This window comes from Pristiophorus japonicus, chromosome 20, assembly GCF_044704955.1.
Source record: "Pristiophorus japonicus isolate sPriJap1 chromosome 20, sPriJap1.hap1, whole genome shotgun sequence".
Lineage (NCBI taxonomy): Eukaryota > Metazoa > Chordata > Chondrichthyes > Pristiophoridae > Pristiophorus > Pristiophorus japonicus.
The window spans coordinates 61,557,352-61,629,440 of record NC_091996.1 but is presented as its reverse complement, the minus strand read 5'-3'; the positions used below and the strand labels follow the sequence as shown (position 1 = coordinate 61,629,440).

General features: G+C 47.0%; 1 protein-coding gene across 2 annotated transcripts; it reads left to right on the top strand.

The window, feature by feature from the left end:
* Nucleotides 1–32,451: 32,451 nt before the first annotated feature.
* On the top strand, nucleotides 32,452–49,217 carry LOC139232530 (CCN family member 1-like). 2 transcript variants are annotated; one of them, XM_070862873.1, is made up of 5 exons: nucleotides 32,452–32,890; nucleotides 39,413–39,626; nucleotides 40,555–40,920; nucleotides 42,007–42,200; nucleotides 43,154–49,217. In XM_070862873.1, exons 1-5 carry the CDS (start codon nucleotides 32,843–32,845, stop codon nucleotides 43,454–43,456), a joined length of 1,125 nt encoding a protein of 374 aa, XP_070718974.1. In that variant the 5' UTR covers nucleotides 32,452–32,842; the 3' UTR covers nucleotides 43,457–49,217. The 2 variants fall into 2 exon arrangements, with proteins under 2 accessions (XP_070718974.1, XP_070718975.1); XM_070862874.1 differs by lacking the exon at nucleotides 42,007–42,200.
* Nucleotides 49,218–72,089: the final 22,872 nt, after the last annotated feature.

Here is a 72,089-nt window from a genome sequence, read left to right as displayed (position 1 = left end):
TTCCCCTCCCTCCCTCCCTCTCTTCTCCCCCTTCCCCTCCCTCCCTCCCTCTCCCCCCACCTCCCTCTCCCCCTCTCCCCCTCCCTCCCTCTCCCCCTCTCCCCCTCCCTCCCGCTCCCTCTCTCCTCTCCCTCCCTCCCCCTCTCCCCCTCCCTCTCTCCTTTCCCTCCCTCTCTCTCTCCTCTCCCTCTCTCCCCCCTCCCTCTCTCCTCTCCCTCTCCCCCCTCCCCTCCCTCTCTCCTCTCCCCCCCTCCATCTCTCCTCTCCTCTCCCTCCCTCTCCTCTCCCCACCTCCCTCTCTCCTCTCCCTCTCCCCCATCCCCTCCCTCTCTCCTCTCCCCCCCTCCATCTCTCCTCTCCTCTCCCTCCCTCTCCTCTCCCCACCCCTCCCTCTCCCCACCCCTCTCTCTCCTCCCCCTCCTCCCCCTCCCCTCACTGTCAGAAACACACAGACACTGACAGACAGAGAGAAAGAGACACTGACACTAACAGACAGAGAGTGAGAGAGAGACACACAGACAGAGAAAGAGAGACACACACACTGGGGGGGGGGGGGGGGTGTCCCAGCACACTGTTGGAGGGCTCCCGGTGCTGCAGTCGGTGAGTAGAACATTTTTTATGTATTGATTTTTTAATTTTTGTAATTTTTTATTAATTTTTTTTGATTGATTTATTGGTTGATTTATTGATGTATTTGTCATTTATTATTGATGATGGCTCTTTATTTGTAAAACTGAAGTGTTTAATGTTTGTAAACTTCCCTTTCTCCCCCCACCCGATTCCCTACGCCTGATTTGTAACCTACGCCTGATTTTCTAAGTGTAGACAAGGTTTTTCTGAGCGTACAAAAATCTACACTTACTCCACTCTAAGTTAGTTTGGAGTAAGTTTTCACTGCCTAAACTTTCAAAATGGGCGTAAGTGGCCGGACACGCCCCCTTTTGAAAAAAAAAATCTGTTCCAAACTGAAACTGTTCTAACTCACTAGAACTGGAGCAAACTAAATGCCAAGAATTGCAATTTCTAAGATACTCCATTCTAAACCAGTTGCTCCAAAAATAACAGGAGCAACTCAGGCCGAAACTTGGGCCCCCAGAGTGGGCTATATCCCGACATGCTTCCAACACAATGTCACAAGCTGCTAACCCCGCAGGTCGAGACAACAACAACTTGTACTTATATAGCACCTTAAACGTAGTAAAACATCCCATAGTGCTTCACAGGGCGATTATCAAACAAAATTGGACATTGAATTACATAAGGAAATAATCGGACAGGTGACCAAAAGCTTGGTCAAAGATGAAGATTTTCTGGGATGTGTTAAAGGACGAGAGAGAGTTGGAGAGGTTTAGGGAGCGAATTCCAGAGCTTGTGGCCTTGGTAGCTGAAGGCATGGCTGCCAATGGTGGGCCGATGAAAATCAGTGATGTACCTATCACCCAGTAACACAGAGCGCACTGACTAACCAGAGAATGGTTATAGAATAGAGCCTGCTCCCAGGCACTTTCAACACTTATGCTAAACACAATGACAAGGGGTTGCAAGGCTTTAGTTTACTTTAATTCTCAGATAATGTTTATAGAGCTCCACCTCAGACTCTAAATCACTCACAGACATTTATTATTCTATAAGTAAACCATCCGAACTCCTCGATTAGATTCCAGCCTGTAACTCACTCCCAGGTAAACCATCTAAACCCCTCAATTAGATTTAGATACAATCCTGAGTATCAGTTATGCTATATATAAATCTCCTGAACTCCTCGATTAGACTCCAGTCTGTACCCACTCCCAAATATCTGTTATTCTATCTATATACCACCTGAACCCCTCAGTTAGATTTAGATACAATCCCGAGTATCAGTTATGCTATATATAAACCTCCCGAACTTTTCGATTAGACTCCAGTCTGTACCCACTCCCAAATATCTGCTATTCTATCTATATACCACTTGAACCCCTCAGTTAGATTCCGGCCTGAAACTCACTCCTAGGTATCTGTTATTCAATATATAAACCACCCATGCCCCTCAGTTAGGTTTCAACCTGCATTGTACTCAAAACTGCATAGAGTTCAAGTAATTCCAAAAGCAATGTGAAAATGAAAGCAACAATACCTGAAGAAAGAAGCAGACAGGAAATGAGATCATTCCCTGCCCCGCCCAGTATATTCCCATTAATATGTGGTGTATGTACACTGTCAGTACAGGGATCAATTCGATCAGGGCCTTACACCACGCAGTGTACTCCCTGGAATCTCTCCTTGGAAGCTTTGTTGTGTGGTAATCCCCCTGCCTTGGATATAGTAAATTAAGAAAACTCTACAACAGTGTAAATTGTACCTGGTGTGAGAGACGGTAGGACTAGGTGCACTATTCTTTGACTGGTTTTACCAGTTAATTGTATGGAAACTGTCATGTATGTACATGCTGTTTGTAGCCACCAGATGGTGTTATTGTTGGAGGCCACTGAGCAGCACGCACATGATGCTGCTCTGGTATAAAAGGGCAGCCATTTTGTGAGTCAGGCACTTTGGGCTATAACAAAGCAGAAGCAAGGTTGTACCTTGCTCAATTAAACAGTACTCAGTTTGTACCTTTATTGCATACATAACATTTGGTGACGAGAATACAAGAAACTTTGTTTGCAAAATGAGCACGATTGGATTTTTAGAGTGATTCGTGGAGGGAGAAGATTGGACAGACTTTGTGAGCCGTTTGAACCAGTACTTCGTGGCCAACAAAATGAAGGAGGTCGACGATGCAGATCGGCGCTGGGCCGTGTTCCTCACTGTGTGCGGTTCAAAGATCTACGGTCTGATAAAGAATCTACTCATGCCTAGTGATCCAACAGAGAAAACGTACGAGGAGTTGTGTACATTGGTACGGGAGCACTTCAAGCCAGACGACGGCATCATCATCTCGAGATACAGGTTTTATACACACGTTCGATCGGAGGGCGTCGGAATTCGTTGCCAACCTCAGACATCTAGCGGGACTGTGCAAGTTCAGGACGGTGTTCGCAGACATGCTGCGGGACTTCTTTGTTATCGGTATCAACCACGAGGTGATCCTGCGCAAACATCTGGTGGTGAAGGAGTTGGATTTAAAAAGGGCCATCCAGATCGCTCAATCATGTATGACGACGGACAGGAGTTTAAAGCAAATATCGGTGAAGAACCGAACCTCTGCAAGTACTGCAAATGCGATTGATTTGGCGTTCGGCAGAGCGGCACATGGCAGGGCCTATCCGGCTGCATTCGCGAAACCTGTGGCTGCCCAAAGTCCGCCAGCAGGAATGTATCCGATTTCTCCGTGTTGGCGTTGTGAGGGAAATCATCGGCACCAGCAGTGCCGATTTAAGCAATATAGTTGAAAGGCTGTCTGAGAGTGGGGCATCTCCAGCACAAGTGTCCACAGATGAACAAGCGAGCTGCAACACACCACATGGAGGATGAGAGTCAGACTAGCGCAGATCCGGATACGCAATCCGAGATGCCAGAGGAGGAAGTGTATGGACTGTACTCTTTCATAACCAAGAGTAACCCAATTTTGATAAATGTGAAGTTTAACGGGATACCGGTATCGATGGAACTAGACATAGGGGCGAGTTAATCGATCATGAACAAGAGGGCATTTAATAAGCTGTGGGATACTAAGATTATGAGGCCCAGGCTGAGCCCTGTTAATGCTAAGCTACACACATACACCAAAGAACTGATAAAGGTGATTGGCAGCGCACAAATTAATGTGTCGTATAACGGGGCGGTTCACGAGTTACCGCTGTGGATTGTTCCAGGCAATGGCCCAATGCTGCTCGGCAGGAGCTGGTTGGAGAAAATCAGATACGACTGGAGCGACATAAAGGCATTGTCATCGGAGGAAGATACATGTGCCCAAGTATTGAGCAAGTTCCCCTCGCTGTTCAAACCGGGTATCTGCAACTTCACGGGAGCCAAGGTGCAGATGCAAGACCCGTCTATCATAAAGCTTGAGCAGTGCTGTATATGATGAGGGAGAAGGTCAAAATTGAACTGGACAGACTCCAGCGTGAAGGAATCATATCACCAGTCGAATTTAATGAATGGGCCAGCCCCATTGTTCCTGTGCTGAAAAGTGATGGCACAGTCAGAATCTGTGGAGACTACAAGGCTATGATCAACAGGGTTTTGAAACAAGATCAGTACCCGTTGCTGAAGGCTGATGACTTGTTTGCGATGCTAGCCGGAGGGAAGTCGTTCACAAAACTGGACTTGACGTCGGCCTATATGACGCAGGAGTTGGTCGAGACATCGAAGAGACTTACGTGCATTAACACGCACAAAGGACTGTTTATTTACCACAGGTGTCCATTTGGAATTCACTCGGCTGCAGCAATATTCCAGAGTTACACTGCCTTTTATACCTGCTTGCCCAGGGTGTGCAGGTTACCCTTGGGTCTCCAACAGGAGCGCCCCCTGGTAGCAAGTCTTACACACTAGTAAAGTTTACATACATAACATCACTCCTCCCCAAAGTCTTAGATACAAGTTATTTACAAGTTGAGGTGATCCGGGGCTCTGCGTTCCCGGGTTGATCGCTTGAGTTGAAATCCTGACATGGGTGAGTTGGTCGGATCATTGCTGCACTGCAGCACGACTGGTCTGATCGGACTGTCGGGCATGGTTGGTTCATCTTCGTGGTTGACAGTGAGGTCGGTTGCTGGTTGGGTGTGTGTTGGTGGATCAATGATGGTAATGTCTTCTTCAAACTGTTCTTGGTTGTCAGTGAATCGCAGTTTGGTCTGATCCAAATGCTTTCTGCATCTTTGTCCATTCAAAAGTATGGCAACAAACACTCTAGTCCCCTACTTGGCTAACACAGTGCCAGCAACCCATTGGGGACCATGATCGTAAAGAACAAACACAGGGTCATTAACCTCAGTGTCACGCGATACAGCCGTGCGATCGTGGTACACATTATGTCGGTGACGCCGGGTTTCTACATGATCATTGAGATCCGGGTGGACGAAGGAGAGCCTGGTTTTGAGTGCTCTCTTCATTAACAATTCTGCAGGGGGAACACCAGTAAGCAAGTGGGGTCACTTCCGGTAGCTGAGCAGAACCCGAGATAACCAGGTCTGCAGGGAACCTTCCGTCATGCGTTTCAAGCTCTGCTTGATAGTTTGGACTGCCCGTTCCGCTTGACCATTGGATGCGGGATTAAACGGGACAGACTTGACATGCTTGATACCATTGCGGGTCATGAACTTGTTGAATTCCGAGCTGGTGTTACATGGTCCATTGTCACTAACAAGGATGTCAGGCAAACCATGGATGGCGAACATGGCCCGGAGGCTTTCAATGGTGGCAGTGGACGTACATGATGACATTATTATACATTCAATCTATTTAGAATAAGTGTCCACTGCTACAAGGAACATCTTTCCTAGAAAGCAGCCAGCGAAATCTATGTGGACCTTGGACCACAGTTTGGAGGGCCATGACCACAGACTCAGTGGGGCCTTTCTTGGTGCATTGCTCAACTGTGAGCAAGTGTTCCATTGGTGTATGCATGACTCCAATTCCAAGTCAATGCCAGGCCACTAAACGTGCGACCTGGCGATAGCCTTCATCATGATTATGTCTGAGTGGGTACTGTGTAGGTCGCGTATAAACGTTTCCCTGTCTTTTTTTGGCAAAACCATGCGATTCCTCCACAGGAGACAATCCGAATGGATGGACATTTAATCCTTGCGTCGGTAAAACGGCTTAATTTCGTCTTGCATTTCCCCCGGAACAGCCGACCAGCTCCCATTAAGGTTGCAGCGTTTTACTAGTGATAGCACAGGGTCTTGGCTAGTCCAGGTCCTGATTTGGCGAGCCAATCGTGCGACCTGGCGACAGCCTTCATCATGACTATGCCTGGATGGGTACTGTGTAAGTCACGTATGAACATTTCCCCATCTTATTTTGGCAAAACCACGCGATTCCCCCACAGGAGACAATCCGAATGGATGGACATTTCATCCTTGTGTCGGTAAAACGGCTTAATTTTGTTTGCATTTTCCCAGGAACAGCCGATCATAGAAACATAGAAACATAGAAAATAGATGCAGGAGAAGGCCATTCGGCCCTTCGAGCCTGCACCACCATTCAATAAGATCATGGCTGATCATTCACCTCAGTACCCCTTTCCTGCTTTCTCTCCATACCTCTTGATCCCTTTAGCCATAAGGGCCATATCTAACTCCCTCTTGAATATATCCAATGAACTGGCATCAACAATTCCCTGCGGTAAAGAATTCCACAGGTTAACAACTCTCTGAGTGAAGAAGTTTCTCCTCATCTCAGTCCTAAATGGCTTATCCCTTATCCTTAGACTGTGTCCCCTGGTTCTGGACTTCCCCAACATCGAGAACATTCTTCCTGCATCTAACCTGTCCAGTCCCATCAGAATTTTATATGTTTCTATGAGATCCCCTCTCATCCTTCTAAACTCCAGTGAATACAGGCCCAGTTGATCCAGTCTCTCCTCATATGTCATCCCGGGAATCAGTCTGCTGAACCTTGCAGACCGCCCTGCTCCTATACTCAAATTCCCTAGCTATGAAGGCCAACCTACCATTTGCCTTCTTCACCGCATGCTGTACCTGCATGCCAACTTTCAATGACTGATGTACCATGACACCCAGCTCTCGTTGCACCTCCCCTTTTCCTAATCTGCAGCCTTCAGATAATATTCTGCCATCGTGTTTTTGCCGCCAAAGTGGATAACCTCACATTTATCCACATTATACTGCATCTGCCATGCATTTGCCCACTCACCTAACCTGTCCAAGTCACCCTGCAGCCTCTTCGTATCCTTCTCACAGCTCGCACCACCACTCAGCTTAGTGTCATCTGCAAACTTGGAGATATTACACTCAATTCCTTCATCCAAATCATTGATATATATTGTAAATAGCTGGGGTCCCAGCACTGAGCCCGGCGACACCCCATTAGTCACTACCTGCCATTCTGAAAAGGACCCATTAATCCCGACTCTCTGCTTCCTGTCTGCCAACCAGTTCTCTATCCACGTCAGTACATTACCCCCAATACCATGTGCTTTGATTTTGCACACCAATCTCTCGTGTGGGACCTTGTCAAAAGCCTTTTGAAAGTCCAAATACACCATATCCACTGGTTCTCCCTTATCCACTCTATTAGTTACATCCTCAAAAAATTCTATTAGATTTGTCAAGCATGATTTCCCTTTCATAAATCCATGCTGACTTGGATTGATCCTGTCACTGCTTTCCAAATGCGCTGCTATTTAATCTTTAATAATTAATTCCAACATTTTTCCCACTACTGATGTCAGGCTAACCGGTCTATAATTATCCATTTTCTCTCTCCCTCCTTTTTTAAACAGTGGTGTTACATTAGCTACCCTCCAGTCCATAGGAACTGATCCAGAGTCGACAGACTGTTGGAAAATGATCATCAATGCATCCACTATTTCTAGAGCCACTTCCTTAAGTATTCTGGGATGCAGACTATCAAGCCCTGGGGATTTATCGGCGTTTAATCCCATCAATTTCCCCAACACAATTTCCCACCTAATAAAGATTTCTTCAGTTCCTCCTTCTCACTAGATCCTCGGTCCCCTAGTATTTCTGGAAGGTTATTTGTGTCTTCCTTCGTGAAATCAGAACCAAAATATTTGTTCAACTGGTCTGCCATTTCTTTCTTCCCCATTAAAAATTCACCTGAATCTGACTGCAAGGGACCTACATTTGTCTTCACTAATCTTTTCCTCTTCACATATTTATAGAAGCTTTTGCAGTCAGTTTTTATGTTCCCAGCAAGCTTCCTCTCATACTCTATTTTGCCCCTCCAAATTAAACACTTTATCCTCCTCTGCTGGATTCTAAATTTCTCCCAGTCCTCAGGTTTGCTGCTGTTTCTGGCTAATTTATACGCCTTTTCCTTGGATTTAACACTATCCTTAATTTCCCTTGTTAGCCACAGTTGAGCCACCTTCCCCATTTTATTTTTAGTCCAGATAGGGATGTACAATTGTTGAAGTTCATCCATGTGATCTTTAAATGTTTGTCATTGCCTATCCACTGTCAACCCTTTAAGTATCATTCGCCAGTCTATTCTAGCCAATTCACATCTCATATCATCGGAGTTACCTTTCCTCAAGTTCAGGACCCTAGTCTCTGAATTAACTGTGTCACTCTCCATCCTAATAAAGAATTCTACCATATTGTGGTCACTCTTCCCCAAGGGGCCTTGCACAACAAGATTGTTAATTAGTCCTTTCTCATTACACATCACCCAGTCTAAGATGGCCAGCCCTCCAGTTGGTTCCTCGACATATTGGTCTAGAAAGCCATCCCTAATAAACGCCAGGAAATCCTCCTCCACCGTATTGCTATCAGTTTGGTTAGCCCAATCTATATATAGATTAAAATCGCCCATGATAACTGCTGTACCTTTATTGCCCGCATCCCTAATTTCTTGTTTGATGCTGTCCCCAACCTCACTACTACTGTTTGGTGGTCTGCACACAACTTCCACTAGCGTTTTCTGCCTTTGGTATTCCGCTGCTCCACCCATACAGATTCCACATTATTCAAGCTAATGTCCTTCCTTACTATTGCGTTAATTTCCTCTTTAACCAGCAACGCTACACCACCTCCTTTTCCTTTCTGTCTATCCTTCCTGAATGTTGAATGCCCCTGGATGTTGAGTTCCCAGCCTTGGTCACCCTGGGGCCATGTTTCTGTGCCAACTATATCATATTCGTTAATTGCTGCCTGCGCAGTTAATTCGTCCACCTTATTACGAATACTCCTAGCATTGAGTGACAGAGCCTTCAGGCTTGTCTTGTTAACACACTTTGTGTTGTGTATCTGTAAAGCATGCACTCCCATGTTCCGCCACCAGGGAGTGCATCCCCTGAAGTCCCAAGGGATCCCAGCATCCCTTGGGAGCACTGTATATAAGCCGGTCTCTAAGGCATGTTCCTCACTCTGGAGTATCTTAATAAAGACTGAGGTCACTGTTACTTTAACCTCCCTGTGTGCAGTCTCATCTGTGTTAGGAACACAACACTTTGCCTCTTTAGAATTTTGCTGTAATGTGGCCCATTGTGATTTTTGCCTTGGGTTTCTCTGCCCTCCACTTTTACTTTTCTTCTTTCTATCTTTTGCTTCAGCCCCCATTCTACTACCCTCTGTCTCCTGGCATAGGATCCCATCCCCCTGCCATATTAGTTTAACCCCTCCCCAACAGCACTAGCAAACACTCCCCCTAGGACATTGGTTTCAGTCCTGCCCAGGTGCAGACCATCCGGTTTGTACTGGTCCCACCTCCCTCAGAACCGGTTCAAATGTCCCAGGAATTTGAATCTCTCCCTTCTGCAGCACTCCTCAAGCCACGTATTCATCTGAGCTATCCTGCAATTCCTACTCTGACTAGCACTGGTGGCACTGGTAGCAATCCTGAGACCAGCTCCCATTAAGGATGCAGCATTTTACTAGTGCTAGCACAGAGCCCTCGCTCTCAAAAACATCCATTAAAAGAAGCAAGTCTGCGGGTTGCGCCATTTCCACCCCGGTGGTGGGCAATGGTAGCCGACTGAGGGCAGAAGCACAGTTCTTAATGCCTGGTCTGTGGCGGATTACATAGTCATACGCAGATAATGTTAGTGCCCATCTTTGGTTGCAGGACGAAGCATTGGTGTTAATACCTTTGCTTTCTGAGAACAGCGAAATGAGCGGCTTGTGGTCAGTTTCGAGCTCGAACCGGAGTCCAAATAGGTATTGGTGCATTTTATTAAACCCGTATATGCACGCTAATGCTTCTTTCTCAATCATACTGTCGGCTCTTTCAGCCTTAGGTAAACTTCTGGATGCATATGCAACCGGTTGCAGTTTGCCTGACACATTGGCTTGCTGTAACACACAACCGACCCCGTACGATGAGGCATCACAAGTTAGTTCTAAACGTTTACACAGGTCATACTATACAAGTAACTTGTTAGAACATAGCAGGTTTTTGGCCTTATTAAAGGCTGTCTCTTGAGATTTACCCCAAACCCAGTCATCACTCTTGCGTAGCAATAAATGGAAAGGTTCCAGCAAAGTGCTCAACCTCGGTAGAAAGTTACCAAAATAGTTGAGGAGCCCCAAGAACAAACACAGCTCCGTCACATTCTGTGGTCTGGGTGCATTCTTGATGGCCTCCATCTTGGAGTCCATGGGTCTGATGCCATCCGCGGAAATCTTTCTCCCCAAAAATTCAACCTCTGGCACCAGGAAAACACACTTGGAGCATTTCAGCCTGAGTCTCACTCTGTCAAGTTGCTTTAGAACCTCTTCCAGGTTGTGCAAGTGTTCGGTGGTGTTGCGACCAGTGATCAGGATGTCGTCTTGGAACACCATGGTGCGCGTAACCAATTTCAGCACACTCTCCATGTTCCTCTGGAGGATGGCCGCAGACGAGCGAATCCCAAAGGGGCATCTGTGGTATATGAACAGTCCTTTGTTCGTGTTGATGCACGTCAATTTTTTCGAAGGTTCAGCCAGCTCCTGCGTCATGTAAGCAGAGGTTAGATCCAGCTTGTTGAACGACTTCCCCCCTGCTAGCGTTGCGAACAGGTCATCCGCTTTGGGTAGTGGGTACTGGTCCTGTAACGAGACTCGGTTGATGGTTAGCTTGTAGTCCCCGCAGATTCTGACAGTCCCATCGCTTTTCAACACTGGAGCAATTGGACTGGCCCACTCGTTGAACTCGACTGGTGATATGATTCCCTTTCGTTGAAGTCTGTCCAGCTCAATCTCGACTTTCTCTCGCATCATATATGGAACCGCTCGGGCCTTGTGATGAACGGGCCGCGCATCAGGGACTACGTGGATCTGCACTTTGGCACCTGTGAAGTTGCCGATGCCTGGCTCAAATAATGACGGGAATTTGTTTAGCACTTGGACGCATGAGGCGTCATCCACCGAAGACAGTGCTTTGATGTCGTCCCAGTTCCATCGGATCTTTCCTAGCCAGCTTCTGCCGAACAGCGTTGGGCCATCGCCTGGTACAATCCATAGTGATAAATCATGCACAGTTCTATCGTACGATACCTTCACTGCCGCACTGCCAATGCCTGGTTTGAGCTCTTTGGTATAAGTGCGCAGCTTTGTGTGAATCGGGCTTAGTTTTGGCCTTTGTGCCTTGTTGCCCCACAGTTTCTCAAAAGCCTTCAGGCTCATAATTGACTGACTTGTCCCCATATCCAATTCCATGGAAACTGGAATGCCGTTTAATTTGACTTTCAACATTATCGGAGAGCTTTTGGTGATGAAGGTGTGTACCCCATACACTTCCTCTTCAGCCTCGGGTTGAGTTGCCTCTCTTACTCATTCAACGTGATCCACACCAGATCGGTCATCTTCTGCCAACTCTGCCACGTGGTGAGTCACAGTACATTTGCACATTCGCTGGAGGTGCCCCATTGTTCCACAGCCCTTGCACACGTAGTGCTTGAATCGACATTGATGGGCTCTATGATTGCCCCTGCAGCGCCAACATGGTGTTAATGGATTCTCATTCACGCCCCACGGCGGACTCTGAGTCATCTTCAGTCTGGCTTCTGCAGGTGTGTAGGCCCTGCCATGTACAATTCTGCTTGCTAACGGCGTTATTTTATGCACAGTACTTGCTGGTGAGCTTCGATGCTGCAAAGATATCTGCTTAGTGTTATCGTTCGTGGACATGAAAACCTGGGCTATCGTTATGGCCTTGCTCAGATCTAGGGATTTGACAGACAGCAGTTTGCGAAGAATGACCTCGTGGCCGATTCCAAGCACAAAAAAGTCCCACAACATTTCCCCCAAAAATCCAGCAAATTCGCACAGTCCCACAAGGCATCTTAGGTCGTCGACGTAGCTCGCCACGTTCTGGCCCTCGGAACGATGGTACGTGTAAAAGCGATACCTGGCCATTAAGATGCTCTCCTTCGGCTTGTGGTGTTCCCGAACCAGCATGCACAACTCTGCATATGTCTTGTCCGTTGGTTTCATCAGTGCTAGCAGATTTTTGACAAGGCCATAGATCATGGACCCACAAATGGTGCGGAGAATCGCCCTACACTTGACCGCGGTATCTTCCGTATCCAGCTTGTTGGCCATGAAGTACTGGTCAAGACGCTCAACGAAGGCTTCCCAATCATCACCCTCAACAAATCTCTCAAGAATACAACGGCAGCCATAACCGCGTGAAAGTTCATGATCTGTTACTCGTCACCAATTGTTGTGTTCAGAATAACTCCACAAGACTGTATACTGTAAGCTCAAACTGTTGTGACCTTGGCCTCTTTAATGTAACTCCAGAGTGAGCAAGCAGCCTTTTATACCTGCTTGCCCAGGGTGTGCAGGTGACCCTTGGGTCTCCAACAGGTGCGCCCCCTGATGGCAAGTCTTACACAATAGTAAAGTTTACATACATAACAGCCAGGACCCGATATTATCGGTGGTAAAGGGTTGCATCCTCAAAGGGGATTGATCTGCCATACCTAAGCAAAAGTGCGAGGAGGCCAAACCGTACATTCGCCGCAAGCACGAACTGTTTATTCAGCAGATTGCATATTGTGGCGCAATCGAACTTTAATGCCTAAGAAAGGGAGAGAGAAGTTTGTGCGTGAGTTACCCAGCATACATCCTGGTATAGTGATGATGAAGGCCATCGCCAGGTCTCACGTATGGTGGCCAGGAATTGTTTCTAAGCTGGAAGCATGCATGCATCAGTGTAACACCTGCATGCAGCTCAGCAAAGCACCAGCGGAATCGTCGCTGAATCTGTGGTCATGGCCATCCAAACCTTGGTCCAGGATCCATGTAGATTTTGAAGGTCCCTTCCTGGGCAAGATGTTTTTAGTGGTGGTGGATGCTTATTCGAAGTGGATAGAATGTATAATCATGTCATCCAGTATGTCCACAGCAACCATAGAGAATCTCAATGTCATGTTCGCGACACATGGTCTGCCTGACATAGTGGTGAATGACAATGGGTCGTGCTTCACCAGTCAGGAGTTTCAGGAGTTTGTAAATCTTAACGGCATAAAACATGTAAGGTCAGCACCGTTCAAGCCTGCATCCAACAGGCAAGCAGAAAGTGCAGTACAAATTATCAAGCAAAGCATGAGGAGAGTAACCCAAGGGTCACTGCAGACCCACTTGTCTTGCATACTGCTGAGTTAAATGACAAGACCCTACGCACTCACAGGGGTCTCGCCTGCTGAACTCATGATGAAAAGAGTCTTAAGACCAAGTTTTCTCTTGTACTCCCGGATTTAAGTAATCATGTTGAATACAGAAGACAGAGTCAACAAGGGTACCACGATCGCGCAACTGTGTCACGCGAGATTTCTGTTGATGATCCTGTATATGTGTTGAATTATGGTCAGGGTCCCAAATGGATCGCTGGTATGGTCATGGCCAAGGAGGACAACAGAGTATTTGTTATTAAGCTCAAAAATGGGCAAACTTGCAGGAAACGCATGGATCAAACAAAGCTGAGGCACACAGATGAGCCAGAGGAGTCAGACAAAGAAACCGTCGACAACCAACCAGCCTACCAACAGCCTTCTGTGGACTCAAGGGTCATCAGTGAACCCAGAATTTCCATCACAGACTTGTTCAATAAAAATGAACTTGCAATTCCTGACATGGCCACTGCCACACCCAACAAGTCAGCCATCCAGCCACAACAGACTCCGAGGCCAGAATCGAATTGAGATGGTCAACCCAGGAACGTAAAGCACCGGACCATCTCAACCTGTGAAAGACTGTGATAAGATCTCAGAGGAGGGTATTGTCATTTATGTACATGCTGTTTGTAGCCACCAGATGGTGTCATTGTTGGAGGCCACTGAGCAGCACGCATATGGTGCTGCTCTGGTATAAAAGGCCAGCTATTTTGTGAGTCAGGCACTTTGGTCCATAATAAAGCAGAAGCAAGGTTGTACCTTGTTCAGTTAAACAGTACTCAGTTTGTACCTTCATTGCATTCAAAACAGAAGCAATTCTCAGTGTGTCTGTGTGTGTGTATATGTGTATATCTGTGTATATCTGAGGCTCACATTGCGTACTAGAGAGAGGTCCTGTGGGAAGGAGGAAGGAAGGAGGACAGTGGAGTATGTTTGAGTTTGTGTGTATGTATTGGCACATGCGGCAGAGCCTGGTCTCCAGTCATCTTGGATCCCTTTGCCATTAGACCAAGACCTTGCTCCGACAAGCCCGTGGTGGCTGCTGTGCAATGGCCACCCCACGTTAAAATAATTCGCGCACAGGCATCTTCCACTGTTTAAAATTAGTTGATCAGTCACCTGAGTACTCAATTTTAGTTTGGAAGCAAGTCATCCTCAACCCCGAGGGACTGTCTATGATGATGATGATATATGTGTGTCTGTGCATGTGTGCATCTGCAAATCTGTATATCTGCGTGTGTGTGTGTGTGTGGAACGCGCGTGTGTGTGTTTGTGTGCGTGTATAGATATGTGTGTGTATATGTGCATGTTTGTGCTTAAATGTGTGCGTATTTGTGCATTTGTGTATGTTTGTATGTGTGTGTTTGTGTGTGCTTATATGTGTGTATGTGTGTGTGTGTTTGTGAGTGTGTTTGCATTTGTATGTGTGTGCGTCTGTGTATTTGTGTGTGTGTATGTGTGTGTATCTGTAGAGAAAGTCTTGTTTGATGCCAGTATTTCATAGGTTAATTATTCACAATGCAGCCACTTCTGGCACAGAGCAGGGACTTGCTAAGAGGGATGGAAATAAATCTTTAGTGGTTTTCTCTCCAGGTTTGCTCTATCTTTCTTCTCTTCCCTCTTGAAAGCGCTGACTCCAGCTGGGATATGGACCCATGAGTGACAAGCAGTTCTGCTCCTCCTGTGAACCTAGACAGTGACTATTAATAGGCTATTGGATCATGATGGGGGATGGGGTGGGAGGGAATCGCCAGTGCTGTCAATAGCCAACATCCACACACGCACACTTTCTGATAGGGGGTGTCACAGTGTAGCAAACATGAGAAGGAACCCTGCCTTATTGTTCCCCTCCCTCGTCTTGAGCCCAATTGTAGCCCCTTGCTCCTAACCCAGCTCAGATCCTCTGTCCCAGTACCTTATCAGGCATGGTCAGCTGTGGCTCAGTTGGTAGCACACTTGCCTCTAAGTCAGAAGGTAGTGGATTCATAGTCCCATTCCAGGGACTTGAACACATTAAAAGCTCTAGTCTGACACTCCAGTGCCAGTACTGAGGAAGCGCTGCACTGTCAGAGGTGCCGTCTTTCCAATGAGACGTTAAACCAAGGCCACGTCTGCTCTCTCAGGTGGATGTAAAAGATCCCATGGCACTATTTTGAAGACAAGCAGGGGAGTTTATCCCCAGTGCCCTGGCCAATATTTATCCCTCAATCAACATAACAAAAACAGATTATCTGGTCATTATCACATTGCTGTTTGTGGGAGCTTGCTATGCATTTCTTACATTACATCAGTGTCTAGACTCCAAAAGTATTTCAATGGCTGTAAAGCGCTTTGAGATATCCGGTGGTCATGAAAGACGCTATATAAATGCAAGTCTTTCTTTCTTTCACCCACTGAGTCATGGGCCCCTCACTTTGGTTTTTGAAATGGGGGTCGATGTTGGTTTTACATCAAGGTGCCATTTTAAAAGCAACCTTTTTCCCACTCGTGGTCCAGGGCTGATTTTGTCAGATGCCTTTTAAATAAAAAAGATTTACTCACTCAGTCCAGCATCCTCTGCCATGACAGCACAGCAGTTCAGTGTGAGTGACAACACACCATCATTCCTGTAACATTTAACACACTCCTTATACAGCGCTGATTCGATGGCTCACAGAGATCTTTCCCAATGTAAATGCAGCATGAATGTGTTGTACTCTATTTGCAGTCATTATTTCACAACCAGATGCCATACTCTGGAATTTTCTATGATAAATTTTATTGTCCCCACCCTGCAGACTGAAGCATTACTAATCCAACAATTCCAATCAGTCCACTTCATTGCCCTGCATGCTTATTAAACCATTTAACGATGGCTTTGCTTTCAGCATTGCAGTGACTGGGGTTTTCTTCATAATTGGCCCTTTATTTTCCTCCTGCAGCTTCCCTATAATTCCCTCATCCTCACCCTCTGCCACTTTTAGTCAAGGTGATAGGAACAGGAGGAGGCCATTCAGCCCCTCAAGCCGGTTCCGCCATTCAATTAGATCATAGCTGATCTGTATCTTAACTCCATCTATCCGCCTTGTTCCATACCCTTACCGAACAAAAATATACCAATCTCAGTTTAGAAATGTTCAATTGACCCCCCAGCCTCAACAACTTTTTGAGGGAGTTCTAGAATTCCACTACCCTTTGTGTGAAGAAGAGCTTCCTGACATCGCCCCGAATGGCCTAGCTCTAATGTTAAGGTGTCTGTTCGTGTGTGCCTACATGTGTGTGCATGTGCATATGTATGTTTGCATATGTGTATGTGTGCATGCGTATGTGTGTGTGCGCGTGTGTATGTATGTGTGCGTGCATGTGAGTGTGCACGTATATGTGTGTATGTGTGTACGTATGTGTGTGTATATGTGCATATGTGTGTGTATGTATGTGTATGTGTGCGCATTTGTGTGTGTGTATGTCTGTCTGTAGAGAAGGTCCTATTCTGTACTCCCGACCAGAGGAAATAGTTTCTCTGTATCTACCCTATCAAATCCTTTAATCATCTTAAACACCCCTTAATCTGCTATACTCAAGGGAATACAAGACTTGTGCATGCAACCAATATGCAACCTCATAATTTAACCCTTTTAGCCCTGATTCCTTGTTCAGGGTTGTGGACTTGGAAAAAAGAATTTGGCATTCGATTGCTTGGAAACCAAGCTGTTTTTCAGCCGGAACTCCAAATCAATACAGGTCATGTGACTAGCATGAACATCTCGTCTTTGAAGTGTTTAGTGTGCCCAGATAGGCTGCCGATGGACGCGTAGGGATAAAGATTCACCTCGGGTGTCAGTGCCAAATGGGCGGTATCATGCTGGCTGTGTGTTGTACACTCCGCCCGACATTTACTTCCATCGACTCAAAGGAATTGAACATTGGGTGTGGCGTGTGACAAGCAGCGGGTCAGATAGCGCCCGTATCGCCATTTCGCCCGAGGCGAGTTTCCGGCCCATGAACTTTCGGAGAGGAGGGGTCCTGGATGCACAGAAATATCTACCCATCCGCGGTACAGCAAGTATTCATCGCAGATATTATTTTTGAAAAGCACCTCCCCTTGGCGTGCACCAGGCAGTAAGTGTTTTCCAGTGGCTGGTTGTGTCCGTCAGATGCTCACTCTGTGTGTCTGAAGCTCGACCATCGCAGGACCACTGGAAACTAGGGGTGGTGCCAGGAACATCTGCAGCCTGGTACGAAACAACAACAACAGCAACAACAACATTGCACAAATTCCAAGGCAACTCCACAAAGCTTGGATTTAGACTCTTCCCAACTGCAATGGGCAAGGTAAAATTGGCACAGACCCTGAGTCTCAAGAATGCATGCGGTATAAATATCTTGTAATACATGACTTGGTATTAGTGGTTTACCAATAAATGGCTGATTTGACTCACACCTCCCAACGTATTGCTGTGTTATGCCACAAAATGTCACTCTACGATTCATTTTCCAGTGAATCCTCCACCAATACACGTCCTGTGTATGAAGCACACCCTTATATTCCATAAAAGTGAGATTTATTTTATGAGATTTATTTTCCTGCCCTTACTCAGTCATGCAGGGCTACTTTTGACTATAAACAAGCAAAGCCATGTTGGAAAATCAAGAGGCAGAGGAGAGATGAGGTTTGGCGTCAGGGGTAGCTAGCCGGAAGGTCTTGGAGTTCACAGCAACCTCGCCCAAATTGATGCTGGGACGGAATAGATTTCTTGAAGGTACAAACTTACAAGGCAATGAGTTGGTACTCCAGCTCAATGTGCCACTGGCTGGCAGGACAAAATGTTGTGCCCATGATTCATCAACATGATATCTACTCTCTGTCAGTCCTTCACACGGAGATTCTAAGCAGGTACAGTCTCACTCTCTGAACCACTGTCCATCCCTATAGACTCAGCTTAGTATCTCACTGTGACCCTCACTGTGACAGTATCTCACTGTGACCCTCACTGTGACAGTATCTCACTGTGACCCTCACCGTGACCCTCACTGTGACAGTATCTCACTGTGACCCTCACTGTGACAGTATCTCACTGTGACAGTATTTCACTGTGACCCTCACTGTGACAGTACCGCCCTGTAATGGTGCGTTCCTGCCCATGTGCACCATACACTAGCATTAAGTTGGGCCTGCGATTGGGTCCGCAGGCCTGTACTATAAATCTGGGAAGGAGCAGAACACAATAAAACTTTGCAATTTCACAACAACGGGATATGATAAAATAAGTTCCTGGAATTCATTGAAACAGAAAATTACCAAAGAATTTAACTTCATCCCACGACATACCTTCTTCCTGTGTTCCTTGGAATAAATAACTGATACTTGCCAACTGAAGGAGAAAATTGCACGGAAGCGTTGTGTAACTTGTAAGCATTAGTCTATCTGTCCTGTAACTGAGTGAGCCAGTGAATGTAACTGCCTTGTAACTGAGGGAGATATTGGGCTAGATTTTACGCTTTTGTGCAGATCGCCCAAAAATGGGCGTTATTTCCGGCGTGGGCGGTAAATATGGGTTTTCAGAGTCCCACTTTAAAAGCCCCTAGTCTCCATTTTAAGAATTGGGCATTACCACGAGCGATCTGAAATGGGCGTTAGCATTAAATCTCTCTGACCTTCTGCCGCTGTCCTTAGCAACGGCATGGCAAAACGAGCGTTTCCCGTGATTCAGGAGGTCGAGTCACGCTGGGGTGATTTGACACAGGGAGGGCGTGGGAAGCCCACCCCAAAGGCCTACCAGAAGATATAGGCCGAGATAGCAGAGGTGGTCTCATCCGCGACCAACGAGGAACGTGAGGGCAATGCTGCAAACGATGGAACGACCTTGTCGGATCCGCAAGAGTAAGTATTACATTTATTTACATGTACTTATTTATTTAAATAATTTGATTTGTAAGAGTCATGAGTGACTATAATCAGATGTGAGGTCTTTCACTTTTACCGGGAATGTTGTACTCAAAGCCTGCAGTCACGGTGCACGTCTTTAGGTCAAGAATGATAATTATCATAATAATCATGATTACATCATAATCTGTCGGTTATGTGTTGTATCAGTTTCTGTGATAGTACCTAGCAATGATATCACTCATTGATCTCATGCCATGTCGTCCTGTTACCTTTACAGAAGAAGCTATCGAAGAATAGATCCGTGCAGAGGCAAACGGGTGGCGGGCCACTAGTCATCAGCGACCTCACTGACATGGAGAAGTGGGTGCTCACACTCGTGGGGAGGCACCCCCGGACGGCCACGCAGGCAGCTGCAGTCCCTGAAGTGATGCCACGTGAGTAAAGTATACATCATTGCGTGATGTAAAGTCAATAGAAGCCACACTCACTCATATCTGTACAATAATGTATGATAGATGATTTCTAAAAGTGTCCTATAAATAATGCTGGCCTCATGAGAATCATTGCAATGCAGAATGTGTTGATGGGCATGAAATGTGATGTCTGTGATGATTTTGATAACGGTCGTGCTTTTGTCGTGCTGTGTGTAGCGCTGGACTGACCTTGTGACCCTGGCACCCCCTTCTCCTCTAATAACCTCATTTGTGTTTTGCAGCTCAGCCAGCAGCGCGTCCCAAAGCAAGACCACAGAGGCCAGAAGGTGTGGGCCGGACTCACCGGACGATCCTACATTTGGTGCTGTGGAGGTCCGATTCTCGCCCGTCAATCTGCTGGGTCCGTTCTCAACGGATGAGAGCGCCGACTTTGAGGAGCTTGCATCACTCTGGAGGTACCGAGCCCAAGCACCTCGCCACAAGGCACCCCAGGTGTCCCCAGGATGGCGTCGACCCCGCGGAGGTTTCGTGGACGTGGCAGGCCTGCTCTATGAGCAGCAGATGAGAGGGGCGACATGGTAGAGTTGTCCAGGAGGACTGTAGACATAGGTGACCAGATCCTATATGCATTGGGGGGCATACCCCAACAGCTGGCCAGCATCTCCGGCACCATAACGGAGTACGTTATGCTGATGGCGGAGGCCTTGAAGGCGATAGCCAGGAACACTCGTGGCACAAGCCTCCCAGTGGTCCCGGAGCACAGCACTCCACCCCTAGGCTCTGCGCCCCCAGTGCCAACGACACATGAAAGGGCAGGAGCAAGATCCTGTTTCTGGATTCAAGAATGTTGCCATCTCGGTATCCCCTGCTCCCGTACCCATGCAACCATCACCTCTGCCTTCATCCCCCCCCCCAATGAGGCACCGCTTGAGGAGCATCTCAGCCAGGCGGCATGGAGCGAGGAAGGGAAGGGGTAGAGATGGGAAGAAGAAGGGGAGGGAGGAAGGAAAATGAGGTGCATGTCCACAGGTGATGGCTTTGTTATATCTCCATTTCGGTGTATGCAATTTGTTGTAAGGTATGGGGAGAGGGCCACCTGTACTTGGTTTGCATTTGTGTTCTGTGTTGCTGGACATGTTGACCATTTGATTTATGTCAATGTTCTAAAAAGTGGCGTGAGGGTGGGGTGTTTTTGCCTGTGATACTTATAATTTCAGACCAATGGTCGTATTAAATGTTTTTTATTTAACATAACTTGATGTGCATTGTCTCAGCTAGCTGGACCATTACACACTGGTGATTCCTTAACATGAAAGGGTATAATTAAACTTAACTTCAATTAACTTAAACTTTAACTGGCACCAAGGTGATGCCCACCATTGATGTCTGAGCTGCACACATAGCAGTGTGTCAGCTTTATCAATAACAGCAACATTCTTTCAGGCAAATCGCTCATTTATGAGCTGCTGACGTAAGAGTCCTGCAGCTATATATCCACCATGGGCCCTTTCCTGCTGTCTGGAGGGGGGGCATGGGCATGGTTGCATAGTCAGCCTGATTGTCTGGCCCGAGGTCAGCGTCCAGTCCCTCGTCCTCCTCTTCCTCTCTCTCCTGAGGTGGACCATCAGTCCCTTCTGGCAATTCTTGTCCCCACCTGATAGCCAGGTTGTGCAGCATGGAGCACACGACCACGAATTGAGCTACCTGATTAGGATTGTATTGTAGCTCCCCTCCTGAGTGCTCCAGGCATCTAATGCACTACTTAAGCACACTAATGGTTTTCTGGACCACATTGCGAGTGTCTCTGTGGCTCTCGTTGTATCACTTCCCAGCCTCGGTGTGGGTGTCACGCAGGCCGGGTCATCAGCCAGGTGGCTAGGCCATATTGTTTGTCACCAAGCATTCAACATTGACCTTGTGGCTGACTGGTAAACATGTCAGATACAGCACTCTCATACAGGATGTGAGCCTCATCGAAGCTGACTGGAAATTTGGCATTCACAGTCATAATTATCTGGTTGTGGTCGACAACTAGTTGGACCTTCAGGGAGTGAAATCCTTTTCGGTTGCGAAAAACCTCTGCGTCCTGAGAAGATGCCCGCATGGCAATGTGCGTACAGTGTATTGCTCCCTGCACCTTGGGGAACTTAGCAATTCGGTAGAATGCTCCAGCCCTGTCAGTCTGAGCCTCCGTGGTCATAGGGAAGCTGATAAAGTCCATCCTACGCGCGTATAGGGCCTCCGTGACCTGTCCAATGCAGCAATGAGTGGGATGCTGAGACATAGGGCAAATGTCGAGCGCGGAGGTCTGAAAGGAACCCGACACGTAGCCCTGATGAGCTGGCATATCTCACTGATAACCACTTTGTGGAAGCGCAGTCTCCGAAGGCAGGTGTTCTCGGATAAGTCGAGGTAAGACCCTGTAAGTGCGGGGGATGTATGATCTGGACCTCCTCCTCAGTCTGGCACGTCTTAGATTGGGCACATAATGCTGTGGATCAGACATTGTGCCATTTGCACTCTGCAGCATCTGCGTTGTAATCGATGCAGGCTGAGAAATGGCTGGCCCCATTCCAATAAAAGTATAATGCAGATTGTTGACAAGCAATAAATTTCCCCACTAAGACCCCTACAGTAAAACCCAATCATCCACAGTATGATAAGATGTCTGTTCAGATGGTCACATCACCTGAGAAGAACTCCAAAGTCAATCCAAACTCCCCCGAAGTTGAAGCAGCCTTCTCAATGAAGCGACCTGTGATTTACAAAATGGCGTCCACACCGCTGTGATTAGTTCAGAACAGTCCAACTTTTTCAGAGTGTTTTTTTTCGGCAAGCGAGATTGTGGGCGCTTTGTGTGCGAGGTGCTGAAAGTGACGCTGGGCGATATACTGGCCGTTAGTTTCGGCAAATGTGATCTTTACGACAAAAAAAAGTGGATGTCAGTATTATTGAATCTCAGCGTTAATTACGTGCCGAAAGTAACACTGGCCGATATTCTGGGCGTTAGGTTCACCCATTCTGATGATTCCGCCCAAAAAAAGTGGACGTGCAGTATTATATTGTCTTGGCGTTATGTACATGGCAAAAGTAACGATCGGCGATAAGTCTCTGAGAAATGGCCGTCAGTTTCCATTTTGGGGCTAGATAGGCGATATATGGGCATTACACCTCATTTCAGCGCTAAAATGGATGTTAAGTGGCCGATATGCATGCAAAAATAATGGAAAATCTAGCCCATTGAGTGTGTTATAACTGAGTGAGGATTGCGTGTAACTGCCATGCAACTGAGTGAGACAATGACCTTCTTTCTGACACTGTGGATCTTTAGTGACCAGTTTCACAAGACGATCAGTCTGGATGACGTCTTCATTGAGTTTGTTTCTTGGCAGGTTCTGACTGTTGCTTGGCAGAATCTGTTTCTGACAGCTTGCACACGTTTCAGTCACTGCACTGTGGCTGGATTTAACTTGGGAGAATTTTCATGCCATGTTTTAAGCCTTCCATGACAGGTTGGCATTGATTGTTTCATTGCGCCCGACCATAGAGAGAATGTGTCTGGTCATGAAATCATTGTTAGTGTTGTTCCTCTTACACCTCGCATTTCAAGTGATAATTCTCATTTTCAAGCCCCATCAGAAATGAAGAGTGACAAAGCATTGTAAAAAGTATTCACTTCTCAGCTCACGGATTCAGTGTTCAAACGTCTCCAGTGGGCTTTGTGACATAATGTAGCCGCACATCTCCAGCCGAACAGCCTGAGAGCTGGGCCGATTAGAGGTGATATCAGGACACACTTCTTCGCACAAAGGTTAGTGGGAATCTGAAACTCTCCTGTTGAGGCTGGGGGTCAATTGAAAATTTCAAAACTGAGAGTGTCAGATTTTAGTTGGGCAAGAGTATTAGGAGATGCAGGTAGATGGAGTTGAGGTACAAATCAGCCATGATCTAATTGAAGGCGGAACAGGCTCAAGGAGTGGTATGGCTTCCTTCTGTTCCTACGTTACTAAGTTCCACACTCATCACAATATAATGCGCCCCACCCATTAAAAGCTCTTAATAAGCCAATTAATCTTCCAGCAAAACTATTTCCAAATAGATTCCGTGCTCCCGCCCCTCCAGCATCCTAATTTATAAACTAAATTACAAAATGAAGGTTTTGTAGAATTATTTTCTACAGCAGTCTGGCCTCACCGTGCCAACTCTCACTCCCAGCCCTCTCTTCTGTCACTATTCAGGGATTCTCCAAACTGACAGCAATTTTCTTCAAATGTCTTCTCGTCTGACCGGCAGGCCATGGGAAAGACACGTGTCCCCAGCCAGGCATTATCCATCCCCAGTGCATGCCCAAGACACCTTGGCTTAAGCGACGGCCATCTCTCTGACCTCCCAGTCAGACCCATTGACTTGTGGAGCTGGTAAAAAGAATACCTTGGATTTATATAGCGCCTTTCACAACCACCGGACGTCTCAAAGCGCTTTACAGCCAATGAAGTATTTTTGGAGTGTAGTCACTGTTGTAATGTAGGAAACAAAGCAGCCAATTTACACACAAGCAAACTCCCACACACAGCAATGTGACAATGACCAGATAATCTGTTTTTCTGTTATGTTGATTGAGGGATAAATATTGGCCAGTACACCAGGGATAACTCTCTTGCTCTTATTTGAAATAGTGCAATGGGATCCTTTACATCCACTTGAGAGAGCAGACAGGGCCGCAGTTTAACATCTCATCCAAAAGACAACACCTCCGACAATGCAGCACTCCCTCAACACTGCACTGGAGTATCAGCCTAGAATTTTTGTGCTCAAGTCCCTGGAGTGGGATTTGAACCCACAACCTTTTCTGACTCAGAAGCAAGTGTGCTACCCACTGAGCCACAGCTGACATTTATATGGCTGGCGTGGTCATTCATAAATGGAACCAGGTCAATTCCCGATTGATCAGGGAGTAGAGGATCAGGGCAGGAATAATGGAGAATGGATGGATCACATCTTGGACCTGGAGGGCAGCAGTCTCTCACTCTCGGGAATAATGGCAGCTCCCTGGAAGAGGGAGAATTCCTCTGGTTGCCACATGTACTCACTAACCAATTCACTTAGAAGGAAAATGTTTCCAATGGGGCTACATCACTAAACATAGAGGCTTAAAATCTCAACCTGCTGCTCTTAGAATGTGACAGGAGTGTCTATACCCCAAACTGTAGATATCCGATCACCGATTCTCCACCATTCAGCTTGAGAGATGAAAAACCGCGGGGTGGGAGAGTATCATGTGACAGTAACACTCCTGTGGGGCTCTCCAGGAGAGGCGCAAAATAACATTTACCCTCACGGTGACCAAAGCAACACCACATATCACCGCTCCCCGCCAACCCCACCACCACACACACCATTGTGTGAATCAATGGGCTCCTAATCTGTCTCACCTTCTTTGTGTTCATAAATCTCACTCCTGGTGTTCAGAGCTTTGCCCACTGCCCAGTGTAAATAAAATCCTCATCTTTCTCTTTCGTTTCATGGTCTCGCCCATCATTATCTCTGTAACATCCTCCAGTCTTACAGTGATGCAGTGTTCCAGTGAGATTGATGGGTTATATCAGAGAGTGTTTCAGTGTGAAGGATGGGGTATATCACAGTGTCTGACACAAGACTTCCAAAGCAAGCGTTCGACTCAGAACTCCTATATGGCAAGCGAGCCCCAGGTGGGCAGAGGAAACATTTGAAGGACACCCTCAAAGCCTCCTTGATAAATGCAATATCCCCACTGACATTTGGGAATCCCTGGCCAAAGACCGCCCTAAGTGGAGGAAGAGTATCTGGGAGGATGCTGAGCACCTCGAGTCTCGTCGTTGAGAGCATGCAGTAAACAAGCGCAGGCAGAGGAAGGAGCGTGCGGCAAACCAGTCCCACCTACCCGTTCCTTCAATGACTGTCTGTCACACCTGTGACAGAGACTATAATTTCCGTATTGGACTGTTCAGTCACCTAAGAACTCACTTTTAGACTGGAAGCAAGTCTTCCTCAATTTCGAGGGATTGCCTATGATGATGATGATGACAGTGTGAAGCATGGGGTATATCAGACTGTGTTACAGTGAGAAGGATGGGGTATATTGGAGTCTGTTACAGTGAGAAGGATGGGGTATATCAGACTGTAATAGTGTGAAGAATGGGGTATATCAGAATGTTACAGAGAGTCCCTGGCCAAAGACCGCCCTAAGTGGAGGAAGTGCATCTGGGAGGGTGCTGAGTACCTCGAGTCTCGTCGCCGAGAGTGTGCAGAAAGCAAGCGCAGGCAGCGGAAAGAGTGTGCGGCAAACTAGTCCCACCCACCCATTCCCTCAATGACTATCTGTCCCATCTGTGACAGAGACTGTGGTTCTCGTATTGGACTGTACAGCCACCTAAGAACACATGTTAAGAGTGGAAGCAAGTGTTCCTCGATTCCGAGGGACTGCCTATAATGATGATGATGATGATGATGACAGTGAGAAGGATGGGGTATATCGAAGAGTGTTACAGTGAGAAGGATGGGGTATATCAAACTGTTACAGTGTGAAGGATGGGGTATATCGGAGAGTGTTAGGAACATAAGAACAGGAGTAGGCCATTGAGCCCCTCAAGCCTGTTCTGCCATTCAATGCAATCATGGATGATCTGTGACCTAATTCCATGTACCCACCTTTGACCCATAGCCTTTAATACCTTTGGTTAATAAAAAGCTTTTAATCTCTGATTTAAAATTAACAATTGATCCATTGCCATTTGTGGACGAGAGTTCCAAACCTCTACCATCCCTTGTGTCCAGAAGAGTTTCTTAATTTCACTCCTGAAAGGTCTGGTTCTCATTTTTAGCCTCTGTCCCCTAGTCCTAGAAGCCCCAATTAGCAGAAATAATTTCTCTCTATCTACCCTATCTGTTCCCCTTAATATTTTGAAAACTTCGATCAGATCACCTCTTAACCTTATAAATTCGAGGGAATACAACCCTAATTTGTGTAATCTCTTTCATATCTTAACCCTTGAAGTCCAAGTATCATTTTGGTAAACCTACGCAGCACTGCCTCCAAGGCCAATATATCCTTCCTAAGGTGTAGTGCCTAAAACTGCTCACAGTGCTCCAGATGTGGTTTAACTAGGGTTTTGTACAGCTGCAGCATAACTTATACCCCCTAATATTCTAGTCCTCTAGACATAAAGGTCAGCATTCCATTAAACGTTTTGATTATTTTCTGTACCTGTTCATGACATTTTAATGATCCATGTACCTGGACCCCCAAGTCTCTTTGGACATCCACTGTTTTTAGCCTTTCTTTAGAAAGTACCCTGTTCTATCCTTTTTTGGTCCAAAGCTCACATTTGCTTACATTGAAATCCCTTTGCCACAGTTTTGCCGATTCATTTAATCTGTCAATATCCCTTTGTAATTTTATGCTTCCATCTACACTGTCTATAATGCCGCCTATCTTTGTGTCATTTGAAAATTTGGATATATGACTTCCAAGCCATTATCTAACATTAATAAATAATGTGAATACTTGAGGCCCCAACATGGGATACCACTAGTCACATCCTGCCCATTTGAGTATCTACCCATTATCCCTATTGCCTGTCTCCTGCCACTCAGCCAATATGTAAAAAGGGAACAGCAATAATCATGGGTGATTTTAACCTCCATATTGATTGGACAAATCAAATTGGTCAGGGTAGCCTTGAGGAGGAGTTCATAGAGTGCATAAGGGGCGGGTTCCTTGAGCAGTATGTAACAGAATCAACTAGGGGGCAGGCTATCTTAGATCTTGTCCTGTGTAATGAGACAGGATTACTAAACAATCTCCTAGTAAAGGATCCCCTCGGAATGTGATCATAGCATAATGAAATTTCAAATGCAGATGGAGGGCGAGAAACTTGGATCTCAAACCAGCGTACTAAGCTTAAATAAAGGAGACTACAAATTTATGAGTGCAGAGTTGGCTACAGTGGACTGGGAAATAGATTAAAGTGTAGGACGGTTGATGAACAGTGGTGTACATTTAGGGAGATATTTCACAACTCTCATGAAAAATATATTCCAGTGAGGAGGAAAGGGTGTAAGAGAAAAGATAGCCATCCGTGGCTAACTAAAGAAATAAAGGATGGTATCCAATTAATACTAGGGCATACAACGTGGCCAAAACTAGTGGGAGGACGGAAGCTTGGGAAGCTTTTAAAAGCCAGCAAAGAATGACTAAAAAAATGATTAAGAAAGAGAAGATAGATTATGAAAGTAAACTAGCACAAAATATAAAAACAGATAGCAAGAGTTTCTACGGGTATATAAAAAAGAAAAGAGTGGCTAAAGTAAATGTTGGTCCCTTAGAGGATGAGACCGGGGAATTAGTGATGGGGAACATGGAGATGGCAGAAACGCTGAACAAATATTTTGTATCAGTCTTTACGGTAGAGGGCACTAAAAGTATCCCGACAGTGGATAGTCGAGGGGCTATGGGGGGTGGGGGGGAGAAACTTAACACAATCACAATCATTAAGGAGGTGGTACTCAGTAAGATAATGGGACTAAAGGTGAATAAATCCCTTGGACCTGATGGCTTGCATCCTAGGGATTTAAGAGAAGTAGCAGCAGGGATAGTGGATGCATTGGTTGTAATTTACCAAAATTCCCTGGATTCTGGGGAGGTCCCAGCAGATTGGAAAACTGCAAATGTAATGCCCCTATTTAAAAAAGGAGGCAGACAAAAAGCAGAAAACTATAGACCAGTTAGCCTAACATCTGTGGTTGGGAAATGTTGGAGTCGATTATTAAAGAAACAGTAGCAGGACATTTAGAAAAGCATAAATCTGTCAGGCAGAGTCAGCATGGATTTCTGAAGGGGAAGTCATGTTTGACAAATTTGCTGGAATTCTTTGAGGATGTAACAAACGGCGTGGATAAAGGGGAACCAGTGGATGTGGTGAATTTTGGACTTCCAGAAGTCATTTCACAAGGTGCCACATAAAAGGTTACTTGCACAAGATAAAAGTTCACGGGGTTGGAGGTAATATATTAGCATGGATAGAGGATTGGCTAACTAACAGAGAACAGAGAGTCGGGATAAATGGTTCATTCTCGGGGTGGCAATCAGTAACCAGTGGGGTGCTGCAGGGATCAGTGCTGGGACTCCAACTATTTACAATCTATATTAATGACTTGGATGAAGGAACCGAGTGTAACGTAGTCAAGTTTGCTGATGATACAAAGATGGGAGGAAAAGCAATGTGTGAGTCGGACACAAAAAACCTGCAAAAGAACATAGACAGGCTAAGTGAGTGAGCAAAAATGTGGCAGATGGAGTATCATGTTGGAAAGTGTGAGGTTATGCACTTTGGCAGAAAACAAATTGAGGAGCAAGTTATTATTTAAATGGAGAAAAATTGCAAAGTGCTGCAGTACAGCGGGACCTGGGGGGTCCTGGTGCATGAAACACAAAAGGTTAGTATGCAGGTACAGCAAGTAATCAGGAAGGCCAATGGAATCTTGGCCTTTATTGCAAAGGAGATGGAGCATAAAAGCAGGGAAGTCTTGCTACAGTTATACAGGGTATTGGTGAGGCCACACCTAGAGTACTGCGTACAGTTTTGGTTTCCATATTTAAGAAAGGATATACTTACTTTGGAGGCAGTTCAGAAAAGGTTCACTCGGTTGATTCCGGAGATGAGGGGTTGACTTATGAGGAAAGGTTGAGTAGGTTGGGTCTTTACTCATTGGAGTTCAGAAGAATGAGAGGTGATCTTATCGAAATATATAAGATTATGAGGGGGCTTGACAAGGTGGATGCAGAGAGGATGTTTCCACTGATGGGGGAGACTAGAACTAGGGGGCATAATCTCAGAGTAAGGGGCCGCCCATTCAAAACTGAGATGAAGAGGAATTCCTTCTCTCAGAGGTTTGTAAATCTATGGAATTTGCTGCCTCAGAGAGCTGTGGAAACTGGGTCATTGAATATATTTAAGACAGAGATTGACAATTTCTTAACTGACAAGGGAATAAGGGGTTATGGGGAGTGGGCAAGCAAGTGACCTGAGTCCAGGATCAGATCAGCCATGATCTTATTGAATGGCAGAGCAGGCTCGAGGGGCCGTATGGCCTACTCCTGCTCCTATTTCTTATGTTCTAATGTTCTTATTGTAAACCAGGTCAATAATTTGCTCTCAATTCCATGTACTGCTACCTTAGTTAACAGATGCTTTCTTGATGCCCATATAAATAACATGCATAAGCATTTCCCTGTCCACTACTTTATTCACCTCCTCAAAAACTTTAATCAGGTTTGGCAGGCATGACCCAGCTTTCACAAATCCATCATTCTCACTGTAATGAACTGAACAACTGAAAATGTTTATGGTGTTCAGTCACCTTATCCTTAATTATAGACGCTAGCAATTTCCCGACAACAGATGTTAGGCTAACTGGTCTATAATTTCCTGGTTTCCCTCTCTCGACATTCTTAAGTAGCGGAGTGACATGTGTAATTTTCCAATCTAAAGGAACGGTTCCTGAATCGAGTGTTAGTGAGGAGGATATGGTATATCAGAGGGTGTTAATGAGGGTATGGGGTATATGAGAGTGTTACAGTGAGGAGAATGGGGTATATCAGAGAGTGTTACAGTGAGGAGGGTGGGGTATATCAGAGAGTGTTACAGTGAGGGATGTGGGCTATATCAGAGAATGTTACCATGAGGGTGTGGCATATATCAGAGAGTGTAACAATGAGGGTGTGGGCTATAACAGAGAGTGTTAGTGAGGGTGTGGAGTATATCAGAGAGTGTTACATTGAGGAGGGTGGGGTATATCAGAGAATGTTAGTGAGGATGTAGGATATTTCAGAGTGTTACCGCAAAGGTATGGGGTAAAGCAGTGAATGTTACAGTGAGGGTGTGGGATATATCAGAATTTTACAGTGAGGGTGTGGGGTATATCAGGGAGTATTAGTGAGGATGTGGAGTATATCAGAGAGTGTTACAGTGAGCAGGGTGTGGTATATCAGAGTGTTAGAGAGGGTGTGGGGTATATCAAAGACTGTTATAGTGAGGAGGGTGGGGTAATATCAGAACATCACAGTGCAGTTGTGGGGTATATCAGAGAGTGTTAGCGAGGATGTGGGGTATATCAGAGTGTTAGAGTGAGGGTGTGGGGTATATCAGAGTGTCAAAGTGAGGAGGGTGGGGTATATCAGAGTGTTAGAGTGAGGATGTGAGGTATATCAGAGTGTTAGAGTGAGGATGTGAGGTATATCAGAATGTTAGAATGAGGGTGTGAGGTATATCGGAGAGTGTTAGTGAGGATGTGGGGTAGAGTGTTAGAGTGAGGGTGTGAGGTATGTTAGAGAGTATTAGTGAGGATGTGAGGTATATCAGAGTGTTAGCGAGGATGTGGGGTATATCAGAGTGTTAGAGTGAGGGTGTGGGGTATATCAGAGTGTCAAAGTGAGGAGGGTGGGGTATATCAGAGTGTTAGAGTGAGGGTGTGGGGTATATCAGAGTGTCAAAGTGAGGATGTGAGGTATATCAGAGTGTTAGAGTGAGGGTGTGAGGTATATCAGAGAGTGTTAGTGAGGATGTGATGTATATCAGAGTGTTAGTGAGGATGTGGGGTAGAGTGTTAGAGTGAGGGTGTGAGAGTGGGGCTGTAGGGTATATCACAGTCATGTATCTGTTGCAGAGTGTCACAAATTGTCAAAACACACCATTCTGCCCTCAGCTCCGGGCACATGGAAACAGGTAGCGAATGGAGAAGGAAAAAAATAGTAAGAAAAATAAAAATTGAATAAACTTCCCAAATAAGAGAGGGGTCAGCGCAGCCAGCAGTGAGACTATGCAGGGTTGCTGCATGGCTGGCTGGTTTTATGGGCTGGAGTCGTGTGGAAACAGCGCCGCCCAGCAGTAGCAGCCGGTACTGCAGATACGAAGAGGGAAATAAAGCTTCAGTCAGAACTGAGCCGCCGGCTACAGTGGCTGGAATGAATGGAATTCGTGTTATCTGCAAAACACACTCAGTTGCTTCGGAGACGAGCAATAATGGAAATGTAAATATTGAGCGATCCCTTCTGATTTTGTTTTGCTGTTTTCCAACTTTTTAAACCCTACACTTTTACACTTTTGCATCAATTCTAATTGACTGTGATTTAGGTGCAAATTACTAGTCTGTACCTAGAAGGGAAATAGTCGCGGATAGCTGGACTGTTACACAACTCAACTCTCCATCCCCAGCCCCGGCACATGGATTTCCACCTCTCATCCTGACATTTAATTCGCATTTCCAAAAAAAATACATGCATTTTAAATCCACTTTTTAAATGTTCCTGTAAGAAGCGTTTTAATTTTAAAAGAAAACTTTGGTACAAAGTTTAGATCATTAAACCGCGGGATGAATTAAATCGAAAAATGAATTAAATGGACCAATTTCAGAACCAGTTTCAGCTTTAGTCAAAGGAGGCACAGTGATGAAAAAAATCACATTTAAATCACAGTGACACCGAGATTTACAAATCGTAGGGTTACAACAGGTTTAATTTTAAAAGGAGACTGTCATTTACAAATACATATAGATATATAAAATAAATGAAGAAGTTTAAATAGCAAGTTTGTTTTTTAATAAGATGCTTTACTGAAAGTTAAATAAATAGAACTATTTGGGAAAGCAGTTTGTTGAAATTTCTGTTTTCTCTCTCTCTCTCCATGATTATGTTTTTTTGTCGCTATGTTTCCTTTTTCTTGGCTGGGTTTCCACGGCGGAAGGTGTTTGGCTCTGGCGCCGGGGATCTGTGCTCCGAGAGCGGCCAGGCGGTGACGCGGGGGCCGTGGGAGGGGAGAAAGGGGAGGGGAGGGAGGGAGACACCAGCACCTCTGGCTATAAAAACAAGCAACATCTCACAGCGGCGGAATGAACTGCGACCCGCGGTGCTCAGAGCTCGACACCGGCTAGAAAGACAAGAACATCAGCGAGAGCAGCACTTTGAAAAAAAAACTAACAGGACCGAGAAAGTCAGTGCTGATCTCGACTGGTGCGCACTTTTTAACTCCAAAAAAATCAAACAACAGGGAAAGTTTATTTTTCCTCCCCATTCTTAGTTTTCCTTTAGACACAAAGTGGATCTCGCGCCGCTGAAACTTACCTGAAATTAACCCAACCACCTGGAACTGGGTGACAAGTTGTGACGACTTCTATTTTGCACAAGAATCTTTTATTTTTTTTAAGTTTTTTTTAAAAGTAATTAGAAAACAGGGAAGAAATCTTTATTTTTTTTGACGTTTTTTTCTGGTAAAGGAGATGAACGCACTCGTGTATCTGGTCATCTTGCTCTGCGCTGCGGCTGGGGTAAGTGTTGTCTGGATTGTCTATTCTTCCTCCAAATTTTACCAAGTCTTTGTGCATGTGTGTGTGTGTGAATTGTGTGTATATACATCGTCTCAATGATACTTTAGATACGCCTGGACATCACTAAGAGTCCAGATTCTGTGATCAGTGTGCGTGGTGTGTGAGAGACAGACAGACTCCTGAATCCATCCAATCTGCCTGTTGATTTTAAACATTCTTTCTCATTCCGCGCAGGTCCTATGTTAAAACGATCTGCTTCCCAGGCTTTCCTCACAACCCCTGCTAAATTTATTATCTTGAATTTTGGGAATAATACCATTGAAGGATTTGTTTAAAGCAAGCAGCAAGTTTGCAATGTTAATGTGGTGGTGGGTCTTTATTAAAGTGCCCTTGCCTCAGTGGGTAACACTCTCACCTCTGAATCAGACGGTTGTGGTGGATTCAAGTCCCACGCCAGAGACTTGAGCACATAAATCTAGGCTGACACTCCAGTGCAGTGCTGAGGGAGTGCGGCTCCATCAAAGGTGCCGTCTTTTGGATGAGACATTAAGCTCTCAGATGGATGTAAAAGATCCCATGGCACTATTTCATAGAAGAGCAGGTGAGTTGAGTTCTACCTGCTGCCCTGGCCAATATTTATCCCTCAACCAACATCATTAAAACAGATTGTCTGGTCATTATCACATTTGTGGGAGTTTGCTGTGTGCAAGTTGGCTTCTGTGTTTTCCTACATTACAACAGTCACTGTACTTCAAAAAATACTTCATTGCCTGTAAAGTGTCTCGGGATGTCCTGAGGTTGTGAAAGGCGCTATAGAAATGCACGTCTTATTTTTACCAGGGAGAGTGAAAGCCGAGAACATTGTGTCAATGGTACATTGTCCTGTGTGTCCTTTGCACTTTCTGTCACAAATGTCACCGGGATTTCTCTCATTTCCTCATGAGCTTGGCAAACAACTGAAAGTCAGCCGAAGGTTTAATTTGGGTAGCATTTCCACTCTGCCTCCACCCACGCCTCAGAAGGCAGATTCTGGCCTATTGCTCGGGGCGGTCCCATCAGGGTAGTTCTGATTCCCACGTTAATGTTCAATCTCGGTGCTGCCTCCGATTGGACTATTAGTTCTGACGATCAGATTTGAGAAAGGTGAGCCGGCAGTGGAGACGGCAGCAGTGAGCGCCGCCCTGACTTGCTGAGCTGCAGACACCGGTATCACTCGGAGTGCGAGGCAAGCTGAAGTTGCAGGTGGCGGGCAGGTCCGATCAGGCATCAGACTCACAGCCTTCTCGCCACACTTTCAACACACTGACAACAGACAGACTTGCAATTCTATGGCACCGTTCACAACCTCAGGGAGTCTCAAAGCGCTTTACAGCTAATTCAATACTTTTGGAGTGTAGTCACTGTTGTAATTACACACAACAAGCTCCCACAAACAGCAATGTGATAATGACCACAATATCTGTTTTAGTGGTGTTGGTTGTGGGATAAATATTGGCCAGGACACTGGGGAAAACTCCCTCAGCCTTGTGCTACCACCAACTGAGCCCCAGTTGACATCCAACAAGGCTGTTGAAATCCGGGATCCAACCAGGGACCTTTACATTATTCCTGTGAAAGTGGAAAACAACAGGCATGCGTTTTCTGCTCCCTCCCGCCAGTTTGGTCAGACGGAATTCCTGGCACCGCCCCCTACACTGACTGACAGCTCCTGTCAAAGGGGATTAGACCTGGGAAGCCTGAGGACGATCCTTTCGCTCAGTGGCAGCATCCCCAGCTCTGAGTCAGAGGGTGCAGGGTTCAAGCCCCGCTCCAGGCAGTGCTGGGGAGTGGAGCCCGGAGTTCCAGCTCTCAATTCTGGGTCAACATCCAGTGGGATAGTCCGCTCGTGTCACCTCCACCCCACCGCCGCCTCATTGTATGGGCTTTGGGAGACAATGAAATCTTCCCATTGTATAGAATTAACCAGCCAATCAACAACTTGAATTTATTTATCAGTTTTAATGTAGTAAAACGTCCCAAGGCGCTCCATAGGAGCGTTATCAAACACAAACACGAGCCACTTAAGGTGATAAGACAAGTGACCAAAAGTTTGATCAATGGGGTAGGTTTTCAGGGGCGTCTTAAAGGTTTGGAGAGGGGGGAAAGGTTTAGAGAGAGGAGGAAGGGGGGAGAGGTTTAGAGAGAGGAGGAAAGGGGGAGAGGTTTAGAGAGAGGGGGGAAGAGATTTAGAGAGAGAGAGGGAGTAGAGGTTGAGAGAGAGAGGGAGTAGAGATTTAGAGAGAGGGGGGTTGAGGTTTAGAGAGAGAGGGGGAGAGGTTTAGAGAAAGAGGAGGAGGGGAGAGGTTTAGAGGGAGAGAGAGAGGGGGGAGAGGTTGAGAGAGAGAGAGAGAGAGAGGGGGGAGAGGTTGAGAGAGAGAGAGAGAGAGAGAGGAGGGGGGAGAGGTTTAAAGAGAGAGAGAGAGGGGGAGAGGTTTAGAGAGGGAGCGGGAGAGGTTTAGAGAGAGAGAGCGGTGGGGAGAGGTTTAGAGGGAGAGAGAGAGGGGGGAGAGGTTGAGAGAGAGAGAGGGGGGAGAGGTTGAGAGAGAGAGAGAGGGGGGAGAGGTTGAGAGAGGGGGGGAGGTTTAGAGAGAGAGAGAGAGAGTGGGGGGGGAGGTTTAGAGAGAGAGAGAGAGAGTGGGGGAGAGGTTTAGAGAGAGAGAGAGAGAGAGAGAGTGGGGGAGAGGTTTAGAGAGAGAGAGAGAGAGAGAGAGTGGGGGAGAGGTTTAGAGAGAGAGAGAGGCGGGGGGGAGGTATAGAGAGAGGTTTGGGGGGTGGGAATCCCAGGGTTTGGGGGTGTGAACCCCAGGGTTTCGGGTCGAGATAGCTGAAGACACGACCGCCGATGTTGGAGCGATGAAAGTCGCAGTTCTGGCCGTGGAGGGAGTGTTGCGGGCGCAGCCTGTGAATCCCTCCATCACTTCACACTGTTCTCCAAGGGACGAGTGCGGAGAGAGGGGAAACAACCTGGGCCTGAGTACCGGCTGTACTCAGATACTAAATTCCCGGGATACTGACCTACACTCAGGATGCCAGGCTGCTGACTGGGTGGTACTGTTTAGAAGCCTGAGCGTGGGCCCCACGCTGCATCACAAACCATGTTGGTAAACTTCACACCCGGCTCGAATTGCAGGGGCCGGGGGAGGGAGGGGGAGAGGAATGGGCAGAGTTAACGCTTAAAGGGACGTCTCGAAACTCTTTTTGGAGTTCACCTGCAAAACATAAAACATTAAACGGTGCCACCCGACCTGGGTGACACTCCAGACATTTACAAGGCCCTTTTTTTTTTCCCCCTTTTTTTTGTGTTTTTCTTTTTTTTTTGGGCACTAAAATCACAATTTTTCCCCAGTGCCCCCTATAAAAGGGAAGGGGACACTAAAAGCACCGGCAATTGAAACAAATTAACTTTAAAACGTAAAATCAAATTAAAATTTGGTTGCCGGGCGTGATGATGCACTCCAGTCCCTCCGGTGCCCACCTCTCGCGGAAGGCCGCGAGCGTACCGGTGAAGGGACGTCTCGATCTCAGCCTTGGGAACCACACCTGGAAACTAATGCCATTAACCCATTGATTCCTTGGGTGAAAGTGTCAGTTCTGTTTTTTGTTTTAAAGGCGGGTTGCTGTCCTTGAGCGGGTCGAGTTTCCATCTGTGTTGGGTGAAGATTTAATTTACCCCATGTTGTTGAGCTTGGAGAACATTATAGTGTTCTTTGCCTGCAACATCTTTGCGAATCGCAGCCGTTAAGCCGGGATTAACAGAACCTCCTTTTACGGTCCTGGCCTCTTGCTGTATAAATAAACGGCCAACAGCCCTCGAGGAGTTAAACCCACCAGTTCCAGAGTGCAGCCTCTAGTGACCCAGTTATCTCAAAACACGCCCGCTCCCGCAGCCTCCGCCTGACGCCATGTAAATAAGACACGGATTTTTGTTTGTATTCTTATCAGCAGATGCAAATCCAGGTTACAAGCGGGGGTCACACATGGATCAGCAATTGCGCAAAATGGAGGGATCAGCACCTGAACTCAAAATGTAATGAGTTTTCACACGGAGGGGAGGAAAGGGAAGAACTTGTATTTATATAGCAGCCTTTCACACCGCCCCAAGGCGCCAGTACTTTGGAAGTGTCGTCACCGTTGTAGGGAAATGAGGTGCACAGCCAGGTCCCACCAACAGCAATGAGATAATGACAAGATCATCTATGTTTAGGATGTAAGGTTTGCGATAAATATCCTCCTCGGTTTAACAGCCCATCCGAAATACGGTGCAGCCCTCCCTCAGTACTGCACAGGATGGTCAGCCTGGATTGTGTGCTCAAGTCTCGAGTGGGGTCATAACCCACGACTTTCTGGCTCAGAGGCGAGAGTGCTGCCCACTGAGCCATGGCTGCCGTCCAAGGGAAGCCCATGTGTTCACCAGTTCCCCCTGGCTGGCACTGGTAAGGAGCAGCAGGATGTGTTGGTGATGATGCCCCGAGCCTGCACGCTGGCCTTGATGTGATAGGTTTCACAGGGAGGCTAGCGGCACGCCTTAAAGCTAGATTCAGGGGAGATTTAGGCCGGCCTCTGGCGGGAAAATGGGGGTTGGGTGGTGTGCATCATCTCCCAACGGGCACCGTCGGGGGCATTGTGTGGTGAATCCTGACAAGTGACAGAGAGAGGAGACATTCAGCCCGATCCCCTGGGCCAGGCTGAAGGTCAGCATGTCATCTGACTACACCAAAACCTCTCCCCACAATCCCCCCCTTTCCTATTGGTTCCTCACCCGGCTACTTGTTCAGTACCGGAGTGGGTTAGGTTTGAAAAAAAACACATGTTAAATTGAACTTTAAACATGAGAAATCAGACTAAAGGGAAATGGGAAAGTGACAGTGCAAGCAAAATCAAAATTGAGTTTTCGGTGTTTATTTTGGTGGATAACGATTAAAACCCCAGTGATGAATCTGTACCCGAGGTTTTAGTGTATTAATAATACAGCGCTGGTGTTTGATACAATGTCACAGTCTGTCAGCCGAAGTTTAAAAATACAGTCAGGCCCCGGAGGGAATAGTTATCTGCCTGGACCTGTCAGGGTTAAAAGTCTGCAGGCAACTTCACAACAGTAAATTCTTGATGAAGTGTAATTGCGAATGCTAGTAATGAAGTGCGCTGGAGGTCATTGAGCTTGGCAAGTCTGTGACGGCTCTATTTCTAGCTGTGCTGAGTCATGTTTCTGAATGGACAGTCCCGTCAAACAACACGAGGACGTCGCAAGGGCTGAGCGTGGGCAGGGACCTGATCTGCCACGATCGATGCCTGACTGCTCCCCTCCCTGTGCAATAACATCTCCTGCTGCAGGAGTAAACTCCACGGCGAGACGGGACCTGATGACACCCACCTCAGTGAAAGAAGCCATGAGTAAATAGTCCTTTCGAGTGGCCATAAAAGAACCCATGGCATTATTTCGAAGACGAGCAGGAGAGTTCTAACTGGTGTCCTGCCCAATATTTATCCCTCAACCAAGATCACTTTTTTAAAAAAAAACATATTATCGGCTCATTTATCTCATTGCTGTCTGTGACATCTTACTGTGGGATGGGATCTTTTATTACATCTAAGGGAGGTGGCAGGCAGGACATCGCTTTAATGTCTCTTCTGACAGACGGCAAAACAATGGGCAACTGCACTGTCGTGTCACAGAAATACAAGCACATTAACAAAGCCTTGACACTGAAGCCCTGAGTGCTTGCTTAGATGTCACTACTAGCTCTTTAATTATGGCTGAGTGTAAGATACTCAGCTGAGCATCCCTATTGGCAGCTGACTGAATAGGACTCCTGTTACCCGCGACCCCTGTCACCTGTAACCCCCCTGTCTGCAGACCAGTCTGGCTCGGGAAGCGGGGTGCTGTTCAGATAAAGAACCACAAATTGAGTTACAATCTCCGATGGCTTCAAAACTTTGGTGGAAGGCAACTGCTTGTCCCTGTGGTGGGAGCTCTCTGAGCGCCCCTTATTGTTCTAGTTCTGTGACCCTGGTGTGTATGAGGCTGGGCTGGTGGTGAATGTTTTTATTTCACACCTTTTAATTTCTCTGTCAATATAACTGGCTTGTTCAGTAATGGCATGCTAAAGAATTTCAAATGTGTCATCGTATTGCACTCAGATACTCTCTGCAGGTCTCCATTCAATACAATATGTCAAAACAATAATTCTTCAAGAGACAGGAATAGTATTTGAATACATTATTGCATACCGCACATGCGCGCACACATACACACGCACACATACACACACGTACATATACACACATGCATACACATACAGACTTACATGTACATACATACACGCACACGCACATTCGCACACACACACGCGCACATGTACATACGCGCGTGCGCACATGCACATACACACCCACATGCACATGCACATATGCACACAAGACATGCAGCGGACTGGAGCTGAGTGCCTGCAGAAGCCTGATTGGTGTTTGTTTTGTCCAACCCAGGTGGAGAGCAGCTGTGGACCAGAGTGCCACTGCCCCGATGCCCCTCTGATCTGTGCCCCGGGTAACAGTTTGATAATGGATGGCTGCAACTGCTGCAAGGTCTGTGCTCGGCAGTTCAACCAGGATTGCAGCACCATGGAACCCTGCGACCACATCAAGGGACTTGAGTGTAGCTTCGGCTCCAGCGACGTTGCCACACGGGGTATCTGCCGAGGTAAGTGGAGCATAAAATGAGGCAGGACGCTGAGCGGGAAGAGCCATCTTTTTGGTTGCTGGTGATGGTATTAATGAGTGGCACCTGATGTCCCAAGGAAAAGTGATCATCAGTAACTTCCGTGGTTATTAGCAAACCTTAGTAATCAGTAGTAACCCTTGTGGTTATTAGTAATCAATAGTAACTCACATGGTTATTAGTAACCTATAGTAACCCTCGTGGTTATTAGTAAGCCGGAGTAACTACCATGGTTATTGGTAACCCGTAGTAACCTCGTAGTTATTATTAACTTCTAGTAACCGTCAGGCCCACTTCCTGGGGTCTGATGGGACTGACAGAGGTCGGAGAACTACTGGGGCAGGATATCATTGTACCAATCGGAATGCACAGCAGAGAAAGAGGCTGTTCGGCCCGGCATGTCTGTGCAGACTCTTTGCTAAAGGAATCCAAAGCTAATCCCACTGCACCGCGCTCTCCACGTAGCACTGTATCTTCCTCTGCTTCAAATGTTTATCTACTTCTTGCAACATGCAAGGCCTTAAAGGGTTGGGGGCGATGGAGAAAGAATCTGACTGGAAGAGGGGAAATAAACTCAACTAAGACTTAGAAGCTTAGGATCACTGAATGATATAGCACAGAAAGAGGCAATTTAGCCCATCATGCCTGTGCCAGCTCTTTGAAAGTGCTATCCAATTAGTCATACTCCCCTGCCCTTTGGCCAGGCAAATCTTCCCCTTTCAACTATTTATCCAATTCCCTTTTGAAAATTACTCTCGAATCTGCTTCCACCGCCCTTTTAGGCAGTGCGTTCCACATCATAACAACTCAATGGCTTTTCCAAGCCTTTCCTGAAGATCTTTGAGCCTTGAATTTCTGTTGCATGTTGAATATTCCACATGGGTAAAATAATGTTTTTTTCATGTTCCAGCTAAATCTGAAGGGAGGCCTTGTGAGTTTGCTGGGAGTATCTACCAGAACGGAGAGAACTTTCAACCCAACTGCAAGCACCAGTGTACCTGCATCGATGGAGTGGTGGGCTGTATGCCCCTCTGTCCCCAGGAGTTCTCTCTACCAACCATGGACTGCCCCAAGCCTCGGCTGGTCAAGGTCACGGGCCAGTGCTGCGAGGAATGGGCCTGCGATACCAACCATATTGGCGAAGACTCTGGAGACAGCACCGAGGAAGCAGACGACTCGGTGAGCTATGAAGAGATTGGAGACCAGCCGGATGCAGAGCCGCTATCCAGCAACGAGCTGAGTGACCTCATCAGCGGAGGCCTAAAGATAGAACCAGGTAGGACAGCAGTCACTCATTCAGAAGTTGCTTAATTCCTTCCGACCGTCCCCTTTGACTGAGGATTCTGCGGCTCTGAGATTGCTTCATTTATTGGCAGGTGTGGGACTGGGCCATACACACCAAGAAAGCCCCATGTTCGAGCTTTGGGCCTGTGCTGTGCTAGCTGGTCTCACCTGGGGGAAATTGTTGGATGCCCCTGGGCTAGCGGAGGTAAAATAACCAGCCAGTGTTCCCTCTGATGATCACTTTCTAGTGACCTCTGCTAGAAAGTGTCTGTCTGTGTCTCTGTCTGTGTGTGTGTGTGTGTGTGAACATGTTCGCCCACTAAGGACCGGCTTGGCTGTGGCAGTGATGAACCTCATAGTCAAATAGCCTGCTGGCACTCGCCTTCTAGGCTTGCACACGAAGAGTGGTCATTTGAAACAGGTACATGGAGGGCCTCCAGTGCCTGTGGAACTGTAACCCAGTGGCAGTCAGTGCTTTCAGGAAAGGAAGGAGGAAAAATATTAAGATGCTAGCTCCCCTCAGGAAGTGAAAATCGAGTATGGTCTTCAGGTGAAGCAGGATTAGAGGGCGAAGGTCATTGGACCAAGGTGCGCAGATGTACTTCAGTCCCCATTTCATAGCATACATTCTGTCTTTATTTTTATATTTCCATTATAAAACCCTATGTCTACGTTTACAATGGAAACTGCCTATGTAAACTGGTCACACTGTAAGGGTGTGACAGTGTGACAAGTTTGTCACAGGATTTTACGACAGGAAAAGTTGAGAGGAAAATGTGTGCAGATGTAAGATTTTTCTGTAAATTTGAACTGGTTGTAGTTCTGGTCATTCCCCTAACTATAACACAACCATCGTGCCTGGACTCTGTGGGGTTGACTTTCCACAGGGAATTGATAGGTGTAACTTTGACGGAAGATCCACGGAAACCCTGGAGAAATGGCATAAATGCCGCTTATTCTCTTTCGCCGGGGTTTCCGCGGAGACACAGCGGAGAGTCCGGAGGCCCCTCCTGTAGAAATTGCACCGCGTCGGGGAAAGCAGAGAGTGTTCTTGACGAGGGCTTGTTTCTCTCTGCAGGCTGGACGGCACAGGCCCACGACCGTAACTCAAAGTGCCTGGTTCAGACCACCGACTGGTCGCAGTGCTCCAAGACCTGCGGCATTGGCATCTCCACCCGTGTGACCAGCGACAACCCCCAGTGCAAGCTGATGAAGGAGACTCGCCTTTGCCAACTCCGTCCCTGCGACCTGCCACTCAACACCAACCTCAAGGTGAGGGGCTGCTCATCGCAGTGTGTGTATACAAACAATTGATTGCCATCTGACAGCCAATGTCAACGCTCCGAAACTGGGCCGCAACAGAGAGAAAAAACTTACATTTCTGCAGCAGATTTCACAACCTCAGGCCATCCCAAAGCTTTTACCACCAATTAAATGATTTTTCAAGTGCAGTCACTGTTGTAATGTAGAAACGTGGCAGCCAATTTGCGCACAGCAAGCTCCCACAAGCAGCAATGAGATAATGACCAGATAATCTGTTTTAGTGATGTTGGTTGAGGAATAAATGTTGGGCAGGAGACTGGGGAGAACTCCCCCTGCTCTTCTTTGACATAGTACCATAGGATTTTAACATCCATCTGAGAGGTTTAATGAGGTCATCCAAAAAACAGCACCTCTGACATAGAAACCCAGAAACATAGAAATCTACAGTGCAGAAGGAGGCCGTTTTGGCCCATCGTGCCTGCGCCGGCCGGCAAAGAGCCACTCTGCTGAACAATGGCAGAAAGGTAAAGAGCAACCGGCCCAACCAGTCCGCTCCACACAACTGCAACACCCCCTGCACCGCAACATTCTACACTCCACCCCAACTGGAGCCATGTGATCTCCTGGGAGAGGCAAAACTTCAGATTAAAAAACCCAGGCCAATTGGGGGGAAAAAAAAAATCTGGAAAAATTCCTCTCCGACCCATCCAGGCGATTGAAACTAGTCCAGGAGATCACCCTGGCCGTAATCGATTCCCTGCAGTACTTACCATCCTTAGTACTGCACTGGAGTGTCAGTGTAGATTTTGGACCCAGAAGCTTCTGACTCAGAGACGAGAGTCCGACCAACTAAGATCGGTCCTGTGGGAGTGGGATGTGGGGGCTGTGAGTTAGTCCGTCATATGGTTTTGGGGTTATTCGTGAGAGGGTCCTATTAAGTCATTCTCTTTCCTCGTTCGCAGAAGGGCAAGAAGTGCTTCAGAATGAAGAAGGCCAAGGAGCCCGTGCAATTCACCTATGCCGGCTGCGCCAGTGTGCGGAGGTACAAGCCCCGCTGGTGTGGCTCGTGCACGGACGGGCGCTGCTGCACCCCATCGCAGACCCGCACCATCCACGTGCGCTTCCGCTGCGAGGATGGCGAGACCTTCTCCAAGAGCATGATGTGGACCAACAAGTGCCGGTGCCACTACAACTGCCCGTACCAGAACGAGATCTCCTACCCTTACTACATGCTGCACAACGACATTCACAAGTTCTCTGAGTAAGCGCGGTGAAGAGGATAAACAAAAAAACTTCTGCATTGTCAAGACTGGCGGCCATTCGCTGTGCCCACTAGTCCACTTTGCTGCCTATTCATGTCTACACTGGCAGCCATACCAGTCCAGTTCACTGACTTATTTAACCAACCCTAAAGACTAGATTGACGGCCATTCGCAGCATCTGCTCGTGTGGCGCATTTGAACTTTGAACTTCAGGGCTGCGATGGCTATTTGTCATGCCCATTAACCTTAATTTCCAGTGGTCCACGTGCAAAGTTCCCCTCGTAGCTCTTCGAGCCTCCTCCTTAGAGCACCTGTTGCTCCATTAAGCCAACACGTTGTTGCCTTGGAAACCGGCTGCCCATTAAACGCGAAGACTGCATCGATTGGAAAGCAAACGAGAAAAGTGAAATCTTCCCAATCGATTCAAAGTACAGGACCGGCTATTAAAGTTTGCACCTCTGAAAATTAAGTTTGGGACAAAGAACACAGACGAACTCCATCTAGCCAGCAAGCGCTCGCCTTTAAGCTTTAGTTGTATAGGTTGGTTTGCGACTAAAATCTTTTCTAAACCAGTTTTCAGGCTCGGTTTAGAACAGATCGAATTAATTGTAACAAAAAAAAATTCACATTGACACTTGTTTCCCAATCTAATTTAATCAGAGTTAATGTGGTTGTATATAAAGTTACAGATGGATTTTTAATGTTATTTAAGGTCATTGGACATAGTTTCTTTTCAAAGTTGAAAACGGGATTGGGACATCTATCCAATAGATATCTGAATGTAATACAAACAAAATGAGGCGTTCTTATTTCTGAATTGTGGCCGGTTTCTGTTTCTCCTATGGTACTGTCTAAAAACCACTCAAATACCTGAGAAGGTGGCCATCCACCAAGGAGGCTAAAGATGTTCACCTGCTAGAAGACCTATGATGGCTGACTTCAAGAAGGCTTATTCAAGAAGTCTCTGAGGAGGCTTAAGATGGCCACCTCTCAGGGAGCTTAAGCTGGTTGACCTAACAGAGACTTATTTAAAGCTTTATTTTTAACTTTACACTGAGACATCAACTTCTTCTGAAACTGTGTCCAATGCCACCGACAATTTCTGATAGATTCTAAGACATTCTGCCATGGCACTTCTGAGTGAGTTGATGAATACTGCATCAGATGGAGAATCAGGGTCTGACTAGTTTTCCATCAGAGAAGTGCAGAGAAGTGAGAGTATCCTGCTATCAACGATTGGCAAGAGTTAAGGGCTAATGAAGGAGAGGATGAAGTGCAAGGCAATCAGACCCCATGCTCCAGCACCTTGACTAATCTCTTTTTAAGAGATTGCCTTGAATATTTTATTCATTGATCTTTCTTCCTATTTTGGGGTTCTCTTCCCCTGCCTCCTGCCATACTCACCAGGCAAGGAGATCAGGCACCAACGTACTTCCAGCCAAGTCCATAACCAAAGCCCCAGTTTTAATTTAAGCCAGCCGGTGGGAATGGGATGGGCTCGGGTCGAACGCCCATTCTACTCCCTGACCGATTTTAAGCTGCATTGAAATCAATGGACTCGAACACAACACGTTTCCACCAAGCGGGTCAGGTTACAGTGCGGGCTCAGGTGTTGGGAGGGTCAGGAGATCAGACCACGTTGATTTATCCTCTCAAAGCCTTTCCTTAGCCTAAGTTGCAACACTTAGGTTGTGAGGAATATTCTGCAATATGTGGTAACACTATGGTACGCCAGCATACTGCGTACCCTAATGGACTGCCCGTACCTTTGACCTCCACACTATAAAGAGTCTCTATCACCTTGGCCCTGTGCTGATCTCTCATCCACTAATTTTGTGGCTGTCTGTAATTTTGAGACTTTCCCTTTTTTCCCCCCGCACTTTCCCCCCCATTGCCAGTCCATTACATGAAGGCTGTTAAACAGATTCGATAGGTTAGATACGGAGAAACTATTTCCCCTGGTGGGGGAATCAAGAACAAAGGGCACAACCTTAGAATTAGAGCTAGGCTGTTCAGGAGTGAAATCAGGAAGCACTTTTTTACACAAAGGCCAATAGAAATCTGGAACTCTCTTCCTCTATAAAAGGTTGTGGGTGTTGGAGGTCAATTGGAGCTTTCAAGATTGAGACGGACAATTTTTTTGTTGGGTAAGGGTATCAAGGGTTAAGCAACAAAGGCTGGAAAATGGAGTTGAGGTACAGATCAGCCATGATATAATTGAATGGTGCTGCAGTGTCGATGGGCTGAATGGCCTCCTCCTGTTCCTAAGGCCATTGTATCATTTGTAGAGATGGAGGGGCGAGGAAAGCGTTCAGCAAATGTTTACTTTAGATTGGCGTCTCCGACACTTCCGTGGTCAAAGGACGGGACAGTGCATTTTGCGTTATGTTCGTAAACAAAAGGGGAAACGATTTACCAAATGCTTTGTTGATGAACTCAGTGCTCCATAGCAACATCAAAAAAATAGGGGTCTCTTAATTGAATTTTGGGTGGCACTCAAGTCATTTCAGCCCAGTCCTTCCAAATTGCTGAATGCAGCCCAGATTCAGAAGATGAGACCAGAAGCTCAACAATGGGTCATTTCATTGGAAAAGGTCTTAACTTTGGGCCAATGGAATCCAGCTCAAGGAAGCTGAGCAGCCCGTCAGAAGGCAGAGACCAACGCTGGTCCTGCTGTATGAGGAGATTGTTATAAACAACGTCAGGCCATTAAATTATAGAAACACACGCTCTCCATCTGTTGTGGCAGTAGATATTAACTCTTGAATGTGCACTGTGCAACGTGAGATGTGAATATTTTAGTATCGGGCGGCTATCGCCTGTGCACTGAGGTGGACCTTCCTACAGTAACTCTATTTAATTTGTACTCTTATTTTTTTCCCCCCTTTAAAACAAACTTCACTGCGGTGGAGTGATCCGAACTGAACATGCTTCATTTTCGAAGTGCGATGAGACAACTGTAGAGGGTCGTGTGTAGTAAATATTCTGTGTATATTTAAAGACTTTTTTTTTGTTCTGTATGTGTTTAATATATTTCTCGGTGTCTGCCAGTATTACTGTAATGTGGAGCTGTGGCTGTGTTTTTATCCGACCTTTGTGATCAGTTAGAATAGATTTGCGTGACAACCGGCACTCGAGTGCCGGTCTATATAATGTTGTCAAGAGAGACGTCAGGGAGAATAACCTTGCCGGGTAAAACGCAACCTTGGTGTGTTTGACTTTGCATCTGGAGGTCAAGATTGTTCCACTGACATGAGAAGTTGTCCCAATTCGGAGCAGCCCCATCTGCTGGACTGAGGGTCACACACCACCCTTTCACCTCTCAGCTGATGGGAGAGTGTTCTCTCTCTCTCTCTCTCTCTCTCTCTCTGCCGGTTGTAAGCCTATTGGGCACCGGAGGAACTGGAGTGCATCATCATCCCCGGCAACCAAATTTTTTAATTTGAACCACGTAATGTCTAAAGTTTAATTTGTTTAAGTTTGGCAGTTTTAGAGCTCCCCCCCCCCTTAGTCAGGAGGCACTTGATTTAATGATTTATTGTTTTACAGGTGCAACTAAAATAGTTGTAAGCCTATTTAAACGTGAAGGAAAGTAGGACAGACCCTGGTGGGTGTGGAACCATCAAATACAATTGTCCAAAATGTGCCATCAAATTGTCAGTGTGGCAGGGAGACCAGCAGAGAACTCCAGGAGGTGCTGCCCTGGGGCCAGGCCTCAGCTAGCAACTCCCCTCACACCTCTCCCATGGCCCTTTCACAATACACCAGCCCCGCCATAGGAGGGAGACCTGTCAACCGCACCACTCAATGCAAACAAAGCTGCTTTTCCGATTTGAATGGGCGGCACAGGCTCGAGGGGCTGAATGGCCTGCTCCTGTTCCTATGTTCCTTTGTATGTAGACTCACTAAAATGGGACGAGGAACCAGCGGCAGTGATGTAAACTCGAAGAGCCGACATACGGATGTTGGTCTCCTGTGGCTGGGGCTAAAATGGTATAAGCAAGAGTGGTGTTGGTCTGTCCATTAGACAGGTTACACTAGGCTTTACTTGAGAGAAGCTCACCCCTTTCCCCTCCTCCGTCTGCTATTAACGGATTGGGAGAATCCCAGGCCATGAATTCTTGGATAGGAATTTTCCACCCTCCAGTCACCCATACAATTAGGAATATCAAAACAATGACCCCTCACTCTTTACTTTATCAGGACTCGGGTCGGCAATGAACTAAATGTCATAAAATGCAAAGTAACTGGGTCTTCCGACAACAGGTATGAATTGCACTATGAACGTACTGGGGACCAGCATGGAGCACAGTCGGACAAACCATGTGTGTAGGTCAGTATTTCTGACTCGGGAACGTCGTGGATCGGGTGTGCTCAATTTGCGTCCAATTCACTGATCTGTGCTCCTGTCAAGCGAGACTCCCCAATGTTTAGGGCTCATCTGTTTCAATGGGATGTGCTCAGTCTCTCTCACCCTGTTATAGCTCATGTGTTTCAATAGCCATGCTCGAGGTCTATAAATTCTGGAACATTTTGGAGGTGGGGAACGGGAGGGGGATTAACACAGAGGGAAAAGATTCCCTGAGAATATCAGGGAATCACACCTGTGCTTATTTCCATATCACTTGTCATTGCTTTTCATATAAATCAAGTTAGAGTGTCAGCTGTGGCTCAGTGGGTAGCACACTTGCCTCTGATGTCAGAAGATTGTGGGTTCAAGTTCCACTCCAGAGACTTGAACACAAAAATCTAGGCTGACACTCCAGTGCAGTGCTGAGGGAGTGCTGCACTGTCGGAGGTGCCGTCTTTTGGATGAGACGTTAAACCGAGGCCCCGTCTGCTCTCTCAGGTGGACGTAAAAGATCCCACGGCACTATTTCGAAGAAGTGCAGGGGAGTTATCCCCGGTGTCCTGGCCAATATTTATCCCTCAATCAGCTTCTAAAAAACAGATTATCAGGTCATTATCACGTTGCTGTTTGTGGGAGCTTGCTATGTGCAAATTAGCTGCCGTGTTTCCTACATTACAACAGTGACTACACTTCAAAAATTACTTCATTGGCTGTAAAGCGCTTTGGGCCATCCGGTGCAGGTTAAAGGTGCTATATAAATGCAAGTCTTTCAAAGAAAGTCCATAGTAACCCCAGCCTGGATCTGCTTTTCAATTAGCATGGCAAATTCCAACTAACTGCTCCAGTATGGCAGTGAGAGGTAACCAGTAGGCTAAGGCACCCAAACGTGGAAATCAGATCCAATATTTACGCTTCTGAAGCACGAGGCTGCGCGTGACTGGGCCAGTGGGCACACGAGCAAACCGGGGGGTTGTGGGGGGGGAAACTGCAATCAAGGTGCCGACAGAAACCACACCCCACCCCACCACTCCCAAATAAACTTCTTGGGGTTGAGTGCAAAGTGCCTGAAGCAAGTGTTCTATCCGTAGTTATACTAATAATTGTGACAACCCACCGCACATTCTAGGTCTGAATTCTAGAGGTACAGAAGGGATGAAGTGGCTTGCTCCCTCCATCCCTAACTTATTCCTCTGCCTTTGACTTACTAATGGTGAATGTAGCCACATTCTGACTCTCTGGGTTGCACCTGCAGTGTTTTACTGCTTTCTTGTTAATATCTGATTTCGATATAAGTTTGCAGATGAATATTGTTGTATATACTGATGTTTTGCACATATTGTAATTAGAATGATGTCTTTATAGAAGCATAAATACTTAATTTCTTAATAAATGTTTTAAACATTTTATAATAAATGATGAATCTTGTGTTTTTTTGCTTGCCCTGTTCTGATTTGTTACTCTGCAGTTTTTTTTAAGCTTTGCGTAGGACACACACTTCCTGTTGTCACAATTTTTGGTCACGCTTTCATACCAACATTTACCATTGTAAATTGCTACCTCAATATTTTCTATTCAAGTTGCTGTGTCAACTATTACAGTGTGGTTGTGGGTTTTGGCCACCAGGAGACTCTACGGAGTGAGTTTCTGTAGCCTCAGCCCCAACTCCATCATCAATGCATGGTGGGCAATTTACTAGTAAAAATCAGCACGTAGCCTGTGACCAATGTACACAGGTATCTGGAACTGAGGGTGCTGCAGGCTCATTTAGAAGAGATGGAACTGGTTGAGCAGACTGGTGCTAACATGAGGAGTTGTGGTTGTCTGGGGTGGGTGGGGAGAGGGCCGTTTTTGCAGGTACAGGAACGGTGTGGATATACAGTATGACAAGGAGACACAGTTGGACAGTGAGAAGAGCCGCCACTGGCACGGGGAATACATGGAGGTACAAAACGACAGGGGTGGTACTGGCAGTGGGAGATGTCGCTGCTCAATGGGGTGAGGATGCCACTATTGTGTTGGCCTTAGCTCAATGGCAGCACGCACACCCCAGTTGCATAAGGTAAGCCTACCGATCCTATCTTGAAGCCGTTACCACATTGTTAACTCCAGCTAACCCAATATAAACTTATCTCCTCTGCTCCTGCTTCCTTAAATTGCAATACGATCATCGCTTCACATTATCCACACCATTAAATACTTAAGCTTCTTTGACCTTGCCTCATAACTCATCCCCGTAACACTCGGATCAGCCCTGTTGCTCCTCTCTGCACCCGCTCCACAGTGCTTCGATACTACTCGATGACCGTCTGATTGAAATCGAGCATGGGGCTCCAATGGCCAATAGCTAAAGCTGCGGCATGACCTCTGACCCCCGGATGTTCTATCTGCCTCAATGGCAGTGGGTCCTCGGAGGGAAAGGGACTTTCACCCATGGGCTGGCTGAACCTGGGTCTTTTACAGCACCATCCCTCAGGTGGTGAGGCAGGGGATGGCTGCAATGTCAGCCAAGTGGGTGGCAGCGGTACTGCGGGGGGTGGAATTCAGAACGATTTGCTAATTTAACCGAGGTGGATTAGCTCTGCAATGGATAGGACAGCCTAATCCAGCTTTTTAACATTTTAAATCCGGCTCCCCGAGGCCCTTAGCAAATGTCAAACAACATGAACGCACCCAGTATTGTGAAACTGCAAAATAATTATATGTTTCCCTCATACGGGACATACGATAACAGAGGTCTTTAAAATTATGAAGGGGTTTGATAGGATTGATTTAGAGAAGAAGCGTCTGAAATTGCCCACCGCTGGAAACGGGTCACACCAGTTTCTAATGATTTTGCCTCTTGAGTGAAATGCCGATCTTTGGCTTTTTTTTTCAGCTGACCAGAAGTCGCTCATTATGGGGGCGTATATGTGGCGGTGAGCACACTAGAGGGGCAGAAGTTGGGGGCGGGGGGGGGGTTGTAGTGTCGCCGCTGTCAGTCACGACGGCGCCGTGTCACCAGGGCTCTCCCTTCACTTAAAGCGGAGAGCCTGGGCGTATTTTGAACTTCGGGCCACTGGGCCATCAGGGAGGGTTTTGGCTGGGCCAGTGGCCTGGTACTCAAGAGGGGGTGCCAGGCTGCCTGTTGGCGGCCCGGCCAAACCCGGAGGCGTAATTGTCAGGCCGACGTGGCAGTTGGCTGACAAACAAAAACGTGGCGGCAGTGCGTCCTCCCCTTTAATGGGAGCCGCACCGCTACTTCAGAAGGCCACAGCCTCGCTGCACCACCTGAGAAAAGCAGCTGTTGACACCGCCTGGCGGGAGGAAGGTTTTCGCAGTGGAATTTTGCCGTGGGGGGAGGGGAACATTGACGGTGCACACTCTGATGACGCATTTAGGATGAATCAGCAGCAGCGGAGCGGTGTGGGGGGGGGAGCGGGTCACCACCGGGATACCGCAGGAGCTGAATTTTGATAACAGTGGCCCCTACACGAAAAGTCGGCTGCCATTGCACTCCGCAGCGTGGCTGCCGATGTCCGGTGTTAACAGGCCTTAAGGAAAGGGGCCATTTCGGCCCTCATGTTTCCACTTGTGGGCTGTCCACAACCAAAAGCCATCAATATAAGCTATTCACTAATAAATCCAATAAGGAATTCAAGACAAACTTCTTTACCCAGAGAGTGGTTAAAATGTGGAACTCGCTACCACAAGAAGTGATTGAGGCAAATAGCAGAGCTGTATTTATGAGGAAGCTCGATAAGTACATGAGGGAGAAAAGAATAGAAAGATATGCTGACAAAGTGAAATGAAGTAAGGTGGGAAGAGGCTTGTGTGGAGCATAAACACCGGCATAGACCTTTTGGGCCCAATGGCCTGTTACTGTGCTGTAAAAATCTATGTAATGTAATGTAAGGAGAGGAAAAGACTGGCTAATGCTTTGAGCCGGCCCAGTCCACCATCATTCTCAACCCCATACCCCGCCCCACCCAGAGCTAAGCAATCCCACAATCAACGGATCAGATCAAAGCTCTGCAGTCCTGCCACATCCAGTCATGAATGGTGGTGGACAATTAAACAACTAACGGGAGGAGGAGGCTCCATGAATATTCCCAACCTCAATGATGGCAGAGCCCAGCACATGAGTGCAAAAGACAAGGCTGAAGCGTTTGCAAACATTTTCAGCCAGAAGTGCCGAGTGGATGATCCATATCAGTCTCCTCCTGAGGTCCCCACCAACATAGAAACCAGTCTTCAGCCAATTCGATTCACTCCACGTGATATCAAGAAATGGCTGAGCGCATTGGATAGAGAAAAGGCTACAGCCCCTGACAACATCCCGGCTGTCGTGCTGAAGACTTGTGCACCAGAATTAGCCATGCCTTTAGCCAAGCTGTTCCAGTACAGCTACAACACTGGCATCTACCCTACAATGTGGAAAACTGCCCAGGTATGTCCTGTCCACATAAAGCAGGACAAATCCAATCCAGCCAATTACCGCCCCATCAGCCTACTCTCAATCATCAGCAAAGTGATGGAAGATTTCGCCAACAGTGCTATCAAGCGGCACATATTCATCAAAACCTGCTCACTGATTTGGGTTCCGTCAGAATAACTCGGCTTCAGACCTCATTACAGCCTTGGTCCAAACATGGATAAAAGAGCTGGATTCCAGAGGTGAGTTGAGAGTGGCTGCCCTTGGCATCAAGGAAGCATTTGACCAAATGTGGCATCAAGGAGCCATAGTAATATTGAAGTCAATGGGAATCAGGGGGAAAACTCTCCACTGGTTGGAGTCATACCTGGCACAAAGGAAGAGGGTTGTGGTGTTGGAGGTTAATCATCTCAGACCCAGGACATCACTGCAGGAGTTCCTCAGGGCAGTGTCCTCGGCCCAACCATCTTCAGCTGCTTCATCAATGACCTTCCCTCCATCATAAGGTCAGAAGTGGGGATGTTCGCTGATGACTGCACAGTGTTCAGTTCCATTCACAACTCCTCAGATAATGAAGCAGTCCATGCCCACATGCAGCAAGACCTGGACAATATTCAGGCTTGGGCAGTAAAGTGGCAAGTAACATTCGAGCCACACAAGTACCAGGCAATGACTATCTCCAGCAAACGAGAGTTTAACCATCGTCCCATGACATTCAACGGCATTACCATCACTGAATCCCCCACCATCCACATCCTGGGGGTCACTATTGACCAGAAAGGTAACTGGACCAGCCACATAAATACTGTGGCTACAAGAGCAGGTCAGAGGCTGGGTATTCTGCAGCAAGTGTCTCACCTCCTGACTCCCCAAAGCCTTTCCACTATCGACATGGCACAAATCAGCATTGTAATGGAATACTCTCCACTTGCCTGGATGAATGCAGCTCCCACAACACTCAAGAAGTTCAACACCACCCAGGACAAAGCAGCCCGCTTGATTGTTTCTATAAGGGGTAGGCCATTTAGGACTGAGATGAGGAGAAACTTCTTCACTCAGAGAGTTGTTAACCTGTGGAATTCCCTACCGCAGAGAGTTGTTGATGCCAGTTCATTGGATATATTCAAGAGGGAGTTAGATACGGCCCTTATGGCTAAAGGGATCAAGGGATATGGAGAGAAAGCAGGAAAGGGGTACTGAGGAAATGATCAACCATGATCTTACTGAATGGTGGTGCAGGCTCGAAGGGCCGAATGGCCGAATGGCCTACTCCTGCAAATATTTTCTATGTTTCTATGTTTCTATCTTTCTATTGGCACCCCATCCACCATCTTTAACATTCACTCCCTCCACCACCAGTGCACCGTGGCTGCAGTGTGTACCATCTACAAGATGCACAAGAGGGCAGGAAAAACAGTGGGAGAGCTATAGTGATAGGAGATTTGATTATAAAGGGAATAGATAGGCATTTCTGCGGCCATAACCGAGACTCCAGAATGGTATGTTGCCTCCCTGGTGCAAGGGTCAAAGGCGCCTCGGAGCAGGTGCAGGACATTCTGAAAAGGGAGGGTGAACAGCCAGTTGTCATAGTGCATATAGGTACCAATGATATAGGTAAAAAACAGGATGAGGTCCTACGAGATGAATTTAGGGAGCTAGGTGCTAAATTAAAAAGTAGGACCTCAAATGTAGTAATCTCAGGATTGCTACCAGTGCCACATGCTAGTTAGAGTAGGAATCGCAGGATAGCTCAGATGAATACGTGGCTTGAGGAGTGGTGCAAGAGGGAGGGATTCAAATTCCTGGGACATTGGAACCGGTTCTGGGGGAGGTGGGACCAGTACAACCCGGACGGTCTGCACCTGGGCAGGACCGGAACCAATGTCGTAGGGGGAGTGTTTGCTAGTGCTGTTGGGGAGGAGATAAACTAACATAGCAGGGGGATGGGAACCTATGCAGAGAGATATGGGGAAATAAAATGGAGGCAGAAGCAAAAGATAGAAAGGACAATAGTAAAAGTGGATGGCAGAGAAACCCAAGGCAAAAACCAAAAAGGGCCAAATTACAGAAAAATTCTAAAGGGGCAAAGTGTGTTAAAAAGACAATCCTGAAGGCTCTGTGCCTCAATGCGAGGACTATTCGGAATAAGGTGGCCGAATTAACTGCGCAGACAGCAGTTAAAGGATATGATGTAATTGGCATCACAGAAACATGACTCCAGGGTGACCAAGGCTGGGAACTCAACATCCAGGGGTATTCAACATTTAGGAAGGATAGGCAGAGAGGAAAAGGAAGCGGGGTGGCGTTGCTGGTTAAAGAGGAAATTAATGCAACAGTAAGGAGGGACATTGGCTTGGATGATGTGGAATCGGTATGGGTGGAGCTGCGGAATTTCAAAGGGCAGAAAACGTTAGTGGGAGTAGTGTACAGACCACCAAACAGTAGTAGTGAGGTTGGAGACAGCATCAAACAAGAAATAAGGGATGTGTGCAATAAAGGTACAGCAGTTATCATGGGCGACTTTAATCTACATATTGATTGGGCTAACCAAACTGGTAGCAATGCGGTGGAGGAGGATTTCCTGGAGTATATTAGGGATGGTTTTCTAGACCAATACGTCGAGGAACCAACTAGAGAGCTGGCCATCCTAGATGTGTAATGAGAAGAGACTAATTAGCAATCTTGTTGTGCGAGGCCCCTTGGGGAATATGGTAGAATTCTTTATTAAGATGGAGAGTGACACAATTAATTCAGAGACTAGAGTAGTGAACTTAAGGAAAGGTAACTTCGATGGTTTGAGACATGATTTGTCTAGAATAGACTGGCAAAGGATACTTAAGGGGTTGACGGTGGATAAGCAATGGCAAACATTTAAAGATCACATGGATGAACTTCAGCAATTGTACATAAAATGGGGAAGGTGGCTCAACCGTGGCTAACAAGGGAAATTAAGGATAGTGTTAAAGCCAAGGAAGAGACACATAAATTGGCTAGAAAAAGCAACAAACCTGAGGACTGGGAGAAATTTAGAATTCAACAGAGGAGGACTAAGGGTTTAATTAAGAGGGGGAAAATAGAGTACAAGAGGAAACTTGCAGGGAACATAAAAACTGACTGCAAAAGCTTTTATAAATATGTGAAGAGAAAAAGATTATTGAAGACAAACGTAGGTCCCTTGCAGTCGGATTCAGGTTAATTTATAATGGGGAACAAAGAAATGGCCGACCAATTGAACAAATACTTCAATTCTGTCTTCAGAAGGAAGACACAAATAACCTTCCGAATGTACTAGGGGACAGTGGGTCTAGTGAGAAGGAAGAACTGAAGGATATCCTTATTAGGTGGGAAATGGTGTTCGGGAAATTGATGGGATAGAAGGCCGATAAATCCCTGGGGCCTGATAGTCTGCATCCCAGAGTACGTAAGGAAGTGGCCCTAGAAATAGTGGATGCATTGGTGATCATTTTCCAACAGTCTATCAACTCTGGATCAGTTCCTATGGACTGGAGGGTAGCTAATGTAACACCACTTTTAAAAAAGGAGGGAGAGAGAAAACGGTTAATTATAGACTGGTTAGCCTGACATCAGTAGTGGGGAAAATGTTGGAATCAGTCATTAAGGATGAAATAGCAGCTCGTTTGGAAAGCAGTGACAGGATCGGACCAAGTCAGCATGGATTTATGAAAGGGAAATCATGCTTGACGAATCTTCTGGAATGTTTTGAGGATGTAACTAGCAGAGTGGACAAGGGAGAACCAGTGGATGTGATGTATTTGGACTTTCAAAAGGCTTTTGACAAGGTCCCGCACAAGAGATTGGTGTGCAAAATCAAAGCACATGGTATTGGGGGTAATGTACTGATGTGGATAGAGAACTGGTTTGCAGACAGGAAGCAGAGAGTCGGGATAAACGGGTCCTTTTCAGAATGGTAGGCAGTGACTTGTGGAGTGCCGCAGGGCTCAGTGCTGGGACCCCAGCTCTTTACAATATACATTAACGATTTAGATGAAGGAATTGAGTGTAATATTTCCAAGTTTGCGGATGACACTAAACTGGGTGGCGGTGTGAGTTGTGAAGAGGATGCTAAGAGGCTGCAGGTGGACTTAGACAGGTTAGGTGAGTGGGCAAATGCATGGCAGATGCAGTATAATGTGGATAAATGTGAGGTTATCCATTTTGGGGGCAAAAACACGAAGGCAGAATATTATCTGAATGGCGGAAGATTAGGAAAAGGGGAGGTACAACGAGACCTGAGTGTCATGGTACATCAGTCATTGAAGGTTGTCATGCAGGCACAGCAGGCGGTGAAGAAGGCAAATGGTATGTTGGCCTTCATAGCTAGGGGATTTGAGTATAGGAGCAGGGAGGTCTTACTGCTGGTGTACAGAGCCTTGGTGAGGCCTCACCTGGAATATTGTGTTCAGTTTTGGTCTCCTAATCTGAGGAAGGATGTTCTTGCTATTGAAGGAGTGCAGCGAAGGTTTACCAGACTGATTCCAGGGATGGCTGGACTGTCATATGAGGAGAGGCTGGATCAACTGGGCCTTTATTCACTGGAGTTTAGAAGGATGAGAGGGGATCTCATAGAAACGTATAAGATTCTGACGGGACTGGACAGGTTAGATGCGGGAAGAATGTTCCCAATGTTGGGGAAATCCAGAACCAGGAGACAGAGGCTTAGGATAAGGGGTAGGCCATTTAGGACTGAGATGAGGAGAAACTTCTTCACTCAGAGAGTTGTTAACCTGTGGAATTCCCTGCCGCAGAGAGTTGTTGATACCAGTTCATTGGATATATTCAAGAGGGAGTTAGATATGGCCTTTACGGCTAAAGGGATCAAGGGGTATGGAGAGAAAGCAGGAAAGGGGTACTGAGGGAATGATCAGCCATGATCTTATTGAATGGCGGTGCAGGCTCGAAGGGCCGAATGGCCTACTCCTGCACCTATTTTCTATGTTTCAATGCACTGCAGCAACTCGCCAAGGCTTCTTCAGATGCATCTCCCAAATCCACGACCTCTACCAACTGGAAGGACAAGGGCAGCAGGCGCATGGGAGCACCATCACCTGCAAGTTTCGTCAAATTTAAACACCATTCTGACTTGGAAATATATCACCGTTTGTTCATCGTTGCTAGGTCAAAATGCTGAAGCTCCCTCCCTAACAGCACTGTCAGAGTTCCTTCACCACAAGGACTGCAGCGGTTTAAGCAGGCGGCTCACCACCACCTTCTCAAAGGCAATTAGGGATGGGCGATAAATGCTGGCCTTGCCAGTGACGCCCACATCCTGTCAACGAATAAAGAAAAGGTTCCCCACAGCCATGCAATCTCCAAAGGGAGGCAATAAAATGGCTGCCCACATGCAGTCTGGGGTATTACGCAACAGCCCCATAACCGGCGGTAACTTTGACAGGTAGAGAAAGGATATAGGCATCATTTGGAAGGCCAGTATTTATTGCCCATCCCTAGTTGCCCTTGAGAAGTTGGTGTCACGCTGCTTGTCAAAGTACAGAAACGGCTCTCATCAAAGTCACAAATGACATGCTTTGTGACTGTGACTAAATGCAAACTATCCCTCCTTGTCCTTCTTAACTTATCTGCAGCCTTTAGCACGGTTGACTACTCTATCCTTCTCCATCACTTCTCCACTGTCGTCCAGTTGGGTGGGACTGCACTAGTCTGGTTCAATTCTTATCTACAAAAGCAAAATACTGTGGATGCTGGAATCTGAAATAAAAACAGAAAATGCTGGAAATCTCAACAGGTCAGGCAGCATCTGTGGCGAGAAACAGAGTTAACGTTTCGGGTCGATGACCCTTCGTCAGAACTGGCAAAAGTTCAAAATGTCACAGATTCTTAAGGAAGTGCAAGGGGCACTGAAAGGGGGAGGGGAGGAAACAACAAAAGGGAAGGTCTGTGATAGGGTGGAAGGCAGGAGAGATTTGGGAGACTAAAGGGATGATAGGCCAGATTGAGATGGTAATGGCAGAAGTTAAGAAACAAAAGATGAGTCTAGATGGGGTGTGAATGGTAGAATAATTACCAGCTGCCATGGGAAACAGAGAAAAATATAAAAATAAAAAGGAGGGGGTTTTATTAAAAAAAAGGGAGGAAAGGGAACAAAATATGGGCATTCTTATCTATCTAATCATAGCCAGAGAATCACCTGCAACGGTTTCTCATCCCGCCCCCTCTGGTGCCCGCCAAGGATCTATTCTTGGCCCCCTTCTATTTCTCATCTACACGTTGCCCCTTGGCGACATCTGGAAACACAGCACAGTTTCCACATGTACACTGATGACCCCCAGCTCTAGCTCACCACCACTTCCCTCGACCCCTCCATAGTCTCTAAATTGTCAGACTGCTTGTCTGACATCCAGAACTGGATGAGCAGAAATTTTCTGAAATTGAATATTGGGAAGACCGAGGCCATTGTTTTCAGTCCGCGTCACAAATTCTGTTCACTAGACACTGACTCCATCCCTCTTCCAACACTAATCTGAGGCTGAACCAGACTGTTCGCAACCTTGGTGTCATAGTTGACCCTGAAATTAGCTTCCGACCACATATCCGTTGCATAACTAAGACCACCTATTTCCACCTCCGTTACATCGCCCGACTCTGCCCTTGCCTCAGCTCATCTGCTGCTGCTGTTACCTCTAGACTCGACTATTCCAATGCACTCCTGGCTGGCTTCCCACATTCTACCCTACGTAAACGTGAAGTGATCCAAAACTCGGCTGCCCGTGTCCTAACATTCACCAAGTGCCGCTCACCCAATAACCCTTGTGCTCGCTGACCTACATTGGCTTCCAGGTAAGCAATGCCTCGATTTCAAAATTCTCATCCTTATTTTCAAATCCCTCCATGGTCTCGCCCCTCCCTATTTCTGTAATCTACTCCAGCCCCACAATTCTGCCCGCCCGAGCATTCCTGATTCTAATCGCTCAACCATTGTTGGCCGTGCCTTCTGTAGCCTAGGGCCCAAGCTCTGGAACTCCCTGCCTAAACCTCTCCACCCCTCTACCTCCCTTTCCTCCTTCAAGACACTCCTTAAAGCCTACCTCTTTGGCCAAGCTTTAGGTCACCTGCGCTAATTTCGACTTATGCGGCTCGGTGTCAAATGTTTATTACATAATACTCTTGTGAAGTGCCTTGGGATGTTTCACTACGTTTAAGGTGCTATATAAATACAAGTTGTTGTTGTTGTTGTCCGATGAACAGAAATTTCCTCCAACTAAATATTGGGAAGACGTACATTGGCTCCCGATCCGGCAAAATCTCGATCACAATCCTGACTTGTGCCTTGTAGTTGGTGGATAGGCTTTGGGGAGTCAGGGGGGGCAGTCTCTGACCTGCTTTAGTAGCTTCTGCACTTATGTGGCTGCTGGTCCAGTTAAGTTTCTGTCAATGGTGATTCCCCAGGATGTTGATGATGGGAGATTTTGTGATATAGCGCCTTTTAAGATCTCAGGGCGTCTCAAAGAGCTTTACAGCCAGTGGAGTACTTTTGAAGTATTATTGTAATGTAGGAAACACTGTAACCTATTTGTGCAAAGCAAGGTCCCACAAATAGCAATATAATTATGACTAGTTCATTTTGTTTTTAGTGATGATGGTTGAGAGATAACTATTCGCCAGGACACCAGGGAGAACTCTCCTGCTCTTCTTTGAATAGTGACGTGATTTTTTTATGCCCATCTGAAAGGGCAGATGGGGCCTTGGTTTAATGCTTCATCTGAAAGACGACACCTCCGACAGTGGAGCACTCCCTGGGTTTGTTAGTCCAGATTATATGTTGAAGCCCCTGTAGTGGCCCTTGAACCCACACCTTTAACCAAGATTGCTGCCACTGAGCCAAGGGTGACAAAGATCAATCTCATTTGCTTTGTGTTGGATATTCAATCTGTACCAATATGTCCCCCACCCACACACATGGTGTACTCCCTCCTCTCTGCACGGTTTCCGTTTCTACCAATTATCAAATCAGCATGGGACTCCCTCTCCCAGGTCGGATTACTCTACCAGTCATAAATAAACCCTAAGACACCTGTTTACGTACAGCATTCTGCATAAAACATGCAGTCAAGAGGACATAGTGTCAGATAGCTAATCAGTGCCCAGAATCTGATCAGCATGTCAATCTCTGGCAGTGGAAAACTTGCCGTATTATTCTTAGCACTGACCACATGTCAGGTTCCTGAAGGGTGCTCAGGACTTGTGGATTCTAAATCAGTCAACAAACAACAAACGGCCTACATAGCAACATTCATAGAGCACACATCCTTGGGCACTTCACAACAGATATCAGGGCCCTGAGCAGGAAGTGGGAGAGAAGCTACAGGAAGTGACTAAACACATGGTCAAAGAGGCATGCTGGGACAGAGCTGGCAGGGTGGAGGGTGCTTTGAGAGAGAGAGGTGGCAGGGGATAAGGCGGAGATGGCATAGGTCTAGGGTGAGAGCTGGCAGGGTGGTGGGGGGGGGTTAGGGGAAGAGGTGGCAGGGTGGTGGGGGGGATTAGGGGAAGAAATGGCAGGGTGAAGGAGGTTGCAGGGGTCTAGGATGAGAGGTGGCAGGGTTAAGACGATGGGGAGGAGGAGCTATGGGATTAGGTGAGAGGTGGCAGAATGGAGGTGCTGGGGGAGATGACAGGGTGGTAGTGATTAGGTGAGCTGGAAGGACTGAGGGGATTTGTAAACTCCTGGATCTGAAGGATGGTTAAGCTATGCTTTGTTATCATTTGTATAAACTTGTCACTAAAATGCCAAAACTAGTCCACGAATTACCTGGCAGCAAGTTTGGGCCAACTCAGTGACTTCCTGTAAAGTGGTGAGTACGATCTCAGTCACATATCTTGTACATCATCATCATAGGCAGTCCCTCGAAATCGAGGAAGACTTGCTTCCACTCTAAAAGTGAGTTCTCAAGTGACTGTACAGTCCAATATGGGAATTATAGTCCCTGTCACAGGTGGAACAGACAATCATTGAAGGCAAGAGTGAGTGGGGAGTCTGGTTTGTCACACGCTCCTTCCGCTGCCTGCACTTGTTTTCTGCATGCTCTTGGCGACGAGACTCGAGGTGCTCAGCGCCCTCCCGGATGCTCTTCCTCCACTTAGGGCGGTCTTGGGCCAGGGATTCCCAGGTGTCGGTGGGGATGTTGCACTTTATCAAGGAGGCTTTGAGGGTGCCCTTGAAACGCTTCCTCTGCCCACCTGGGGCTCGCTTACCATGTAGGAGTTCCAAATAGAACGCTTGCTTAGGGAGTCTCGTGTCGGGCATGCAGACAATGTGGTCCACCCAACAGAGCTGGTCGAGTGTGGTCAGTGCTTCGACATGTTGTACACCCCACCAAGGGGCAGGTATTCCTGGATGTGTATCGAGGGTTTGAGCTGTGCTTCAGCTGCCTGAATCCTCCATCGTACCAGCACGAAAGCAAACCCACAGCTGGAGTTTATCTGATCTCTTTATGTCCGAAAACATAGAACCGTGTCATTCTGGCACATGCACCAGTCAAGATTGTTGCTAGAGTTTAGACAAGGCAAGAGGTAACTTTACTTGTAACTGTTTGTTTTCATCATCACTCGCAACAGTCAGTCTGCAACCTGCAGCTCCTAAAAATTTGTCTCGCCGAATTTGTTATCACTGAAAGTCTAATCTCTTTCCCCTCCACAGATCATACCTAGACAGGTCTGTGCAGAAATGGAAATAACTGCAGTCTGCGGAGAGCTGGATCTGCCATCCTTTTCTAGTCTCTGTTATTTTTCCTTATCTATTTATTTGTTGCTCTCTATGAGATGTTAAACCTTTTTGCCTGTTCAGGTGGACATAAAAGATCCCATGGCACCACTCACAAAAAGTATTTCATTAGATGTGAAATGTTTTGGGATGTCCTGAGGTTGTGAAAAGGCACTATAGATTGAGTCTTTCAGGCAGTTGACACTCTCTCGTGGAGCGCCGCAGTTGGGGCTCTGGTTGTTGAGCCTTGGCATGCATCTTTGTCCTTTGTCACCTTTGGTGATTCCGGCTCGTCCGGGCTGACCGCAGGGACTGTGCATGCTGCTGACGGTTCTTGTTGCTCGTTCACTGGCGGTGGTGTGGGCAGCATCTCATAATTTTCCTCAGGTTCCTCAGTGTCTATGCTGAACCTTTTTTTTACTTGGTCCAGATGCTTGCGGCATATCTGCCCATTGTTGAGTCTGACCACTATGACCCTATTCCCCTCTTTACCAATTACAGTACCCTCGAGCCACTTGGGCCCCACAGCGTGATGAAGAACAAATACAGGGTCATCGATTTCTATCCATCTCCCCTTTGAGTTACGGTTGTGGCACTCATTTTGGGACTGGCGCTTGCCCTCAACAATGTCTGACAAGACTGGATGAATGAGGGACAGCCGAGTTTTTAGTGTACGTTTCATGAGTAGTTCCGCTGGCGGGACCCCCGTGAGCGAGTGCGGTCGGGACCTGTAGGCCAGCAGGAGGCGCTATAGACGGTATTGAAGAGAGGGTCCTTGAATCCGGAGCATGCCTTGCTTTACGATTTGGACCGCACATTCTGCCTGGCCATTGGAAGCCGGCTTGAACGGCGCTGTCCTGATATGTTTGATGCCATTACCCGACATGATCTCCCGGAATTCATAGCTAGCGAAACACGGGCTGTTGTTGCTAACTAGGATGTCCGGCAAGCCATGGATCGCAAAGACCGCACGCAGACTCTCCACAGTGGTGGATGTTGTGAACGAATTCAATATGATGCACTCGAACCATTTTGAGTACACATCAACAACAATGAGGAACATTTTTCCCATGAACGGGCCCACGTAGTCGATGTGAATACGTGACCATGACTTGGTGGGCCAGGGCCACGGGCTGAGTGGGGCCTCCCTGGGGGCATTGCCCAGCTGGGCACACGTCGTGCACCAGCGAACACAGTGTTCCAGGTCTGCATCAATTCCCGGCCACCATACATGTGACCGGGCAATGGCCTTCATAAGCATGATGCTTCGGTGCTCGCTGTGGAGTTCCCTGATGAATGCTTTCTTACCCCTCTGGGGCATGTCTACCCGATTGCCCCATAGTAGGCAGTCGGCATGGATGGAGAGCTCATCCATCCATCTGTGAAACGGTCTGACCTCTTCAGGGCATGCTCCGTGTGCGGGCGCCCAATCCCCAGTCAGGACACATTTCTTAATCAGAGATAGGAGGGGATCTCAGTCTGTCCAGGTTTTGATCCGGTGGGCTGTAATGGGGAAGCCTGCGCTGTCAAAGGCATCGACAGCCATGACCATCTCCGCGCTTTGCTCCACTGCCCCCTCAGTGGTGGCCAGTGGAAGCCTGCTGAGCGCGTCAGCGCAATTTTCGGTGCCTGGCCGGTGCCGTATGGTGTAGTCATATGGAGCCAGCGTGAGAGTCCATCGCTGTATGCGAGCTGATGCATTGGCATTGACAGCTTTGCTGTCGGACAACAGGGATGTTAATGGCTTGTGGTCCATTTCTAACTCGAACCTTCTGCCAAAGAGGTATTGGTGCATCTTTTTCATCCCACAGACACATGCGAGTGCTTCCTTTTCAACCATCCCATACCCCCTTTCTGCTTGGGAGAGCGACCTGGAGGCATAAGCCACAGGTTGGAGTTGGCCCTCATCATTACTCTGCTGCAACACGCACCCAACCCCATAGGATGATGCATGGCATGTCAAAACCAATTTCTTAAGGGGTCGCACAGGGTCAATAACTTATTAGAACAAAGCAGGTTCCGCGCCCGATTGAAAGCCCGTTCCTGACAGTCCCCTCAAAACCAATCGCAACCCTTACACAGGAGCACATGTAGCAGCTCCAGCAATGTACTTAAGTTCAGTAGAAAGTTCCCAAAATAGTTCAATAGTCCCAGAAATCAACGCAACTCCGATGTGTTGCCGGGCCTGGGCACGCAACGGATCGCCTCCGTTTTGGGTTCGGTAGGCCGGATCCCGTCTGCGGCAACCCTCCTGCCCAAAAACTCGACCTCTGGGGCCAAAAACACACACTTGAACTTCTTTAGTCGCAGGCCTACCCGGTCCAGTCGCGTAGCACCTCCTCCAGGTTGTGGAGGTGTTCCTCGTTGTCTCGGCCCATGATAAGGATGTCGTCCTGAAATACGATTGTTCTGGGGATGGATTTGAGCAGGCTTTCCATGTTCCTTTGAAAGATAGCGGCTGCTGAACGAATGCCAAACGGACACCTGTTGTAGACAGACAGCCCCTTGTGCGTGGTGATGGTGGTCAGTAGCTTGGATTCTTCGGCCAATTCCTGGGTCATGTAGGCCAAAGTGAGGTCCAACTTGGTGAACAGCTTGGCGCCTGCCAGCATGGCAAAAAATGCCTCTGCTTTCGGAAGCGGGTATTGGTCTTGTAGTGACACTCGGTTGATGGTGGCCTTGTAGTCGCCACAGATCCTGACCGAGCCATCCGTTTTTAGAACAGGGATGATGGGGCTTGCCCAGTCGCTGAATTCAATGGGCAAAATTATGCCCTCTCTTAGCAACCTGTCCAACTCAATCTCAATTTTCTCCCCATCACATATGGCACAGCTCTGGCTTTGTGGTGCACTGGTGTTGTGTCCAGGGTGATGCATATCCTTAATTGGTGCCTTTGAAAGTCCCGACGCCAAGTTGAAATAATGACTCGAACTTTTGTAGGACCTGTCAGCATGAACTTTGCTCCACAGATGAGATGGCGTGCACATCCCCCCATTTTCAGTTCATCTCAGCTAGCCAGCTCCTCCCCAAAAGCGCGGGACCATTTCCCGGGATAATCCAGAGTGGCAGCCGGTTCTGAGATCCATTATGTGTGACCACCAACATTGCACTGCCTAGCACTGGGATGATCTCTTTGGCGTACATCCGTAGTTGCGTGTCAATGCGTTCTAGTTTGGATCTGCTAGCTCTGAGTGGCCACAGTTTCTCGAATTGTTGGACACTCATAAGTGACTGGCTGGCTCCTGTGTCCAGCTCCATGCGTACCGGGATGCCGTGTAACAGTACTCTCATCATCATAGGTGGCGATTTTGTGTATGAGCTGTGGATGTTTGCCACCTGAACCCGCTGAACTTCAGTGTCCTTTGCTGTGTCCCAGGCATATCCCTGTCTTGCAGACCCCTCATGTGGTTCATCCACTTCATAAACCAGCCTCGCTGCGGGCTTCCTTTACATCCTGGCTAAATGTCCACTCAAGTTATAATTTCTGCAGATGAATTTTTGAAACCGGCAGGTCTTCGCAGCATGTTTGCCCCCGCACCTCCAGCATGAGCTGAGATTGTTGTGAACAAAAGAGCTGTTACCAGGCATTCCTCTCTGATTGTCTTTTTGATTACTCTTGAGCACTCTGTTTGTGGGTGTCAATGGTCCCATCCCAGGACAAATTGTCCCTTATGATGGTGTAAATGTCCGTTCAACCTGCCATTGTCTCTGTTGAGGACCCACCCTATAGTCTGTTACTGCCTGGTTGGTGTCGAATTGCCCTTGCCTGCCTGCGGGGTTCTGAGTCGCGTTTACCATGTTAACTCCCTGCTCCATCGCCACGTTGGGAGCAGAGTTGCGCGCCTATATGATCTTGGTTTCCTCCTCCCACGCCATGAAGGTTTGAGCCATCAACACCGCTGCTTCCAAGGTCAAGTCCTTGGGAAAATTTTAAACGACAGCAAAGAATGACTAAGAAAACAATAAAGAAAGGAAAGATAGATTACGAAAGTAAACTTGCGCAAAACATAAAAACAGATAGTAAAAGCTTTTACAGATATATAAAATGGAAAAGAGTGACTAAAGTAAATGTTGGTCCCTTAGAAGATGAGAAGGGGGATTTAATAATGGGAAATGTGGAAATGGCTGAGACCTTAAATAATTATTTTGCTTCGGTCTTCACAGTGGAAGACACAAAAACCATGCCAAAAATTGCTGGTCACAGGAATGTGGGAAGGGAGGACCTTGAGACAATCACTATCACTAGGGGGGTAGTGCTGGACAGGCTAATGGGACTCAAGGTAGACAAGTCCCCTGGTCCTGATGAAATGCATCCCAGGGTATTAAAAGAGATGGCGGAAGTTATAGCAGATGCATTCGTTATAATCTACCAAAATTCTCTGGACTCTGGGGAGGTACCAGCGGATTGGAAAGCAGCTAATGTAACGCCTCTGTTTAAAAAAGGGGGCAGACAAAAGGCAGGTAACTATAGGCCGGTTAGTTTAACATCTGTAGTGGGGAAAATGCTTGAAACTATCATTAAGGAAGAAATAGCAGGACATCTAGATAGGAATAGTGCAATCAAGCAGACGCAACATGGATTCATGAAGGGGAAATCATGTTTAACTAACTTACTGGAATTCTTTGAGGATATAACGAGCATGGTGGATAGAAGTGTACCGATGGATGTGGTGTATTTAGATTTTCAAAAGGCATTCGATAAGGTGCCACACAAAAGGTTACTGCAGAAGATAAGGGTACGCGGAGTCAGAGGAAATGTATTAGCATAGATAGAGAATTGGCTGGCGAACAGAAAGCAGAGAGTCGGGATAAATGGGTCTTTTTCGGGTTGGAAATCGGTGGTTCGTGGTGTGCCACAGGGATCGGTGCTGGGACCACAACTGTTTACAATATACATAGATGACCTGGAAGAGGGGACAGAGTGTAGTGTAACAAAATTTGCAGATGACACAAAGATTAGTGGGAAAGCGGGTTGTGTAGAGGACACAGAGAGGCTGCAAAGAGATTTAGATAGGTTAAGCGAATGGGTTAAGGTTTGGCAGATAGAATACAACGTCGGAAAATGTGAGGTCATCCACCTTGGAGAAAAAAAAACAGTAAAAGGGAATATTATTTGAATGGGGAGAAATTACAACATGCTGCGGTGCAGAGGGACCTGGGGGTCCTTGTGCATGAATCCCAAAAAGTTAGTTTGCAGGTGCAGCAGGTAATCAGGAAGGCGAATGGAATGTTGGCCTTCATTGCGAGAGGGATAGAGTACAGAAGCAGGGAGGTCCTGCTGCAACTGTACAGGGTATTGGTGAGGCCGCACCTGGAGTACTGCATGCAGTTTTGGTCACCTTACTTAAGGAAGGATATACTAGCTTTGGAGGGGGTACAGAGACGATTCACTAGGCTGATTCCGGAGATGAGGAGGTTACCTTATGATGATAGATTGAGTAGACTGGGTCTTTACTCGTTGGAGTTCAGAAGGATGAGGGGTGATTTTATAGAAACATTTAAAATAATGAAAGGGATAGACAAGATAGAGGCAGAGAGGTTGTTTCCACTGGTCGGGGCGACTAGAACTAGGGGGCACAGCCTCAAAATACGGGGGAGCCAATTTAAAACCGAGTTGAGAAGGAATTTCTTCTCCCAGAGGGTTGTGAATCTGTGGAATTCTCTGCCCAAGGAAGCAGTTGAGGCTAGCTCATTGAATGTATTCAAGTCACGGACAGATAGATTTTTAACCAATAAGGGAATTAAGGGTTACGGGGAGCAGGCGGGTAAGTGGAGCTGAGTCCACGTCCAGATCAGCCATGATCTTGTTGAATGGCGGAGCAGGCTCGAGGGGCTAGATGGCCTACTCCTGTTCCTAATTCTTATGTTCTTATGTTCTTATGTCTCAATTAGCTTCCTAAAAATCTCGGCATGACCAATGCCCTCAATGAAGAAATCCCGTAACATCTCCCCCCTGCAGACGTCGGTGAACTTACAGAGGCTGGCCAAGTGGCGAAGGTCCGCAACGAAGTCCAGTATGCTCTGCCCTTCCCGACATCGGTGCATATAGAATCGGTGTCGGACTATGTGTATACTACTCGCCGGTTTGAGGTGCTCACCGATCAGTCTGCTGAGCTCCTCGGGTGTGAGCAGGTCTTTCATCAGCGTGTACGTCTTAGGTCCACAGCTGCTCAGTAGATGCGCCTTTGCTTGTCAGCTGCTGCCGCTTCCAGCCAGTCCTTCGTGACAAAGCTCTGCTGGAGCCTCTCAACGAAATCGTCCCAGTCCTCACCAATGCAGTACCGTTCCTCCGTGCTACCGGTGGCCATTCTCTTGAGTCGTTGATTCCCGTTTCTCGTCGCTAAATGTTGTGTCCTTACACACTACAGCAAATCAACACGAGGCACATACTGGAGACAAGGTCACTCTGTGACCTGTACCTTTATTCACAGGACCAAGAAGTGATGACCCTGCGTGTGACCTCCCTTTATATACCTGGATGACCAGGTGAGGAGTGTCTCCCACAAGTTCACTCCCTATAGTCAAGGTGTGCATTTCTCAGGTGTATACAGTGTACAGTGTTGTTACATAAAGGTTACAGTTATGTGAAGGTTACAAACATGACAGTACTGACCCCATTCATTCATTCATAGGCAGTCTCTCGGAATCGAGGATGACTTGTTTCCACTCTTAAAACGAGTCCTTAGGTGGCAGAACAGTCCAATATGAGAGCCATAGTCCCTGTCACAGGTGGGACAGATAGTCGTTGAAGGAAAGAGTGGGTAGGGCAGGTTTTCCGCACGCTCCTTCCGCTGTCTGCGCTTGATTTCTGCATGCTCTCGGCGATGAGACTCGAGGTGCTCAGCGCCCTCCCGGATGCATTTCCTTCACTTAGGGCGGTCTTTGACCAGGGAGTCCCAAGTGTTGGTGGGGATGTTGCACTTTATCAAGGAAGCTTTGAGGGTGTCCTTGTAACGTTTCCTCTGCCCACCTTTGGCTCATTTGCCATGAAGGAGTTCCGAGTAGAGCCCTTGCTTTGGGAGTCTTGTGACTGGCATGCGAACTATGTGGCCTGCCCAGCGGAGTTGATCAAGTGTGGTGAGTGCTTCAATGCTGGGGATGTTGGCCTGGTTGAGGACGTTAATGTTGGTGCGTCTGTCCTCCCAGAAGATTTGCAGGATCTTGCAGAGACATCGTTGGTGGTATTTCTCCAGGACGGGGGCCCAGGTTCAATTCCCAGTCTGTACTGAGTTAGCCTAGCTGAGCGGCAGAGGTGCGAAGACCAACTGGCTTACAGCTGTGGCTTTGGCCCGAGCTTTGCGCTGTTTTCACCATCGAAGGACCCCTGCTGAAAGTGAGCATGTGTAGGTGCTTTATAAGAACAGGATCTGGGCTCAGCGGTCATGCCTTAAGATAGAGTAACGTGGGGGCACTCAGTGACTAGGCTCATCTATGAAGAAGTGATGGAGGGAACCATGTTCCAGCACAGCTTTCTTTCTTACCAGTTTTTGCCCTGCCCTCCTCGCTTGAAGGTGTTGACTCCTGGTTAGGCGCGCAACACCAGTCCACCGACAGTACCTCATCCAATTGGTCATCGTTTCATGTGTGAAACTAGTCAGTGTGAGTTGACAGGCTATTCAACTGTAGGGGCATCACAGCCATTTCCAATCCTCTCTTCTCCAATGTCCACACACACACACCTCCAGCAGGAGTCACTGCACAATGATCAGAAACTGTAACAGTCTTGGATTTTGTCACCTTGCTTAACCCAGGAGCGTTAAAGCCAGTTACACCCCTCCTACCATCACTTCCACTAAGAGCAGCTCAGCGACAAAAGCACCAGCAGCATTAACTGGGATTAGCAGGCACTGTGGTAGTAAGTACCACACTTGGCAGAGTGCTACATCTCTTTCCTGAAGATCTCCACCATCAACATCCTGGTGTCACCATTGACCAGAAACTTAACTGGACCAGCCACATAAATACTGTGGTAACAAGAGCAGGTCGGAGACTGGGTATTCTGTGGTGAGAGACTCACTTCCTGACTCCCCAAAGCCTTTCCACCATCTACAAGGCACAAGCCAGGAGTATGATGGAATACTCTGGATGAGTGCAGCTCTGACAATACTCAAGAAGCTCAACACCATCCAGGACAATGCAACTTGCTTGATTGGTATACCATCCACCACCTTCAACATTCACTCCTTCCACCACCGGCATACCGTGGCTGCAGTGTGCACCATCTACAAGATGCATTGCAGCAACTCACCAAGGCTTCTTCGACAGCACCTTCAAAACCAGCGACCTCTACTACCTGGAAGGACAAGAGCAGCTGGCACATGAGAGCATCACCTGCAAGTTCCCCTCCAAATTACACACCATCTTGACTTGGAAATATATCGCAGTTCCTTCATCGTCGCTGGATCAAAATCCTGGAACTCCCTCCCTAACAGCACTGTGGGAGCACCTTCACCACACGGACTGCAGTAGTTCAAGAAGGTAGCTCAGCACCACCTTCTCGAGGGCGATTAGGGATGGGCAATAAATGCTGACCTTGTCAGCGACAGCCCACATCCCGTGAATTAATAAAGAAAATGTTCAATTACCAGCTCTCAGTACTACTCTGTCTTGTCTGTCTAGCTTATTTGCTCAGGTCCTGTATGTGGCTTGAACCTATAACTATCTGCCTGAGAGGCAAGCCTACTATCACTCAGCCAAGCCAACACTGAGCTAAGCACAGGTACAATTAGACTCATGCCAGTATGATTACCATGCATACCATTGGGATTTTTACGGGGCACTTTTGCATCACATAACAAGCATCCGTGCAAGTGTGTTTCTGCATAAATGAAAGCCTAGCTCTGTGCTGGGCCTCAACAGGCTGAGAGTTGTAAGAAGCACTGTTCAGGATGCAAACTCTGTAATACTGAGATTAAAACAGAAAGCACTGGAAATGCAGAAGCAGCAGGGCTGAGAAACACCTGAGCGCTGCTGGGCTGGGACTGGTCGTAACCGAGCTGTTAACCTAGGTTTGAAAGGCTGCTGTTCTTCTGTATGTTTCCAGCATTCCCATTAATTACTTCTGGTGCCTCTCTACTCAGTGTCAGCTTGGCTCAAGCAGCGGTACTCTTGCCTCTGAGTCAAAAGGTTGAGGACCTGAGTACATCACCGAGGCTGACACCGCTGTAGCTCGATATCACAAAGTACTGCAAAGTATTTACAGCACATGAACACGCCTTTTGGCTCAACAGGTCCCTGCTGGTATTTATGTTCCACACGAGGATGCTCTCTCCCTTCTTAATCTCATCCTCTATTCCTTTCTCCCTCGTGTGTTTATCTAGCTTCCCCTGAAATGAATCTATACTAGTCGCCTCAACTACTCCATGTGGTGTAGCGAGTTCCACATTCTCACCACTCTCTGGGTAAAGAAATTTCTCCTGAATTCCCTGACACGATAGTGTAAAATGGGCAATATTTGATCGACTGTCCATTATATGCTTCTCCCGATCTCCCTTCCCATTGACTTCCCTAAAAAGAGAAAAGGGTATGATGGGCGATTGATCCGCTATCGCCCGTTTAACACCATCACCCAAAAAAGAAAGAACTTGCATTTCTATAGCGACTTTCACAACCTCAGGACATTCCAGAGCATTTTACAGCCAATGAAGTACTTTAGAAATGCAGTCACTGTTATTAATCGCTCCACGCCCATTGAAGTATTTTGATGTAAGCGCAGTCTTTCCCATTACGTATTAGATAAACCCAGTGACAGCCATGAACCTATTAGCTATTATGGGCTGAGAATATCACAACAGAAATCTCCTTGACCACCGCTGTGTGTAATATTTATTAACACAACCCTCGTCCAAGAATCCCCCTAAGCTCAGGTTGCAGATATTCATAGTTTAAGATTCTCATGTCTCCACAGCATTCGCTTTCAAAAACTATTTCTAAATCATTACAGACCCACGAGGCAGCCAATGGTCGACACCTTCCAGAATCCACTTACTGCACTAATTACATCTAAATAGTGATGAATGATGGAAAGTATGAAGAATCCGGGCAATATCCTCCGTAAGTTATGACTGGTGCATGTCCCCTAACACAACACACAGCTGCAGCTTACCCCCAGAAAAACATCCAACCCTTCACCACA

What these genes read in the sequence shown, in the direction of transcription:
- LOC139232530 (XM_070862873.1), top strand. Translation starts at nt 32,843, where the DNA reads ATGAACGCACTCGTGTATCTGGTCATCTTGCTCTGCGCTGCGGCTGGG. An exon ending in CACACGGGGTATCTGCCGAG is followed by an intron (nt 39,627 to 40,554) that starts GTAAGTGGAGCA and finishes TTCATGTTCCAG; the next exon opens with CTAAATCTGAAGGGAGGCCT. An exon ending in AGGCCTAAAGATAGAACCAG is followed by an intron (nt 40,921 to 42,006) that starts GTAGGACAGCAG and finishes TTCTCTCTGCAG; the next exon opens with GCTGGACGGCACAGGCCCAC.